The sequence below is a fragment of the Oncorhynchus kisutch genome, linkage group LG4 (assembly GCF_002021735.2).
Source record: "Oncorhynchus kisutch isolate 150728-3 linkage group LG4, Okis_V2, whole genome shotgun sequence".
Lineage (NCBI taxonomy): Eukaryota > Metazoa > Chordata > Actinopteri > Salmoniformes > Salmonidae > Oncorhynchus > Oncorhynchus kisutch.
Genome location: NC_034177.2, coordinates 32,534,361 through 32,606,449, shown reverse-complemented (window position 1 = coordinate 32,606,449; position 72,089 = coordinate 32,534,361). Strand labels below are relative to the sequence as shown.

Here is a 72,089-nt window from a genome sequence, read left to right as displayed (position 1 = left end):
CCCAAAAAATATTTCACAACAGACACATCTCAACATCAACTGTTCAGAGTAGACTGCGTGAACCAGCCCTTCATGGTTGAATTGCTGCAAAGAAACCACTACTAAAGGACACCAATAATAAGAAAATACTTGCTTGGGCCAAGAAACACAAGCAATGAACATTAGACTGGTGGAAATTTCTCCTTTGGTCTGATGAGTCCAAATTTGAGATTTTTGGTTCTAACCGCTGTATCTTTGTGAGATGCGGAGTAGGTGAAAGGATGATCTCTGCATGTGTGGTTCCCACTGTGAAGCATGGAGGAGGAGGTGTGATGGTATGGCGGTGCTTTGCTGGTGACACTGTCAGTGATTTATTTCGAATTCAATGCACACTTAACCATCATGGCTACCGTAGCATTCTGCAGTGATATGCCATCCCAACATGTTTGCACATTGTGGGACTATCATTTGTTTTTCAACAGGACAATGACCCAACACACCTCCAGGTTGTGTAAGGGCTATTTGACCAAGAAGGAGAGTGATGGAGTGCTGCATCAGATGATCTGGCCTCCACAATCACCTGACCTCAACCCAATTGAGAAGGTTTGGGATGAGTTGGACTGCAGAGTGAAATAAAAGCAGCCAACAAGTGCTCAGCATATGTGGGAACTCCTTCAAGACTGTTAGAAAAGCATTCCAGGTGAAACTGGTTGAGAGAAAGCCAAGAGTGTGCAAGGCTGTCATCAAGGCAAAGGGTGGCTACTACTAATATAAAATATATTTTGATTTTTTTAACAGTTATTTGGTTACTACATGATTCCATATGTGTTATTTCATAGTTTTGATGTCTTCACTATTATTCTATAATGTAGTAAATAGTCCAAATAAAGAAAAGCCCTTGAATGAGTAGGTGTGTCAAACCTTTTGACTGTTACTGTATAGGGGCACACACGAGCAATTGAAGAGAGCATGGCCTTATTTCTGCAGGTTGCATCATGTTTTCCAACTCTCTATAATTTGTTCCAATCAATATGCACTATTGATCAGCTCGTCCCCACGGCAAATGGATGTCATGGAGCAATTGGAAAATGACTCTGTCGGAAAGTTCAGGGGTTGTGTAGAGGTGTCTACATGTCATATTTTCACTGACACACCTGTCTGATTCTCAATGTACTATAACGTAGCTGGAACAAGAATGTTTGTTTCCATAAAGCATGCTTTGACTAGTTAGGGCTTTAGTGTACATTGCATGGATATGTCATTAATGCTGATGCTTAGCCAATGTCTACACTCACTCCAGTCACTGATGCCTACCTTTATGGGAGAGTCGTATCCTGGGGTAGACACTCTGGGCTGAGTGTGCTGAGCTCCACAGGAAAACACACATCATCAGAAACACACTCCTCACACACTCCATCCTGATACACATACACACAATCAGTCACACACACAATCAGTCACACACACACACGGTCACTAAGCAGGGAGTAAGCCAATCCAGAGTGAATCAACACTTAAGTCCAAGGGAAGAGTAGGAAATATCCAACCGGGGGAGTCCAGGTTCTATGATCAGGGTCTGTTATATTGAATCAGATATGCAGTATCATCCTCCAACTATCCTCTGTATGAAAAGGCAGTAATCCAGTCTCTGACCACAGGTAACTCACAATCCACTGTGTCCTTCAACTGCACTCCTAAAGCCTGTACTGTTCTGTAGGGACTACTGCAGTCTTGTGTCACTCTTTATGAGGGAAGATCCTATACGACTACTAGTTTCTGAATGAGAGGGTGTGAGGAATGCAGCTCTTAAAAGCAACTGTTTCAGGCGAGGGAGAGAGCACTCCAGCTGTTACAGTCACGGCTGCATGACCACTGCTGTTCTCCATCTGTCTGTCCGACTCTGTTTGTCTGTACAGTACCTCTTGTCCTTCTTGTGATAGGAATGTTGTATCTTCTTTCTGTCTGAGCAAATGAAGGAAAACGTATACTGCTGCTAATCCTTCCAAAGTCTTGCCGTAAATTTTGTCCTTCTGTCTAAGGCAGCGCTGCAGTATCCTCAGCTTGTTTTCTTTCAGGATCCAATGGAGGCAGTGTCTTTCTGGCTGCTTGCCCAGGAGACGCAGTAGAGGCAGAGAGGAAAGGGAGACTCGTGCCGGACGTGTGGTCTCTGCTCTGTTCTATGTTCTCTCTCTCTTTCTCGTGTTCTCTCTTTCGTTTTCTCTCTCTCTCCTCACTGAACAGGCAGGGGTTATCCAAACAACTGTTCTTACTAGTGTGAACTGTTTCCACTGCTCAGAACAGAGGATACATACCAGAATGTGTGTGTGTGTCAATCATTCCTTCTCCTGCTCATGGCTGACTTTTGACCGCGGCTAATGAGAAGAAATATCTCTCTAGCATTAGCTACCCCCCCTCCCCCTCTTTCTCTGACAGCTGAAGTGCAGTCTGCTGTGTGTCTCTAAGGGTCAGCCTCTCCCCCACACTCCAAGGAATACTGCCCTTCTCCACTCCGCAGAGCACCACACAGCGCTGCCGTCCACCTCTCTCTTCCTCTCCTCCCTCTCTCCATGTCCTCCTCCACTCCTTACTCAATCCTCTACCAGCCTTTTCCTGCAGCATTAACATGGACCAGAGACTAAGTTTATCCACCCTTTTCCTGCAGCATTAACATGGACCAGAGACTAAGTTTATCCAGCCTTTTCCTGCAGCATTAACATGGACCAGAGACTAAGTTTATCCAGCCTTTTCCTGCAGCATTAACATGGACCAGAGACTAAGTGTATCCAGCCTTTTCCTGCAGCATTAACATGGACCAGAGACTAAGTTTATCCAGGCTTTTCCTGCAGCATTAACATGGACCAGAGACTAAGTTTATCCAGCCTTTTCCTGCAGCATTAACATGGACCAGAGACTAAGTTTATCCAGCCTTTTCCTGCAGCATTAACATGGACCAGAGACTAAGTTTATCCAGCCTTTTCCTGCAGCATTAACATGGACCAGAGACTAAGTTTATCCAGGCTTTTCCTGCAGCATTAACATGGACCAGAGACTAAGTTTATCCAGCCTTTTCCTGCAGCATTAACATGGACCAGAGACTAAGTTTATCCAGCCTTTTCCTGCAGCATTAACATGGACCAGAGACTAAGTTTATCCAGCCTTTTCCTGCAGCATTAACATGGACCAGAGACTAAGTTTATCCAGCCTTTTCCTGCAGCATTAACATGGACCAGAGACTAAGTTTATCCAGCCTTTTCCTGCAGCATTAACATGGACCAGAGACTAAGTTTATCCAGCCTTTTCCTGCAGCATTAACATGGACCAGAGACTAAGTTTATCCAGCCTTTTCCTGCAGCATTAACATGGACCAGAGACTAAGTTTATCCAGCCTTTTCCTGCAGCATTAACATGGACCAGAGACTAAGTTTATCCAGCCTTTTCCTGCAGCATTAACATGGACCAGAGACTAAGTTTATCCAGGCTTTTCCTGCAGCATTAACATGGACCAGAGACTAAGTTTATCCAGCCTTTTCCTGCAGCATTAACATGGACCAGAGACTAAGTTTATCCAGCCTTTTCCTGCAGCATTAACATGGACCAGAGACTAAGTTTATCCAGCCTTTTCCTGCAGCATTAACATGGACCAGAGACTAAGTTTATCCAGCCTTTTCCTGCAGCATTAACATGGACCAGAGACTAAGTTTATCCAGCCTTTTCCTGCAGCATTAACATGGACCAGAGACTAAGTTTATCCAGCCTTTTCCTGCAGCATTAACATGGACCAGAGACTAAGTTTATCCAGCCTTTTCCTGCAGCATTAACATGGACCAGAGACTAAGTTTATCCAGCCTTTTCCTGCAGCATTAACATGGACCAGAGACTAAGTTTATCCAGCCTTTTAAGTTTCTCCCTTTTATTTTCTCTCCCTTTCTTTTGTCCTCTATGTCCCGTATTTCTCACTCTTCTTTTTTATATGATTTTATTTTATTAGGATCTCTTTTAGTCCCCATTTGGACTAATCTTCCAAGAGTCCTTAACATTAAAATACAATTTATAATACAAACACACTTTCACATATAACACACTATTACAAACATACATAATACACTAGCATAATGACCCAATAAATACTCAATCTAAAAAAATATTGATTCTTCATCTCTACTATAGTCCCACAACATTTCTATATACTATATTTAAATTGTTTTTAAATAATGTTTAAACTTATATATTGAAAGGTTTCTAGTTTGCTCAGTTAATTTATTCAATTTCTTTATTTTCTTGATATAACATTTTCTTGATATAAAAAATTGTACTCTCACTTGCCACTTTCCTTCTCTCCTGCTGTCTCCATTGAATCTCTTGTATTTCCCTTCCTCTCTCATTCCCTACTTTTCTCTCTCCCTTCTCCCCCTCTTCTCTCTCATCTGTCTGAACCCCTGTTATTAGTGTGTACTCTTCTCCAGAAGATCCTGCTGTTAGTCTGTTCTTTCTCCAGTGTGGGTGTGTGTGTGTGTGTGTGTGTGTGTGTGTGTGTGTGTGTGTGTGTGTGTGTGTGTGTGTGTGTGTGTGTGTGTGTGTGTGTGTGTGTGTGTGTGTGTGTGTGTGTGTGTGTCTGTAACAGATATTGTCAACACTCCTTAGTATGTTTATAAAACTGTAACATTGAACAAAGCTATAGCTCTTTGGAGTCCACTTTCCTTCAGGTCTTTTTCTCTCTTTCCATTTTCTTCAAAGAGACATTCATTTCTCTGATTCTGATTATCTTCAGTCACATGGACGGAATAGAATGCCCATCTATTTGAAACGTTCCGGTTATTGTGCTCACTGCATTTTGTGCATGTGATGAAAGTTATGTGTGTGTGTGTTTGTGTGTTAAGAACAAATTCTTATTTACAATGACGACCTGGCAATAGGCAAAATGCCTCCTGTGGGGCAGGGGATGGGGATTAAAAGAAGACAAGACGGACAACATACAGTAGACAGAACAGACTTGGCAACAGCAGAGATACATCAAATCAAAAATCGAATCAAATTGTATTTGTCACATGCTTTATAAACAACAGGTGTAGGTTAACAGTGAAATGCGTACGGGCCTTTCCCAACAATGCAGAGAGACAAAAAAGAGAAACAATAGAAAAGTAATAGCATGCAATAATACAAGTAATAATAAATACACAATCAGTAACAATAACTTGGCTAATTGAGGTAGATATGTAGATGTAGGTAGGGATAAAGTGAATAGTCAACGGGACAGATAATAACCAGGAGCAGCAGCGTATGTGATGAGTCAAAAAAGGGGCTGTGCAGATAGGTATTTGTTGACTATTTAACTATCTGGACTAACTATTTAGCAGTATTATGGCTTGGGGGTAAAAGCTGCTCAGCTGACAGACATTGGGAACAAAGCACAACAAGACAAGAGAGACACCACCGCACTTCATGAAGGGAGACCTACGGCAACAACACAACATGGCACAAGCATTAACAAGGGCAGACAACAGCACAAGGGACAAAGTAGGAAGAAACAAAGCACATTATGACGAGAAGGTATATCACAACGCTACATAATGGGAGACCCACTGCAACAATGCAAAACATGGCAGACCACAATAACAGAGACATAGCACTACTGAACAGACAAATCAACGAGGAAGCAACAACAATAGCAGTGCAGACAGACAGAAAACAGACACCACAGTCAGAAGCCTACGTTATTGTTTCACATAACAGCTACAAAATAACTCCTACAAAATAACAGCATCGAATGTCAGTGAAAATGTCCATGACTGAGTCCTTAAAAGCTGAGAGACAGAAAAACTTTCCAGTTTAATTGTTTTTTGTACATTGTTCCAGTCTCTAGCTGCTGTGTGTATATGTGTGTGTGTGCGTCATTATTATTATCATTAATAATAATGACAACATTATTATTATTCTCTAGCTATTATTCTCTAGCTGTTGCCATTTAGACGACATCTGATACTGCTCAGGCTTAGCAGAGTATAAAGTTGTAATATGATGTTTCTCTGATGTTGGAAATATGTTTGTAACCTCATGATTAGTGCTGTTGCGTGACCGTATTACCGCCACACAGGCGGTCATGAGCAATGATGGCAGTCAAATTCCACATGACCGTTTAGTCATGGTAATTAGGCTCTGATGCTGCTGCTGGTCATTAGTAGCCTACCAAACTTGCTAACTGCCTGGTAGTCAGCACTCTACTGTCCCACTAATCACTCTGACATCAATGCAAATGTAAAAGAAAATCTAATCATACACTTCATGACAGCCCATGAGCTCATGTTGCGCAAGATTTCTATGTAATTGCCTATAGTGGTGGTCTCTTTTAAAAAGAGGAGGATCCCATCAGCTTTCTATTGGCTAGGCCTACTATATATTTTTCTCAACTTTCCTAATATTAAGCACATTGCTTATATTTAAAACTGGAGCATAGTCTACCTGGCTGGCAAGAAAATAAACCACGGGAATAGCATCCTTCATTCGCTATTTAAGTGCATAGATGACATGTATTCTTTCCGCTGCCCCTGTTGCAATACAGGTGTATGATAATGGTCCATTCTAAATCAAAACAAACGTCACATATATATTATTTAGTATATGTAAAGACAACATTAAATCAAGAATCATCTGATGGGTGACAATATTACTTGTGAATTACATATGCTGTTTGGGGTTTTAGGCTGGGTTTCTGTACAGCACTTTGTGACATCAGCTGATGTAAGAAGGGCTTTATAAATACATTTAATTGATTGATTGATATTATCACATGTGAATGATGCCCAGCATAAGAACCAAACCCCCCCCCAAAAAAAAAATCATAGTCGCGCACCTCATGTAGCACAGTCCATAGGCCTATATGTTTTAAATAAAGTTTGTATCACAACTAAAGTGGCCAAATAACTTTGTATAACTGGCATATATAAACAGTTTCAAGTTTGGGTAAGGTCATTTTCACCATAAAAATGCACCTTTATAATATAAGCGTTACATTCATGATTGCATTTGCTGTCAATTTTGATAATGGTGTTTTCCGTTAACATTCGAGCTTATACCCTACTACCATGTCCGCATTGCTGCGTGTCACGTCTACTACCACTCCTCCCCTCTGGCGTTCGACGTCGCCGGTTTACTAACCACCGGTTCTGGCATTCACCATTACGCGCACCCGCGCTTCATCATTGGGCACACCTGGACTCCATCACTTCACTGACTACCTCCCCTATATCTGTCACTCCCTTAGTTCCATTCCCCAGGCAGTATTGACTATGTGTTTCATTTCTGTATGCTAACAGTGTATCTTGTTTTGGTCCGTTTATTATTAAACTCACCACTTGCTTCCCGACACCCAACGTCAACGTTACACTGCGCTTAGAATGTGAAGAAATAGCCTAGTAGTGTATCAACATTTTAAGTTAAACGTTACAATCTGTTGCGTCATTTTAATGTAACCGTTATTTAACTAGGCAAGTCAGTTAAGAACAAATTCTTAGTTACAATGACAGCCTACCCCGGTCAAACCCAGATGACGCTGGGCCAAGTGTGTGCCGCCTCCAGGACTCCCAATCACAGCCGGATGTGATTCTGTCTGGATTCGAATCAAGGACTGTAGTGACACCTCTTGTGCTGAGATGCAGTGCCTTAGACCGCGGTGCATTCATTTTTTATGCTAGTGGTTGTATTATTTTGGCATTCTATCGCATCCCACAACTGTCCGAAACTATGTTTGGAATACTTATTTCTCGCACAGAATAGAATAGATCGACTTTTGTACTAAAAGGCTAGTACTTTTGCTGTTCGTTAGGCCTACTCATCTTGATGGCTGACGAAAAGTAAATGTGGACAGTTCTTCCAATATGTTCAATATGCAGCTCAGAATTGGATTAGGGCGCGCTCAGTTGCGTCCCGGATGTGTCTGACTCTTCGGACTGCGCAGCACATTCAGGAAGAAGGGCACAAAGCAGCACTCCGGACCGCAAAAGGCATGGATTTGTTTTAGGGTGCATTACGGCCACAAAGGGGATGCCACCGTGGAATTCGAGGCATTATCAAGTGCTTGTAAAATTGTGAATGAGAGACTATTGGAGTGTGTACAGCCTGCGCTAAAAACTAAGTAGAGCCCATGCTTTTCAAGCGACTATTTACAAATCATAATTAGACTGTCATCATGCAGCCTTACAATGCATTGAAAATCAAAACATATAGCCCAACATTTGTAGAACAAATAGAGTTACATTACTAACTCTAAAATAAGCATATAGGAGTACCTGTGTCTTTGTTAACCGCTCATCACAGTATAGCCGCATGTGCTCACTCCCTCAAATCGTTTGGAGAAAATGATTTATATTTTATTCTGCTTTGTTCAGTTGTATTCTTCGTACTATTAAATAATAAAAAATAACGGAATTATAAACAAATCTTATCTGCTAAATGAACTAGTGTAGCCCACAGGCATTTGGCATAGCCACATCAGGACTTACATACAGCAAGGACAACTCAAGAGTAATGCTCTTATTTTCTACTGAAATAAACTATATTTTCTTCATATCATGCTTCTTTAGACTTGTCTAAAATAAAAAATGGATTAATTGTGAAGGTGTAGGCTATATTACATGGATTTATTATACTTTTTAAAATGGCTTGTAGGCTATGTATGGAAGCCAGGAAATGCTAAATCTGTTTATGATCATTAACGGTCAATTACCGTGAAACCGACAGTTATTTGTTTGACAATCACTGGCTGGCAAAATGTAGTGACCACCACAGCCCTACTCATGACCATTGATGTCATACTCCTCTAATTATAGCCCTTCACACATAGGTATGTTGATTGCATTACCCATTATGTGCAGGATAAGTGTAAAAGGCAGGGAATAGGACCGCATCTCAAAAGAGACCAATCCCTTGCTTCATAAATTAACCAAGAAAGAGGTCGTTAGAGAACAAGAGAGAGAGAGAGAGAAATGGAGGAGCTTAAGCGGTTGACAGATATTGAGTATCCATCAGCATGTGACAGCTTCTTTGGATGTTTACTTTAGGGACAGACAGAGAGGATCATGGTCCATAGAGGCAGCTGTCCTCCCAAAGGTCTGATGACACTACCTCCCACGCTGCACCTGTTAACTGGCAGAACACAATAGAGCTCTCATTACATACACACACAAATCCTAGAGCCAACTCAGTGAAAAATCTGTTGATGTGCCCTTGAGCAAGACACTTAACCCTACTTGCTCCTATAAATTGCTCTGGATAAGAGTGTCTGCTAAATTACTCAAATTAAAGTGTAAAATGTTCTAAATCATCATCTGTTGTGGAGGAGGTGAGTGGAATGGCCACCAGATTATTGTCCACATTTGAAATCACTTTGCTGTGAATCCTCTTCTTATCATACTCCTCAGTAGTGATCATTCAGATATCTGCCATTCAGATGTCTAACGTTGGCATTCATAGTACACACCCCTTTTCTTCCTCCCTCTTCCTCTACCAGCTGTCTGCAATCGATCTCTCATGAATGATCTCCTCCACGGGGGAGTGAGGAGTCTATGTGATTATACTGTAGTGTTGTTTTCCAACATTCCTTTATTTACCTAGAATCAGGACTCAGGCAAAAGTTGGCAAGGAGGTGGGTTTGGACATATTTCGATACAGGTTATCTGAAGTCTGGAAATATTTCAAACATCTGATCTTGACATATTTGACTGTTTTCCATTCATGGCCAAACATTTCACTGTTACCCACCTAGCCTGTAACAAAGAAGCTCCACTATGCTTCTTCTTAGACAAACACCTAACCCTTAGAAAAATGTCTGGGAGGGTCAGCGATAGTGTGATTGAGTATTGATGTCAGAGGTTTGTTTTACTATGCCATGTCCAGGAGTTCCTCCCAAGGTTTCCACACAGTCCAAATATTTTCACTCATGTTAATGCTGTGTCAATATCCGCCTCTGTTCAGCAACTCTTCCTGCACACACACATAAAAATGTTGAAAGGCACACAGACACGCACACATGCCCACAGACACGCACACATGTACACACACACAGGCACACACCACAACGCACAGCAGGAGCAGAGAGTGTGTAGTGTGAATGGACCATACTCCATGCTCAGAGGTCAGGCAAGGATCAGGGTTGGCCACTACTCTCCTCCAGCAGTGTTCAGAAGCAGAGAGAATCAACTGTTCTACAGAGCCACTAGATACCAGGCCTGTTAACACAGGCGCACTTCATATGCCTGCAGCATGTCACTCTGCATCCCATTGCTGGCTTGCCTCTAAAGCTAAGCAGAGTTGATCCTGGTCGGTCCCTGGATGAGAGACCAGATGTTGCTGGAAATGGTGTTGGAGGGGCAGTAGGAGGCACTTTTTCTTCTGATCAAAAAAATATCCCAATGTCCCAGGGCACTGATTGGGGACATTGCCCTGTGTAGGGTGCCGTCTTTCGGATGGGACGCTAAACTCTCTGTGGTCACTGAAGATCCCATGGCACTTATCGTAAGAGTAGGGGTGTTAACCCCAATGTTCTCGCTAAATTCCTAAACTGACCCTCATACCATCATGGCCACCTAATCATCCCCAGCTTCCAATTGGCTCATTCATCACCCTGTAACTATTCCCCAGGTCATTGCTGTAAATGTGAACGTGTTCTCAGTCAACTTCCCGGGTTAACTAAAAAATAAATAAGTAAAATGGCTGGGCACACATGCACTGTGTGATTTCTTAGTATTGTGTTGGTGTCTGTCTATGCGCCCATTCTGTATTTGTCCTGTTCTGAAACTCTGATACCATCAGTTCAGTAGCTCTGGGAGATGGAGAGTTTTGTTCTTTGAAGTTTTAATTTCAAAAGAAGGATGAAAAAGAAGGATGAAAATGTGAGGGCGCTCAATACCAACTAGTATCAAAAGTATAGCTGGCTAACAAGGAGCCTTTTATCAAGCTGCCTGTATTGCTGGCCTTGCCTGCTTTTTGGAAAGTCGGAGCTTTGGTCGAAAGGTAGGTACAGTGACCTGAAGAACATTGATCGATCAGCAGGCAGCATATAAATGCCCACATCAGATTCAAGCTTCTGGGAAAAAATCTGCATCGATCATGACGGAAGCCTGCGACACAAGGAGAAAGTTAGAAGAAACAGAGATGTTCTCAAGCAGTTATCAAAACCCTTGCGTTTTTGGGCAAGAAGTTGCTTTTGGAGGACAATACGAGAAGGAAAGTTCCGCCGACAAGGGAAACTACAATGAGCAGATAACAATGCTTTACTTGCTGAACATATACAACTTGACTCATTTGATACCTTCCATCGCATCATCCATTAAAAAAGATTATAGAGAGGTTTGACGCAGCACATTTTTCCACATATGCTCAAGTAGACTTTCCACTTTCCTCCGGTATTTATTTAACGAAATTGAAAACACATAATCACTCCGGACAGACACAAGCAAAAACTCTTGATATAAATGTGGCAGCAGCCTAGGCTACACCTACACATTAGAGATCTGACATGCTGTACGGGATGAAAACTAGACACTTTTTCAGTCTGATCAACTGTAGGCTACTAATAAGAGCAGATGCATACAGCCTATGTGCACTGTCCATTTGGTCAGGGTAAACTAATTGGTAAAGTTATGTATTTATAGTCCATTTGTGTGTCAGGTGAAAATGTGAATGTGATCAAATTTGGTTTAATTTCAAATTTGGGCTAGCAAGGCTGCCAATACGTTTTGAATCCAAAATGATTAACTGGAATTAATCAATCAACATAATAATGATGACAGATGTGAGTTCATTTTTTATAAAGCCTACAGTTGGATAGAACTGCATGATGCAACGTTCATAAAGCAAGCTCAGCCCTGTGAGTTCTATTTTCTATCAGTTGTTGTCTCTGCATCTGGGTAGAGGGAATCCCCTTCCTAATCTAGTATCTAGTATCTAGTATCTATATAACGAATATGAACAAGTATAAGGTTTCTGCAGTTTGACAGGGTTCCCCCCCCCCCCCAGGGCCAGGAGTTTTTTTCCAGTTTTTTAAAACCATGTCACCTGATAAAACCTTTTTACAACTGACTAATCACTGTCATACCTTATAGGGTCCAGAGTTTTCCTGGTTAGGTTCAAAGATAAGGAAAAACTCTGGGCCCCAGGGGGTAAAGATTGCCCCCCTGCTCTGGGACCTATGGTGCCACCAGTCTCTTGCAGTTGTCAGTTTTCATCAGGTATGTGCATGATCAGGGCGTTATTCAGGAATGATTATTGGGCTACTTTGATGTGTCAAGTGGGCGAGGTGTGAACTCTGTGTTTAACTTCACGAAGAAACTTGTTCAAACCTACTATGGCACAGCTGTAATGGAATGTATCTGCTATTTGTATTTCCAGCTAAGTCCCCTCCTGTTCACTGATTAAGAGGTGATGACCAGTCAATCCACTCTACTACCATTGTCAACTCTGTACTGACATGAACTGAAGCCACGTCTCACGTGCCCACTCATCCACTGGCACATTGAATGTTTCCTATTCAAGCACTGTGAGTAGCTCTATCAATCTTCTCTCATTACTCTATGCAGAGTTAATCACATATACAAACACAATTACATTATTTCACATGAATGATTTTACTCCTTGCTTGGACTAACTCATTCTTAGCTCTTTGGTCTAACTGTGTAGTGTGTTGTGTTATTGTTTTTTGTCTTCTGAACACCTCAACTCATGCCTCATACCCTCATTCAATCACTGCTGTGATCCCTTCCAAACACTGTGTAAGTAGCCCTCTCATTCCCATTCCCCATAATATTGTACTATAAATGTCTTTATTAATGCTTTAGGTTCAAATAATTACTTTTTTAAAGATTTTTGAAAAACACTGAGATCTCTGTGCGTTCAATGCCTATACCATGGGTCTCCCATCCGTCTTAATTGTTCAAGTCACCAGGCTCCACTTATATATATATATATTCTTCAACAATTTTTCATCCTAAAAATGTGGAATAAACTAAAGCTTTAATTTCTGGTCAAACAGATGGAAAATGGGTCTTCGAAAACATATACCAGAAAAAGTATTCAAAAGTATTAGAATTTCATCCAAACACAATAATGTTAAAACCCCCTGCCAACTACAGTAATATCAACACTTACATTTCGTTTGAGATTTTTTTTCTCGATGCTTTAAGTTTAAGAAATATTGCCCTGTGCCTTGAAATTCCAGAACCAAAAACCCACATATCTTTGAGATATTTTCAAATTTCTCTCCCTCATGAGGATGGAGGATAATGAACGTTCACAGAAGTAACAAGTAAAGGTAGACCTTACCAATTAGTTATAGTGTTTTTACTGATAAAATGTATTAAGTGATTAAAATTATTTAATGTACTTGTACTGCACTGAACTATACTATTCTGTACTGTACTGAACTGAACTCTACTGTACTGTACTGAACTATACTCTACATTACTGTACTGAACTGAACTCTACTGTACTGTACTGAACTATACTATTCTGTACTGTACTGAACTGAACTCTACTGTACTGTACTGAACTATACTCTACATTACTGTACTGAACTGAACTCTACTGTACTGTACTGAACTATACTCTACATTACTGTACGGTATGGAACTCTACTGTTCTGTTCTGTATTGTTTTGTACTGTACTGAACTCTACTATTTTATTGAGCTCTACTGTGCTGTACTTTGATGTCCAAGCTTGTGAAACATAGACGTCTATGATTGTTTCAGATTGTTTCAGATTTGGTACGGCCCGGACCAACCAAATTTTGTTTGGGTGTGGAGCTCATTAAAATAATAGCCCGTGTGTAGAATAATACCCAAATATGCAAAGGAGGATATTGCATATTTATACATTTGTGTAAGTTTTTAGTATACATCACCATGAAGAGAATGCCATTCATATCCATAATTATGCATTCATGTGTAATACAGATCCGGGACCCATGATGATATTGCTTTACCGCAATTCCATTACCAGGTGTAAATCTACTTCATTTACTATAGTTCAATGACCAAAATCATTTTTTTTCAGTCAATGTGTCATGTCATAGGTAACACCCCATTCTTCTGCAGACATCGTTGAGTCTTAAAGGGGAACGGCACCTGTTGAGTTGGTCCTTGTTTTTTGGCTTGCTCCTCAAAAAATGCTGCCGGCCATGACAGAAGCCAAATGCGAGTTAGTTTGGGGTGTGGTTTGATATGGGTGTTTGTTGGGTGTGTCCTTGCCACCACCAAGAGACACACCCATCTGTCACAACCTTGCCCACAGCTGTTTCCCCCCACTCATTCACAACAAACCAAGGTTGAGTTCAATAACTATAGGCAGATGGTGTCCAGAGGCCAGAGGAAGCTTTAAATAGGTCAGTAGCCTGCAGAGCAATATGATACGAATGCAATTGCTAAATGTATGTAGATATTCTAAACTAAGTGTTTTTCTAACTTTCAAACGTAGTAACAGGTAGAATAAAGAGCCCGTAATATAATATCATAGAAGCAATGTTCTGCTAATATAAAAATGTGCACCTTTGCTTTTTCATTGTCATTCCCAGCGGATACAGATACAGATACTGTTCCTGTTGACCTTCGTGACCGACCGTCTAGATTTGGTCTTATGTAGCAACATTTCAAATGCTTCTTTTTACATTGGATTAAAAAAAGACAAGGAGCTAGAAAATGGTATATCATAAACAGCAGTTGAGGAACAGTGGAAAATAATTCTGCTTTGAAAGTTCATAAACTTGTAACCTCACTCTTTAGAAAATGGCCTTGAATGTTTTTGGTACACCTACTGGAGAGCTCTTCTTTGTCTACACCCATTCAGCATCGTTCACACCCTCTTAGGCCTTAGCCCCACCCATTCCTTTAAGGATTCACATGCGAGACCATGTGGTGAACACGCACCATATCAAGTAAAATCTACCGTAATTTCCGTACTATAAGCCGCTACTTTATTCCCACGCTTTGAACCTCACGGTTTATACAATGACGCGGCTCATTTATGGATTTTTCCCGCTTTCACAAGATTCATGCCGCCAAAAAACTGAGCACCGTCACATAATGTGACGTAAATCGAGCGCGCTCAAACTTCCCATCATTCTGATTACGATAGTAATTTTGTCACCCTCATCATGGCAAAGACACGGAGAAATGAATATGATGCAGCTTTCAAGTTGAAGGCGATCGATCTGGCTGTTGGAAAAGGAAATAGAGCTGCTGCACGGGAGCTTGGCCGTAATGAGTCGATGATAAGACGTTGGAAACAGCAGCGTGAGGAACTGACTCAGTGCAAAAAGACAACAAAAGCTTTCAGAGGGAAGAAAAGCAGATGGCCCAAATTATTTGCAGCCACTCGACATCAGTGTAAATCGTGCATTTAAGGTGGCGCTCCTTGTTCAGTGGGAGGCTTGGATGACAAGTGGGGAGAAATCCTTCACTAAAACGGGCTGCATGCGAAGAGCAACTTATGGTCAAGTCTGCCAGTGGGTCCTGACAGCGTGGAGCATTGTCAAAAAATCTACTATCATCAACGGGTTTCGAAAGGCTGGACTGCTGCGTGTTGAAGGGGCAGCATGAAGGGGTATTTGCCTCCGGATGAAAGTGACGAGAGCGACAAATGAAAACGATCCAACATCGGATGAAGCAATTCTGAGGCTATTCAACTCCGACACCGAAGGATATGACTTCAGTGGTTTCAGTGCACAGGAGGAGGAAGATAGTGACCAAGTTCATTTGTTTCAATGTACCAGGAGGCACCTGCGGCATATAGACATGTGCGGCTTATTTATGTACAAAATACATATTTTTTAATAATTCAGTGGGTGCGGTTTATAATCAGGTGCTCTTAATAGTCCAGCAATTACGGTACGTTTATTTGTCACATGCTTAGGATACAAAAGGTGTAAACTTTACACTGAAATGGTTACTTGTATAGTAGCAAAATCGAAAACAGAAAGTGTCCAGATATTTCATAAATATTTTACAGTTATTAGATGACGCTTACACGTGTCTAAATTGATGGGTCATGTGAAGGAAATGCTATAACCAACCTCCCAACCAACACATTTTCATGAAATACAATAGATGACTGTAATCCCCCCCAGACACACCTGACTAACTTGATGGGTCATGTAATAATCTGGCCGAAGTGGAGTCTTTTGTTTAGCTAGCTAGCTAAACCGGAATGATCTCAACTCATACTACTACCAATACGAATATTGTCATAGTTGTAGTATGAATCTGCAGGTAACTAAACCTAACAAACTAGGTTCAATGTTAGCTAGCTAACATTAGGCTATAATTAGCCATGCAAATGCATTTCTGAATCTAATAATATTACTACACAGATCATACACGTAACGTTAGCTAGTGAGCCAGCAAGCTAACGTTCGCTAGCTAACTAACAGTATAACTTGTAACTTGCAATAAAAACGACTGATCTATATTGCAGACCAATCTAAATTCCTCTCCCGGCATGTCCAGCCCATCCATTATCTCAGCCAATCCTGGCTAGCGTGAGGGTTCCTGTCTTTTTCCGTGGCTAAACCAACTAGGCTCGTAATTGAACAATTATATTCATATTCACGGATGGAATACAACAATGTTCGATAAGGCATTTCTGCCAGAAAAATGCATTTTGAAAAAACATACAATGGGGAGAACAAGTATTTGATACACTGCCGATTTCGCAGGTTTTCCTACTTACAAAGCATGTAGAGGTCTGTAATTTTTCTCATAGGTACACATCAACTGCGAGAGACGGAATCTAAAACAAAAATCCATAAAATCACATTGTATGATTTTTCATCAAAGCAACTCAAAACTGCCCCCCAGCCATAAGAGGTTTTTAAGGTGTATAGCTCCCTAAATCCCACCCCCTTTCCCCTCTTTCTTACCCCTTTCCCCCCATTCTCCTCTCTTCCCCCACCACATTTTCAGACATCAGATACAACTTCTCAGCAGCTAACCTGGTCAGACATTAGATAAAGCTATGGAAGCTATGTAGCCAGCATGAGCCTGTCCTGTGCCCGGGCTCCCTGGACAGACAGTTTCCCTGTATACGGTGCCAGTAATTGGAAAGCCAGGCCCAGTCACAGATAGTTCAGTGGAAGGCTGGGCTAGAATGATCTGTGGATGGGACTGTCAAACCTGTATTATCATCCATCATACTGACCACTCTGACATATATAGATCTGTATGTGTGTGTGTGTGCGTGTGTTTGTGTGTATGTGTGAGACATGTTGAAGTGCCCATCCAGCCTCCTGTGTATTGTCATTCATCATGCTAGGCCTGGTGACGTGTTTTATGGGTGTAAAGGTGGTATGCAGGAGAACGGAAAGGAGAAGTGGATTGAAAAAATTTGAAAAGCTCTATGACACAGTTGCCTTCATGTCTGTGGAGACCACGTCTCTCTCGCTCTCTCTCTTTCAGACTTCTGAAATTTGCTTTGGTTGAATTTGTTTATGGAGTGGTCCTGTTCTGGTTTGATTTGTGGTGCTATTATACTGACAAATTACGCTCATAAGAGTTGGCATGACACCGGCCAATGGCTGTCATTACAACAAGCTTCAACCCCCCCACTCATTTATATGAGTTTCTGACAAATGACAAGGCATTTTCGTGCAGTGCAGAGTATTTAGCTATCCTCTGGGTTATACAGAGAGAACGTATTATCTCTATTAAACTCTAATGAAACAGAAGAATGTGAAATTGGATCTGAAAGAGAGAAAGAGCTGTATATGAGGGATGTTGTGAATCACTAAGACCTCTGTGGAGAGCTGTGTGTAGGGTTTGTGTGTGAGTGTGTGTGTTTGTGCGTGTGCGTGTGTGTGTGTGCTAGAATGGTGGTGTATTTAAACCGAATCAGAGAGCTGCCACCCTGCTCCAGGACAGGACCACCATGAACAGAGCTACAGGGGAAACAGGGGGAAATGTCCTGCCACTTTCTATCAGCCTCCATGTAGCCACAGTTCCTCTGAAGTGGCATAGAGTCAATAAGACTATCCCCAAACCACAGGCACACAGTCTGCGATGGACAAGCTCATGCAAGCATACACACACACGTACATTCTAACGCGAGCACACACAAACTCAAAGACACACACACAGTATCCCCTTCAGCAGTGATTTGTGAGTAATTGCATCCAGGAGGCTCCTGGTTGTGTCTCTGCTACAAATCACAGACATGCTCCCCATCAACGCCTTTTTATCATGTCAACTGGTTCCTGTGTGGAGGAGCAGGAGTTGGGTTAGTGTCCTGTTTAACTCCGTTTAGTCGTCAGCTCCAGAGAATCCTCAGGCTTAGATAAAACTGTGGTCCACCAGGACAAGTGCTTAACCTGTATGAGGTGTTGAAAGAATAGGAGAGGAAAGTGAGAGGGTGTCAGAGAAGTGGGAAGCATTACTTCAGTTTAAGCCATGCTGATGTCTGAATCACTCCCAGAAGTTGAGTGTCTGATAGTATGTGTTAGGGTCTGGAAATGTTGACCCCGCCCTTTAGAGATAACAGTTAATAATGTACTGTATGTGACATCCTGTAAGACTGTTTAACAATACCATGTAGACTGGATTGTGGTGCTGTGTGTGTTTTTATTTTATTTAACCTTTATTTAACTTGGCAAGTCAGTGAAGAACAAATTCTTATTTAGTGACTGCCTACACCGTCCAAACTCAGACGACGCTGGGCCTATTGTGCGTCACCCTATGGGACTCCAAATCATGGCTGGTTGTGATACAGTCTGGATTCAAACCAGGTTGTCTGTAGTGACTCCTCTATCTGAGATGCAGTGCCTTAGACCACTACACCACTTAGGAGTGTGTGTGTGTGTGTGTGTGTGTGTGTGTGTGTGTGTGTGTGTGTGTGTGTGTGTGTGTGTGTGTGTGTGTGTGTGTGTGTGTGTGTGTGTGTGTGTGTGTGTGTGTGTGTGTGTGTGTGTGTGTGTGTGTGTGTGTGTGTGTGTGTTTGTGTGTGTCTGTGTGTGTGTGTGTGTGTGTATGTGTGTGTGTGTGTGTGTGTTCGCTGACGCTTCTCATTACCTTGTAAAAGCCTGTGTTCAGTTTATATTTCCTTTAACTCTAATTGATAACCTTTGACCTTTTGACTCACTGCAGCGTGACTGACCTGAGTCACCTCTAAACAGAACCACAGACACCACAAGACACTGGACAGAGATGAATCACACATTGATAACCTTTACACCTCGTGACCTTGCGACTGCAGTATAAGGTTATATATGCACAAAGCATAGTTGGGAATCAACGTTTTCACATCCCACATCTCAGAACTGTTTTGTAGTGAATTATTCTTTCATAACCCATTAAGGTCCTCACCTTAAAGTACCTTAAGTGCAGGGTATCAAAATCCGGAGACATTTGTAAATCATATATTTTTAAGGGGGTGCAATCGCAGATAGAACCTTATAGTTCTGAAAGGTCATTTTGCTCTGCCCTTCCTATAGGCAGGAACTCTAACAGGAAGTACCAATGCTAAGGGCTATTCAAAGCTGGTCTGACCAATCGGAATCCATGATTCAAGATTGTTTTCATCATGCGGACTGGGATATGTTCCAGGTAGTCTCTGAGAATAACATCGACGTATACACGGACACGGTGACTGAGTTCATCAGGAAGTATATAGGGGATGTTGTTTCCACTGGGACTATTAAAACCTATCCAAACCAGAAATCGTTGATAGATGGCAGCATTCGCGCAAAACTGAATGGGCAAACCACCGCATTTAACCATGGCAAGGTGACTGGAAATATGGTTGAATACAAACAGTGTAGTTATTCCCTCCGTAAGGTAATCAAACAGGCAAAACGTCAGTATAGAGACAAAGTGGACACGCAATTCAACGGCTCAGACGTACCTGTACATAGACCTGGAATCACTGGCCACTTTAATGATGGAACACTAGTCACTTTAATAATGTTTATAAACTGCTTTACTCATCTCGTATGTATATACTGTATTCTATTTTACTGTATTTTAGTTAATGCCACTCCAACATTGCTCGTCCTAATATTTATATATTTCTTAATTACATTATTTGACTTTTAGATATGTGTGTGTTGTTGTGAATTGTTAGATATTACTGCACTGCTGGAGATAGCATTTCACTACTCCCACAATAATAATAACATTTGATTTGATTTGAAGAACTTAAGTTATGGCCATTCTTCTTAAAAAGTGGAAAAAATGTCAAAAGAGGACCAGAACCTATTATATGAATAATTAAGGACTTGGGACTATGAGGTTCTTGAGAGGATTAGAATTTTTCAAGTTCATATCTCAGAACTCTTTTGTGATGTCTTCCTCTTTCATGACCCAGTAAATATATCAATGTACATACACTGATGTTTTGTTGACAACCCAGCATTGTGTGATTGGATTGCAGTTATAATCTTATAGCATCATGTTGAAAGTGTTTTCGCAGATAGAACTTTGAATTATTATTTGCATTGTAGATTGAGCAACTCTATGTGAATAACTTATTTTTGACCAAAATGTCAGATAGAACCTTATAGTCCAAACGTCTTGAGCTGCTGGATCTGCTGCAGTTAATGTATTCTACAGGTAATTACTCCTGTATGGACTAACGGGTGCCAGCATCTGTGAGACCTCTAAAATAAGTGGGCCATTTATGCCCACTCGTCTTCATTAGGATTGTTGTTATTTCAAATAAAGTTTTCAGCTAGGTTGAAGACAGACACCATTGTCTGACCAGTTTACAGTAGGGTCTAGCATATCTTTGACTATGGGACTGTTTGATAGTTTTTTTTTTTCTTGTGTTTTCTTTAAGTCTGTAAAACTCCAGTCATTGTTTTTCTCTGTGTTTGTCTGGCGACTAGGGCTCTGATCAGTAATTAGTCGACAGACCGACGCAGAAAACCACTCCAACAATTATATCAAACATCCAATCTGGCTGTGTGAGTACAGCTCTGAAAAATCATCTGGTTTTCACTCACAATTATAGTAAATGTGCTGTTTATGCCAAGTGGAAAACTATTTGTCAAAATGGAACATATTTTTTGGGGGACATGCATACATTGTACGTTTTTGTCAGTTTGAGGTTCTGTTCTATATTTGACATACTGTATGTATTTGTGCTTTGCCTCGAAATCAGCAGGTAGCCACAATAGAATGTTGTTTCTCTGTCTAGCATAACAACATTTTACAGACATAATGACTATGCAAGTTAACAAGATAGAGCTCCCCTTGTATTTTCTGCTGTTACTCAAACTGCACAGTGTTCTGTGAACAGTTTTTTTAATGGCTATTTCCTTCTAATTCCATTTTAGCACCAGCTTTTAGTTAGCACACCTGTCTCTTTCCTGCTCTTACCCGTCTGGTTGGTAGCAGAGCCCAGTAAACTGTTCCAGTAGCAGAGCCCAGTAAACTGTTCCAGTAGCAGAGCCCAGTAAACTGTTCCAGTAGCAGAGCCCAGTAAACTGTTCCAGTAGCAGAGCCCAGTAAACTGTTCCAGTAGCAGAACCCAGTAAACTGTTCCAGTAGCAGAGCCCAGTAAACTGTTCCAGTAGCAGAACCCAGTAAACTGTTCCAGTAGCAGGGCCCAGTAAACTGTTCCAGTAGCAGGGAGCCCAGTAAACTGTTCCAGTAGCAGAGCCCAGTAAACTGTTCCAGTAGCAGAGCCCAGTAAACTGTTCCAGTAGCAGAACCCAGTAAAATGTTCCAGTAGCAGAGCCCAGTAAACTGTTCCAGTAGCAGAGCCCAGTAAACTGTTCCAGTAGCAGAGCCCAGTAAATTGTTCCAGTAGCAGAGCCCAGTAAACTGTTCCAGTAGCAGAGCCCAGTAAACTGTTCCAGCAGCAGAACCCAGTAAACTGTTCCAGTAGCAGAGCCCAGTAAACTGTTCCAGTAGCAGAACCCAGTAAACTGTTCCAGTAGCAGAGCCCAGTAAACTGTTCCAGTAGCAGAGCCCAGTAAACTGTTCCAGTAGCAGAGCCCAGTAAAGTGTTCCAGTAGCAGAACCCAGTAAACTGTTCCAGTAGCAGAGCCCAGTAAACTGTTCCAGTAGCAGAGCCCAGTCAACTGTTCCAGTAGCAGAACCTAGTAAACTGTTCGAGTAGCAGAGCCCAGTAAACTGTTCCAGTAGCAGAACCCAGTAAACTGTTCCAGTAGCAGAGCCCAGTAAACTGTTCCAGTAGCAGAGCCCAGTAAATTGTTCCAGTAGCAGAGCCCAGTAAACTGTTCCAGTAGCAGAGCCCAGTAAACTGTTCCAGTAGCAGAACCCAGTAAACTGTTCCAGTAGCAGAGCCCAGTAAACTGTTCCAGTAGCAGAACCCAGTAAACTGTTCCAGTAGCAGAGCCCAGTAAACTGTTCCATTAGCAGAGAGCCCAGTAAACTGTTCCAGTAGCAGAGCTCAGTAAACTGTTCCAGTAGCAGAGCCCAGTAAACTGTTCCAGTAGCAGAGCCCAGTACACTGTTCCAGTAGCAGAGCCCAGTAAAGTGTTCCAGTAGCAGAGCCCAGTAAACTGTTCCAGTAGCAGAACCCAGTAAAATGTTCCAGTAGCAGAGCCCAGTAAACTGTTCCAGTAGCAGAGCCCAGTAAACTGTTCCAGTAGCAGAGCCCAGTAAAGTGTTCCAGTAGCAGAACCCAGTAAACTGTTCCAGTAGCAGAGCCCAGTAAGCTGTTCCAGTAGCAGAGCCCAGTAAACTGTTCCAGTAGCAGAACCCAGTAAACTGTTCCAGTAGCAGAGCCCAGTAAACTGTTCCAGTAGCAGAGCCCAGTAAACTGTTCCAGTAGCAGAGTCCAGTAAACTGTTCCAGTAACAGAGCCCAGTAAACTGTTTCAGTAGCAGAACCCAGTAAACTGTTCCAGTAGCAGAGTGCAGTAAACTGTTCCAGTAGCAGCGCCCAGTAAACTGTTTCAGTAGCAGAACCCAGTAAACTGTTCCAGTAGCAGAGCCCAGTAAGCTGTTCCAGTAGCAGAGCCCAGTAAACTGTTCCAGTAGCAGAACCCAGTAAACTGTTCCAGTAGCAGGGAGCCCAGTAAACTGTTCCAGTAGCAGAGCCCAGTAAACTGTTCCAGTAGCAGAGTCCAGTAAACTGTTCCAGTAACAGAGCCCAGTAAACTGTTTCAGTAGCAGAACCCAGTAAAATGTTCCAGTAGCAGAGCCCAGTAAACTGTTCCAGTAGCAGAGCCCAGTAAACTGTTTCAGTAGCAGAGCCCAGTCAACTGTTCCAGTAGCAGCAGCCAAACAGAATACCAAAAAATAGAGCAGATGACTTGGGGAAGCCAGCCAGATGCTACTTTACACGGTGCTAGGGTCCTAGTGTATAAGTCCGATGATATCACCTTCTCTGAGAGTAAAAACAAGACCACATAAAAAATACTACTGTTTCTATAGAATTCTGTAGTATACTGTAGAATACTATACTACACACTGTAGTATGCCTCACTACTGTGTATTACTTTCTATAGAATGTTGCAGTATACTGTAGAATACAGTATACAGTAAGTACTACAGTATTATCTACAAAAAAACACTTTACTAAATACTACAGAAATGTCAGCAAAAACACTACATTGTTTATCTATAGTAAATACTAAAGTATTTAAAATGTGTATATACCCTGCACATTCCCCCATATCCCAATTTGTGCCACATGTGAGCAACCTGCATGCCATGTGAGAACCTACATGCCAAGTGAGAAACCTACATGCCAAGTGAGAAACCTACCTGCCAAGTATTCACCATATATTGTGCTCTCTAATGTGTTAGAAAAAAACAGAAGCTCTGAGCTCTTCATTCAGAACCCATTCCTACCTACCTATCTACCTACTTACAGGTTATGGAACATTTTCCCTTTTAGTATTCTTTTCAGTAGGTTTCCTCAAGGAGAAAGACCCCCACGTTTATGTCAAAGATAATAAAACAACAAAACTTTAGTAATTACTACAGTAATGTCCCTAAAACACTGCAGTAAATACTATGGTATACTACAGTCCACAAAAAAACTACAGTAAATACTACAGTATACCGTACTGCAGTCTGCAAAAACACTACAGTAAATACTATAATATTATACAGTTTGCAAAAACACAACAGTGATTATACAGTGCTACTCTTTTTTTACTAAAGCATGTATACTATAGTAAACTGTACATTCTACAGTATACTACAGTGAATTCTACAGTAAAGTCCAAATAATATTATTCCTACCATAGTGTACACTATGTCGGAGGCTGTCTGTCTACCTCCTCTCTTCTCGCTTTCACTTCTATCGCTCTACTCTTATTTCTTCCTACAACCCCCCCCTCCCATCCCTCTCTCTCACACACACCCCTCTCTCTTAATCTTTGTGTGCTCATAGAAAAGGTCAGACAAATGAAAGTGAGATAGAATAGACTATTTGAAAGTGTGAAATTGGGTAAAGGAGACCAAACCTCATCCGTCATTCTGGCACTCTATCCAGCCCTAGTGGTTTACTGCCAATGTTATTGCATACTTATACACTGTCACTGCTACTACCAAGGCTAAAACACAACATCACTGCTACTGCCAAGGCTAAAACACAACATCACTGCTACTGCCAAGGCTAAAACACAACATCACTGCTACTGCCAAGGCTAAAACACAACATCACTGCTACTGCCAAGGCTAAAACACAACATCACTGCTACTGCCAAGGCTAAAACACAACATCACTGCTACTGCCAATGCTAAAACACAACATCACTGCTACTGCCAAGGCTAAAAAACAACATCACTGCTACTGCCAAGGCTAAAACACAACATCACTGCTACTGCCAAAGCTAAAACACAACATCACTGCTACGGCCAAGGCTAAAACACAACATCACTGCTACTGCCAAGGCTAAAACACAACATTACTGCCCCTGCCAAGGCTAAAACACAACATCACTGTTAGTGCTAATACTTAAATAGGCTACTCTCCTCCTCTCTCCTCTACCCGGACTAGTGATGTGCTGACACTCTGAGCACACTGCCAACTCAGGGGGTTCAAAATAACAGACTACGCAGGCCGCCTACTTGGAGAGCATTAGGATTGCTCCAGTCCGAGGCATTACTCTTGAGCAAGTCACTGGTCTGCAGATTTAGATTTTCCAGAAAATCACTTCAGTTCTGTCACTCAATGAGAACAGACAGGGCAGAGATATAACCCTACAAGTCTTTGATGAGCGACAGATCAGACAGAAAGACAGTACCATTGCCACATTTAAGGTCTATGTGAAATAACAACGAAGTGTAGTTTTAGTAATGTGATGAATTGTGCTGAGGGGTCCTTCCCCAGGTGGATAAACGACAGACATGTTGAGGTTCAGGGGAGGGTGTGTGAGAAAGTAGGCACTACATCTCATCTAAACCTTATGACTATGCATATGGACTATGCATGTTATCTGAAGTCAACTGCAGCTGGCATCTGCATTTGTAGTGGTCCACCTAAGGGTTTAGGTAGTCTGGGTCAATAGGTAGTCGGTGATCAGGTCAACCACCACTGTGCCTGTCCACGCAGTCGTGGGTGAACAGGGAGTACAGGAGGAGACTAAGCACACACCCCTGAGGGGCTCCCGTGTTGAGGGTCAGCATAGTGGATGTGTTGTTGTCTATCCTCACCACCTGGTAGAGGCCTTCAGAAGGTCCAGGATCCAGTTTCAGAGGGAGGTGTTCAGTCCCAGGGTCCTGAGCTTAGTTATGAGCTTGGAGGGCACTATGGTGTTGAATGCTGAGCTGTAGTCAATGAACAGCATTCTCACGAAGGTGTTCCTCTTGTCCAGGTAGGAGAGGGCAGTGTGGAGTGCAACAGAGATTGCGTCATCTGTGGGGGCGGTATGCAAATTGGAGTGGGTCCTGGGTGTCTGGGAGGATGGTGTTGATGTGTGCAATGACCAGCCTTTCATGGCTACTGATGTGAGTGCTACGGTAAGATAGTCATTTAGACAGGTTACCTTGGCATTCTTGGGCACAGGGACTATGGTGGTTTTCAATGACAGCTCACAGAAGTTGAGTGATGCAACAGGACAACAATCCAAAAACAAAGAAGTAAATCAACAACAGAAAATACGGCTTCTGGAGTGGCCCAGTCAGAGTCCTGACCTCAACCCGATTTAAAATGCTGTGGCATGACCTCGAGAGCGGTTCACACCAGACATCCTAAGAATATTGTTGAACTGAAACAGTTTTGATAAGATGAATGGTCCAAAATTCCAAAATTCCTGACCGTTGTGCAGGTCTGATCCGCAACTACAGAAAACATTTGGTTGAGTTTATTGCTGCCAAAGGAGTGTCAACCAGTTATTAAATGCAAGGGTTGTCACGCCTTGGTCTTAGTAGTTTGTGTTTTCTTTAATTATTTGTTCAGGCCAGGGTGTGACATGGGGTTATTGTATTGTCTTATTGGGGTTTTTGTAGGCATTGGGATTGTGGTTGATTAGGGGTGTGTCTAGTATAGGCTTGGCTGCCTGAGGCGGTTCTCAATCAGAGTCAGGTGATTCTCGTTGTCTCGGATTGGGAACCGTATTTAGGTAGCCTGAGTTTCACTTTGTATTTGGTGGGTGATTGTTCCTGTCTCTGTGTAGTTTCACCAGATAGGCTGTAATTAGGTTTCACGTTCCGTTTGTTGTTTTGTATTTTTGTATCGTTATTTCATGTGTCACTTTTCCATTAAAGTCATGAGTAACCACCACGCTGCATTTCGGTCCTCTCTTTCTACAAACGAAGAACGCCGTTACAAGGGTTCACATACTTTTTCCACCCTACACTGTGAATGTGTACATGGTATGTTCAATAAAAACATGAAAACGTGTAATTGTTTGTGTGTTATTAGTTTAAGCAGACTGTGTTTGTCTATTGTTGTGATTTAGATGAAGATCAAATCAAGTTTTATGACCCATTTATGCAGAAATCCAGGTAGTTTCAAAGGGTTCACATACTTTTTCTTGCAGACTGGGTTAGGGAGAGGTTGAAAATGTCAGTGAAGACACTTGCCAGTGCGTGTACCTGTGTGTCTATGTGTGTTCGTGTGTGTGTGTAATTCATGCCCTCCAGTAGAACCCTATTCCCTGAGTGAGAAATAACCCAGTGTCTTCCCAAGGTAGCATGTGATAAACGACTGTATCTCTGTACCATTTCGCCTCCGCCACTCAGTCGCTGTAAAGGAGAGGAAGGAGAGAGAGGAGGAGGACTGTATTGGATAGGTCATAGTGACATGAGTATTTTCAATTTCTATTATTTTTGTTATATTTGGATGTTGGGAATTGATTTAGTGATTTCTTACTAAAGTGACATGAGGCATGTTTCATTGTGAAAGGGGAAGTGTATCTCTCTCATTCTGTCCCTCTTGTAAGGTCCTTTGGATATAGCAGTGCTTTTTGAGAGTTGTGGTGGGCCCTGGTGTTGAGGGACATGAGGATAGTTGTAACTGATCCATGATGACAAATGTCTGCTCTGCCAGAGGGGGGCAGTCACGTACCACAAAACAGACAGTGATGTTTCAAAGCAAAGGCATGTCAGCTATGTCAAACCGTAATATCATTAACCTGCAGAGATTTCTGTTTAAAAAAATATATATATCATAGGATGAGATGATGAATTATAATTTCAGTGCCTGTAATTTATAATACTTATTAAATGCTGGTGGTAATTGGGCTGTGTGCTGTTAGCTAGGTCTATATCTTTCGTGTATGGAATATCATTGTGTGTTTTTTACAATTTAAAATACTGCAATTGTATTATTGTAACTATTGGCTCATGCTAACAAAAGAGAAAATCTGTAACAACACCCTCAACAACCAAATGTCTCATCTCAATGTGTTGATATTTGAAATAGATGAATATGACCAAGCCCACCGTGGATGTTAGTTCCTAAAGGGGACATCTGCAGTTCAAACAACAACGAAGTGGTAATCCCACCACAGTTTTAATAGAAATCTGAGGGCTGCGGGTGGAGACATTCACATTCATAGACAGCTATGGATGCAAGGACTGAATCCCCGAGCTGACAAGGTACAAATCTGTCGTTCTGCCCCTGAACAGGCAGTTAACCCACTGTTCCTAGGCCGTCATTGAAAATAAGAATTTGTTCTTAACTGACTTGCCTAGTTAAATAAAGGTAAAATAAAAAAAAATAAAAAAAAAATAATGTTATAGCTTTAACCATGGCCGATATTCAATCGCGGAATTGGAAAATGCGCTATTTAAAGGTCACCGCGAACACAGGAACCTTGACTTTAAAATGTGTATTGCGGACAAAGCCAATCAGATTGAATCCCAGTCCAAGTTTTGAGGCTATACAGTATTTGTTCACGATTACATTATTTACAAACAATTGAGTAAAACAAGTTTATTTTGAGTTATGATGTGGTACAACAGTTGAACTAAGCTCATTAGGCATTTAGAAGTTATATTATTCTAGAATCAATGAGTATATACTGTATCATTAATTTAAAGTGCAACAATTTATGTACCAATTGCAGAGTGCCCATGACTTAGTAGCATTGTGGTAGAGTAACAGTCTGAGATATAACAAATAGCAAGACAAGGTCAGTAAAACCAGGCTTTAGGAATTGATTTTTATTAGAACAGTAGACTACATCATCATCATCATCATGCCAAACACAGTCAATACAGCAGCATCAGTTTACTCCCTCATTTACACTCAGCAGTCCTGCTAGTGGTTGAAGTTGGCTGGAGATGACCGGTACAGAGAACCAGCACCTTTTATACTGAAGAATACCGGTTCTAAAATAGGAACTCTGGTATGGTAAAACTAAAGTCTGAGTACTTCAGTTATGCACTACTTAAGTGTTCTTCAAAGTATGTCAGTACTTCCAGTAATCGATTGTGTGCCTTATATTTCCTACTGAAAATAGAGTATTTACACCTCAGTAACAGGTTAACATGTACTGCCTCTAAGCTAAGAGCATACCATCAGAAACAACATGAAACATTACGCAGTTATATAAACAAAAGTACACTAGAATGGCATTCACATGCAATTAGCACAGTGTCATACTGTTGGACCATAGGATTTACTCTTCAATGTGTATGTTATGTTCACAACTACATTCCAGGTTCACTGTGTCTGTCTCTGTTGAGATATTCCAAAATGAAACACATCCTGAAGTACATAGAAAAGATATGTAAAGTACATACTGTAGTGATTCTGCTGAAAATACATAGACGAACAGATACACTATGCTCCTGGAAAAGAACACAATACCTGTATTTTGCTGGAAGAGTATGGTATGCTCTGTAGTACATTTGCAGTCTGACATGGACATATACGGTACATTAGTGGTATGCTAACTATTGTAATAGAAGCCTGCATGTCCCAAAAAACACCAGTGGTCTTTTTTTAATGAATGGAAAGTATTTGCTCTGTTCGTTGGTCCTGTTTGCCAGCATGTACATGTTACATTGCATTCGGAAAGTATTCAGATCCCTTGACTTTTTCCACATTTTGTTACATAACAGCCTTATTCTAAAATGTATTAATTTGTTTTTCCCCCTCATCAATCTGCACACAGTACTCCATAATGACAAAGCTAAAACAAGGCATGAAGTCAAAGGAATTCTCCGTAGAGCTCCAAGACATGATTGTGTCGAGGCACAGATCTCGGGATGGGTACCAAAACATGTCTGCAGCATTGAAGGTCCCTAAAAACACAGTGGTCTCCATCAATCTTAAATTGAAGAAGTTTGGAACCAGCAAGACTACCTAGAGCTGGCCGTCCGGCCAAATTGAGCAATCGGGAGAGAAGAGCCTTGATCAGGGAGGTGACCATGAACCCGATGGTCACTCTGACAGAGTTCCAGAGTTCCTCTGTAGAGATGGGAGAACCTTTCAGAAGGACAACCATCTCTGCAGCACTCCACCAATCAGGCCTTTATGGTAGAGTGGCCAGATGGAAGCCACTCCTCAGTAAAAGGCACATGACAGCCCGCTTCGAGCTTGTCAAAAGGCACCTAAAGAATCTCTGACCATGAGAAACAAGATTCTCTGGTCTGAAAAAAACAAGATTGAACTATTTGGCCAAAATGCCAAGCGTCACATCTGGAGGAAACCTGGCACCATCATCCCAATGGTGAAGCATGGTGGTGGCAGCATCATGTGGGATGTTTGTCAACTGCAGGGACTGGGAGACTAGTCAGGATCGAGGAAAAGATTAACTGAGCAAAGTACAGATACATCCTTAGTGAAAACCTGCTCCAGAGCGCTCAGACTGGGGCGAAGGTTTACATTCCAACAAGACAATGACCCTAAGCACACAGCCAAGACAACGTAGGAGTGGCTTTGGGACAAGTCTCTGAATGTCCTTGAGTGGCCCAGACAGAGCCCGGACTAACATCTCTGGAGAGACCTGAATATAGCTGTGCAGCGACGCTCCCCATCCAACCTGATAGAGCTTGAGAGGATCTGCAGAGAAGAATGGGAATAACTCCCCAAATACAGGTGTGCCAAGCTTGTAGCAGCACACCCAAGAAGACTCAAGGCTGTAATCGCTGTCAAAGGTGCTTCAACAAAGTACTGCGTAATACCAGTACTTGTTATATTTCAGTTTTTGCTATGTGATTATGGGGTATTGTGTGTAGATTGATGAGGAAAAAACACAATTGAAACAATTGTAGAATATGGCTGTAAAGTAACAGAATGTGGAAGAAGTCAAGGGGTCTGAATACTTTCCGAATGCACCCTACATGTAGGTGTTATCATAAAGTAACAACAACAGGGTTATAATGATAGAAAACAATAAAAATAGATGTTACAAAATGTTTTCTGAAATAGATCAACTTATATCAAATATTCTTTTCACAATGCACATATATAAACATGTGTGCATTGGAAAACAAGTTTTGTATGCAAATTGAGTAATTTAATCATTTGAACAACATGTGACAGAGTCGATGCAGAGACGTCAACGTTTTCGGGTTCTATTCTATCTGAATCGAGGACGTTCAGTGTTACAGCATGATTGAAATTCAAAGGCAATGTTCCCACGTTGGCGGAGACTGCATTCACGGTAAATGCTGCATATGTCATCTCAATCAGGAATGACCTTACATTTCTATCACGCAAAACTCTAACGCTTCAGCGACACAGATTGAATAGTTACGCGGGGATGCAGTGGTTTGACTGAAACATAAACTGAAGAAAATATTTCATATAAAGTCAACTTCAACTGTGTAACATATTTTATACAGGGCTCTGAACAAATCAAAAAGATAAACATGAAAACAAAACATGAAAACATTTGTGTCTTGGAAGGGAGAGATTATATATACACTGAACACAATCACTTTCATAATCTTGTTGGATACTTTTTTAACCTACTGCTAAATTCAATTGTTTATGGTGAAACAGCATCATGTAACAAGAAACCCCCAAACCATTCCCTTTAGTACAAGAATGTATCAAGGCATATTTACATGTCTGATTTAAGTTAGAATAACATCTTTAGTTATAAATCCATGGCTACTGAATTTTCAGTAGCCATGAATTTATTTTCTTGCAGTGCTCGGGCATCCTCCTCTCTCCTCAGAACTCTTCATATCTCATAGAATCTTCTCAACATCAAACCGTTGTGCTTTACATGACCTGTATATTATAATTGTCCTTGTGATACACACATAAGGTACATCCCTGCTCAATCATGTATGTCAAACACTGTCATCCCTTGTTCTAAGATAGTGGCTGTTAATAGAAGATACCCACAACGATGAGCTATACAAAGCCGTGCTACTGCGGAGACAGAGCCATGTTTTCATTAGGTTATTCAATAGTAGAGAGAGCATGTAATTACATGAAGTCCAGTCCTCATGTTGGCTGACACTGTCCCTCCATGGTGCTGGGGCCACAGAGGCCAGCTGAGATAATAGAATATAATAGTACTGTATCATCCTGTGTCTCTGTGCCGTGTCACTGTAAACATGGGTGCCCACGCAGGCTACACATCGACCAGGGCGGGATATTGCCTTTGTTTCCAGTTGAGATTCTCTGTACAAAGTCAGTGTGGAATGAGTCTTTATCTCTGTATGGGGCAGAGGATGCAGGGGAGGAGGTTCGGAGGGTGTTCGTGAACGAGGAAAGGGTATGTGGGTTGGGGGTTGGAGGGTCATGGGATTCAGTGGGTGAGAGGTCAGACGCTGCGGGGGGCTCTCTCCAGTTCGTGGGTCCGGCGGTTGCGGCCCTTCTGCCTCTCCTGCAGGTGTTTCCATTTGGCCGCCAGGCCGTGGGCGTGCACGTGGGTGTGAGTGTGCACGAGACCCTGCTGCTGCTGCTGGTGTAGCTGGTGTAACTGGACCTGTTGGGATAGGTTTGCTTTCTGCCTCCTCTGCTTCCTCTCCCTCTTCCACACCTGCTCACAGAACTCATCCACGCTATTCAGGGTTGGGTGGTTCACTAACGACAGGAAGTCACGGTACCAAAGCTTCTGATTGGGCGATTCCCGGGCTGTGGACGTGTCCCGGGCGGTGGTGTGTGTGGTAGCGGTGTGTGCGGCGTCTTCGTCATCACGATGAATGAGATCGTCGAGGCGTTCAGTGTCGATGACCTCCAGGGTGACCTTTAGGAGCGTCTGCATGAAGCCGTGTTCTACTGCCTGGCACACATACATCCCAGAATCCTTCTTGTTCAACGTGCGGATCAGCAAGCCCTGCTCCGTACATACAAAACGATCCTCTGTTTTGATCTGCACAGAAAGGAATACTACAATGATTACTTCACTCGACTTGATTTTACTTTACATACTAAGATAAACAGTACTACATTTGACATCCATTATTTTGAGTATTGTTTTACATAGTCACAGTACAGGATATAGTATCTATAGTAATACAGAAATCTGTATGATATGCTGGAATCAGTATTTCATTCATTTATGGACATCATGATTGAAATGCTATCTGGAGTTCTACAGTATGTCTAAGATTTGGTGAAAGCAGGTTTCATACATCTCGTCTTCGGTCGTCGTTGGCTTGTTGGTACTGCCAGTAGGTGAGTGCTCTCTGGGACTTGGCGCTACACTCTAGGAACGTACTGCTGTTTTCCACTCCATACACTGTCTTATCCAGCACCGTGGGCTGCCCATTCAGGTTATCTACAGACACACACACACAAATAATAGTGTGAACACTACATGAACTCAGCAACATTATAATGTGAAAAGAGGAATACTGCATGATGAGGTTTGTTTGTAAATACATACCTTGATGCTGCAGATCTGAACACTGGGTTAAAGGGTCTCCGTTCCTGATGTCCTGTCTCCTTGTCCTCCTGCAAAAACACATGTCAACAGTGAGTTGGTGAATGTGCATGTGTGTGGTTCTGGATGTGCTGTGCTGGTGGTTGTGAGCCAGGCTGATAAATTAACACCAGTGAGCTTCATACCACTGTAGACCACAGGCGTAGTTATAATTACAGGGTAGCTGAGACTGAGGAATTCAGACCTAATTAATCAATCACTCACTCTAACTGCTACACAGCCTGAATCACACAGTCACACTCAGTCAAATATACAGAGGGGTTGGATTCCAAACACACACACACACACACACACACACACGTATTGTAAATAATGACGGAACAAACAACGGAATATCCAGAGTGAAAAACAAAACAGATATTTATTAATTGAGAAATAACTAGTCTCTTCTCTCACATATAATCTCTTCCCTACAGGGCAGTTTTCTCAGAGAGTCTAAAAGATGTAGAAATATGAGACCTTCAGGCTAAATCTCAAATCAATAACCCAGTGGAGACTTTATGAGTGGGTGGAAGGCTACAGTGCAGAACTCACACACACACACACACACACACACACACACACACACACACACACACACACACACACACACACACACACACACACACACACACACACACACACACACACACACACACACACACACACACACACACACACACACACACTCCTCCTATACACAGCTAGAACTGTTAACACTTTATTTCACCCTGGGTTCACCCAAACTTTCTGCCTGCAGGTACGACTGACACTGGTTCTCATTGCCAGTAAACACAGTTCAGGTTATTCTTCTGTGTCTCAGTGAGAAATGTGACCTGGCTACCTTCAGGGCTTTCTGGCTCCAACACAAGGCCTGCTCTATTCATCATCAGACCCACCTCTACAGAAACACAGCTAGCTGACATACTGTATATCCTTAATCTGTGGATATGAATAATCCCTCCGATCTGATTTTCTCTTCTTCATAGTGTACCCACTATGTGCAGTCTTTGAATGACAATAACAGTGCTTGAAAGTTAACTATGCAATGAGTGTGTGTGTGTGCGTGTGAGCATACCTCTTGGCCATGGGAAAGTATCGTGAGCACTCGGTCCCGTCCCAGGCACAGTAAGGGTCTCTAGCCAGACAGCACTCAGCACAGGCCTTCCCGTACACCTCACAGCGATGCAAAGGCATCTGGGATACACCCAGCTCTGAGCCGAGGTACAACTGTTGCTGTGGAAACAGAGAGAAAATATTCAAAAAACCTGATCAAATTGATGCATTATTTATGTATTACGCATAACGGTTTCGACATTTTCTCAGAGCCACGTAGTGTTTTTACAGTAACAGAAAGGCCACATCATATTATTATTGGTGTTCGGCAACTTCTATAGCACAGCAGTACAGTTTCTTCTTCCTACGTATTAGAAACCAGTTCATTGACATCCTAACAATGGACTTCTGTCTTAGTCAGCATCATGTTAACATCTTATAATGAGTGTCTCTTTTTTCCCTATAAAGCCCCAATGTGTCACCCATGACCTTGACAGGACACATCAAGTCTATATTAGAAATACAATGCAATTCTATGAATAGCATAGCTTTCATTCAGTTAAATTCTTCTTCTATGGTAGTGTCCCTCTCCTCTGCAGCTCACTGTGTGAGTTGGCGTGTTGAACACTAGTTGGCGTTGATGAAAGCTGACTACCAGTGAGAAACACTACTCCTTCATTACACATGAATGTAGCTAACTCTGTATGTCAGAAAGATGATGTATCACTTGTCATTTACGAAGCAATAACATTTGATTTGTAGCTTCACTAAGGCCATGGTTCTGTAACGTAGGACTGCCTCGTTTCTTTTCCCGTATAAATGTTTATTGTGACATCCATTCCTTGTCTGTCCTGCTCATGTCATGAAGGATATGACCAGCGTTAGTTACCTGCTTTGTAGAGAGTTTCATCACTGTAATAGCAGCTTGTTCCTGGGAGAAAATACAGGAACAATTGTACAAACACATAAGCCAATTGTGATACGTTTTGGGTTATCATCGTACCTTAGCTGTATGCGTAATAAGTATGTACTAATGTGGTGTACATGTCCTTTTATCTGTATACTATATCAGTGGGTGTAAGCTACCCTGAACACAGTCATCTCCTCCAGTAGAATCTCCTCCAGGTCATGCCAGGACCCTCTGGGGATGGACACCACCTTCAGCACTGTCCCCATATCTACAACACACATAACATACACACATTACATTACTTAGTGTGTGTTTGTGTTCGAGTGCGCGCAATTGTGTGTATGTGTGTGTGTGTGTGTACCTGTGCCTATGAACATGACGTCGTACTGTCCGTCCTCAGCCTCCACTCTGTCCACCACTATCTGTGTGAACTGGTAGTCTGTGTCCGTCTTGACTATGATTGGTCGGTTGTTGATGGGGTAGACGGGGTTAAACATCGCCGGGTGACCTCTGGCAAATGTTATGACATCATCGGGCAAGTCCTTTGTCGAATCAAATCCGCCGAACGTCTTGCTGGGGCACTGTGGATTCAAATACACAGATTACAATGTGAATCCTTACTTTCATGTCCCATTTCATCCACTAATTTACAATACTGTATATGGTAACACTTCTAAAAGTGCTGTAAATGCTTTATGTATAGCCCCTTCAAGTAAAGTGTGCCCCTTCCCCACCCAAAGACCCCGTCATGCCCTTACCGTTCCGGGCCGTGGGTATGGTACCCGTCCCTGGAAGGGAACCCACTGGTAGTTAGGGCCGTCTCTGTGGGCATAGGGACCTAGAAACACCCTTCTGATGTCTGCCATGCTGTACAGACACACTGCTGAACCCTTGAAGATGTTACTGAGGTAGACAGAGAGAAAGAGAGAGAAAGAGAGAAAGAGAGAGAAAGAGAGAGAACGAGAGAAAGAGAGAGAAAGAGAGAAAGAGAGAGAAAGAGAGAAAGAGAGAGAAAGAGAGAAAGAGAGAGAGAGAAAGAGAGATAAAGAGAGAGATTGAAAGAGAGAGAAAGAGAGAAGGAGAGAGAGAAAGAGAGAGAGAGAGGTTAGATACACACGTCTCCAGCGAAAATCTTTAACAGGATCCATACACCTCCAATGGGAGTTTAAACAGGTGACTGGCAGGTGTACGTACCTGGATGTAGTGAACACTGCATAGATAATGGGATTTTTGGGATCCTTAGAGCTCATCAGAAACACATCCTCTGAGAACAAAACAACCTTGAAGTGTTAGCCTCGAGAACAAATCACAATACAGTAGCAGAAATATACTGTAGATTATTTTTTTTCCCCATAACATATCCACACACACTACAGCCCCTCTTCAGGCACACACACCTGACATAGAATACAACACATTGTAGTTAAACACTCACGCAGTTCGTCAAAGTGAGTGTCTATGCCGTTGAGTCCAGGTACAGAACAGACCAGTCTGGCCTTCAGGAACGTGGTCCACTTGTTCACTAGACTCCTGTGGCCTCCAAAGTCATTCTGATAGAGGGAAACACACCAGAGTCCAGAATGAACCTCTCAAACATTTACTACATCCCGCCTACAAAACAACACTACAATGCTGCATTTTAGAACTATGATTGACACCCGAACAGACAACAGAATCTTACAGATTCTTATATTACTTTAAAACAGTCTGCGTTTGTTTTTCTGCACACGTCAACACAATGCAGGCTCCCGGTGTGAGAAAATAAACACATCCACACCCAGATCCACAGTGATTTATTATGCTCTATTAACACTGACACGCTGTATAATGAATGGATTGTGTTGAGTGGAGAAGAGTAGATTCCTCACATACTGAGAGATCAGGCTGGGAGGTTGTGCACGCTACTCGGTGGCTGAGGAGACACTAGTCTGTGCCAATACTAGCCATTATCCGAACAGTACCACCATTGTTACATAGTCTCTCTGTCGTGTCTCTGGCTCCAGTGTCATGTAGAGGAGAGACACACCAAACACAACACACCTCGCAGCTAAATATAACCGGAGAGGAGAGAGATACCTGGTTATGAAAGCATCCATTGTGGAAAACACGCCGTCACTCATTTCCTCTGTTAGAGATAGAGGAAGCTGTTTTAGTCTGAGGTGTCTGAGTGTGTTTGTGTGTGTACCTTGCAGAGCTGTCCGATGCGTGCTTGAGTAGCCTTCCCTGCGTGTTCCCCATCCATAGCGTTCTCTCTGAAGAACAGGTAGATCTTGTCATCCTCTTGGTTGTCACTCTCTGGGATCAGATGGACACTCACAAACCTGGGGTCTACACAAAAAATAAAATCATTTAACAAATAATGAAATAGGGAATCCATGACTTCTTCCTCAGTAAAAACCTTAACATACTGTGTCTGCTACCACACCCTCTCTGCAGTCATGTCAATAACACAGAGGATTTAACACTCGCTCTCCACTGTCTTCTCTGTTATCTTGCTCTGAGAACAACTTTCTGTCTCAGCTTCTGTCTGTTTGTCTTTTTAGTTTCTGTCTTTGAGACACTTTCTGTCTCAAATTAAGATGGTTTTAATCCGGCTCGTCTGCATGCCAACAGACTTTTAGCTAGCTGAGCAATCAAGCAAGGTTACTCATCATGCAAGCATAGTTCAATGAACTGAGAACATCAGAACTGAGAATGTTCTTTATCGCCATCTCACCGTTCAGCCAGCGAGAGTCGTGTTGCTCTGTTCTGATTGGGTGATGCTGTCCCAGCGTACGGAAAATGGCAAAGTCTCTCCCCATGAAGTCAGCTGACGTCCCAGAATACAGTTCACCATCTGAAGGACAAAGGAGGAGGACATTATCAGGTGTGTGTGTGTGTGTGTGTGAGTGTGTCTCATGGCCTTTCATGTACAGGTGTCAAGTGTCTGTATTAGTCTAGTAGGTACATTATGGTGCCTGCAGCCTTAACAATACAGGTAGAATGTGTTGTCACAAGGAACACCTTCATCTACCAGACAACGAACAGAACAAGGAAGAGACTCAGAGGACCAGGTAGCTGGCTGCATGAAAGGAGGGAGGGGAGAGAGAGAGAGGAGGGGAGACACGAGAAAGAGGAGCGAGTGAGAGAAGGAGAGAGAGAAGGAGGGAGACAGGGGTGAGGAGAATGAGGAGAGAGAGAGGAGGAGGGAGACAGGGGTGAGGAGAATGAGGAGAGAGAGAGGAGGAGGGAGAGGGGTGAGAGGAGAAAGGAGAGAGGGAAAAGGACGGGTGAGAGGAGAAAGAGGAGAGAGCGACAGAGGGGCCATGGGCTGGAAAATGACCATCTTTTGGTTGGGGTGATGTGATGTCATATAGTGGTTCTGGTGATGAACATGTTGAAGAAATGAAGCTGACACACACAGGTTTTCACACACACATCTACCACTCTTACAGGCTTGGAAATTAGAGTGTGTCCACTGTAGAGCACTACAAATGATGAACACTTTACTGCAAGGCTGCCCAACCCTCTTCCCGGAGAGCTACTGTCCTGTAGGTTTTCAGTCCAACCCTAATTTAGCATATCTGATTCAGCTAGTTAAGGTCTTGTTGAGCAGCTAATTAGTAGAATCAGGTGTGTTAAATTATGGTTGGACTGAAAACCCACAGGACAGTAGATCTCCAGGAAGAGGGTTGGGCAGCCCTGCTATACTGCATATACCCAGCCCTGTCATTTATCCACTTCCTCTTAACTGTAAATATGCATAATGAATGAGTGGCGATGAGAGAAGAGGTTTAACTTCCTCTTTATGTGTGTGAAAAGTTCTGGGGTAAATTAGTGCCTTGATAAAGAAAGTTGAGTGTGTGAGTTTGTTTTGGGTCACTCACCAATGAGCATGGATGCTGTGAGCAGCTTGGGGTCATAAGGGCTTTTCCCTCGGCCGTTCTCTATCTGGGGCTCCAGCCTGAACACACTGTCCTGTTTACATAAGAAATAGGTCAAAATAAAGAGCATTTAGAACTCAGATTTTACCGCAAAGTCCGATTGACATCAATGCATGATGTTGGCGTCTTGGAAAAAAACATTGTATCTCCATTTTTGCAGATGTTGATATTTTACATTCTCATAGAGCCGGGCTCTCCAACTCTGTTCCTGGGGAGCTACCATCCTGTAGGTTTTTCACTCCAACCCTAATCTAGCACACCTGGTTCTAATAATTAGCTGGTTGATAAGCTGAACCAGGTTAGTTACAACTGGGGTGGGAGCGAAAACCTACAGGAAGTTAACTCCCCAGGAACAGGGTTGGACACCCCTTTCATAGAGTCACTTGAACATGTGGGCCCAGCCGGGCAGTTAAGAGCGGGGACGACTATTCTCAGAGACATTCTCCCTCTCTAATTCTCTGCAGTCTAATGAATAGGAAAAGCCTGACTCACTGACATTACGAAGAGGAGGTATAGAACACACGCAAACACACAGCGTTTCATTTGTAAAGTAATGAATTGAGGATGTTTTGGACGATGGAATTTTCCACCTCATTTACTGAACAAATAAATAAAAAATTCTTCAAGCTATCAGTGAATCATTACGATTCGGAGAATACCACCACGGTTTATAGTTTTAAATCGAAAGCCAAAACCATAATCACACATTATAGTGTAGAGTTTTTGTTAATACTGTAATCTGGCTGCAGCTCATATAAGGCTTGAATCAGACAGCAAAAAGCATGACATTCCCTCTTCCATGGCTTATGTTGTCATATTGGTCAGTAAATAGCAGAACACTAGAGCTAGATTACTAGAGTAAGCAGACTGATGGGTGGACAGAACGATGAATACATGTGTGAATAGTTACAATGCAGGTGGGTATACCTCTAGTTTCTTCCCCACCTCCAGGTAGGCACAGACAGGGTGGAAGGCTCCGGTTCCACATACATACAGATGGGTCTGGTTAAATGGCTGTAACACCTTGATGAAATTAGAGCATTCACTCTGGAGATAGAAAAAGAGAGAGATTTTGTATATATTTTTTAACCTTCATTTAACTAGGCAAATCAGTTAGGAGAAAAATCGTATTTACAATGACGGCCTACACCGGCCAGACGCTGGGCCAATTGTGCGCCGCCCTATGGGACTCCCAATCACGGCCCGATGTGATTCAGCCTGGGTTCAAACAAGGGACTTTAGTGACGCCTCTTGCACTGAGATGCAGTGCCTTAGACCGCTGCACCACTGCATATCATGGGTACGCAGGAGATAAACAGACTATTAAAACAACTAACGTACACAGAGAATAAAGCTTTCTGAAGCTGTTGGGGCAAAATCATGTCCTGTCGATTTGGATCAAAACCCAGTCCTGCCCATTTGGATCAAAACCCAGTCCTGTTGATTTGGATCAAAACCCAGTCCTGCCCATTTGGATCAAAACCCAGTCCTGTTGATTTGGATCAAAACCCAGTCCTGCCCATTTGGATCAAAACCCAGTCCTGCCCATTTGGATCAAAACCCAGTCCTGTTGATTTGGATCAAAACCCAGTCCTGCCCATTTGGATCAAAACCCAGTCCTGTTGATTTGGATCAAAACCCAGTCCTGCCCATTTGAGTCAAAACCGAGTCTTGCCCATTTGGGTCAAAACCCAGTTTGTCCATCAGAAGTAAGCACTCCTATCCAGAGGACAGAGAAAAGGGTTAGCCCACTCTGGACTTAACACAACATCACATACAGTAGAGCTATGCTGGAAAACAAATGTTTAGGTTGAGGGAATAAAGGGCATCTGAAATCAGAATAAAAGAATAATCATCTATTAATAATAGTCCAAGAATATGCAGGGAACTACTTCAACTACATGTGAATAACAATGTGGGGGAAAGGAACAGCCCTGATTGGTTATACTGTACCAATGCTGTTGTGCTGTTTCTGCTGTTTCAGAGATAATCCAGACTGTTGTGCTGTGTAATAACTCAACAACTCGCTGTTCAGATTGAGGCCAGTAATCTGTAATTCTCAGTATTTCTCTCTTTATTTAATGATCTCTATATCTCTCTCCTATATTTCTCTCTCCATCTCCCCCTCCCCATATACACTGAATGACCTCTCCTATCCTGACTCCTGATCAGAAAGGCTCAGGGACATGTGATGAGTATTGAAACAGCTGGGATTTTAGGATGGACATCAACAGTGAGACGTTTTAATGCAGAAACATCCCTGCAACTAGCCTGCAACGCACCAGCAACCTTCCCACAACAATAAAATGTTAAGAGCATTACATACTGTAACCACATCTGAGTTTACTGTTTAGTGTAGTGAGTGTAGTGTGTCTGTCTCCATGCTGTAAAGCCTGTTTCCCGTGATCTGTCAGCTCGTGCCTGAGCAGGCAACAGGCATGACCTCACATGAAAATTAATGTCATCACACTGATGGGAAAAAGAGAAAACAGAACCACAAATAATGCATGACTAAATTGATCTGACTTTATCAACAGGAAGCAGCTCTGTTGATTGGGTATGCCTTTGTTGTCCTCCAAAGAGCTGTCTGACATTTCAGGGTGGTTTAGCTGGTTGTGCAGATGTGCAGATTTAATTAATTTTTCCCTGGCTCTGTGTATCACCCTCCTTTCTTCATAGATGTAGAGTAAATTAGAAATGTCTGCTTCTATTATTTTCTCTCTCTCATCTCTCTTTCACGGTCTTCCCTGTGGCATGTTCACAAGTGTCTTTGTTCAAGTTCATCAAAGGGCATCTGTGGTCCTGCTACCTCTTTCTCTCTCTCCTTCTCCCCTCTGCCCTCTTTTTCTTCCTCTCCTCCCTGTCTCCTCTGCCCTTCACACAAAGACCATCCTTCAGGGCTCCCCGCTCCTCCCTTCCAGAATGTTTACAGAAAACACACACACAAAAGACCTGATGGCCCTTCAAATCAACCCCATAGAAACTCAGCATAGCTTGACCTTGTGCCTGTGAACTCAGTGAGACAGACGGAGCTATGATTTTATATTGCAGTCAACACATGGCCCCAGGCTGTGTCTGAGAGGGAAGTCAGAAGGAGAGAGATGGAACTGTCTCTCTGAGTCTTTACACAATGTACTGCTTGCATTCAGACAGGTATACAGGACAAATATACACGACTGAGCTGGTCATGCAAGAAGGAAATATGTAGCATAGAGGTGCTGCTGGTATCGACATCACTCTTCTTAGACTGAGGAAAACACACACCTAAATGATCTTGATATAGCAGTGGGAATATCTAATGCCATATGACTGTGTAGACAGAAACAATGCTCTATTTAACAAATACCCGTCTCTACACAGCCATAGCTGATGTTACAGTAGGACACTGCTCCTGTGTTGAAAGTAGTGACTGTAAGCCCATTGGCTGTCCACTGTTAGCCCCGTATGCCAGTGGTTAGGTCAACGGTTCTATTGTTAGACCAGGGGAGAACCACTGTCCCCTCGCATTGAGAATTTCAAGTTGAAGGCCAACTGCAGTACTGCAGGCATTGTTTCCAGAAAACAGGATACCCCATTATAGTGACTGGGAAAATGACAATCTTTGTGGTCAATATTGGTGGCTATATATACAATATATAAAATAAAAATCAAATCAATCATGCTACCAACAATTGTTTCTATTTCACCACATGTATGTCCTTGAACTGATTACTTTAAAATCACACACAGACAAAGGATAATTTAGTTGCTATTGGTAGTCTGAGGTACCCAGCCTTCAACTTAAGATACACTGAGCTAGCCTGCAATGTCACTTCCTAGAGTAGCTCAAACTGCGCATGCAACATTTCCAAAAACATGTAGCAAGATGGTGACATGTTGATATGGCACTTCCTGATCTTCAAATGTGCCACTGAGCATTCTCATCGGAAACAATGGGGTGACTTCATCAATGGATTTATTTTACAGTCTAGTTGGACTCTAGTTGATTAAGTTCATGTCATGTCTCTATCTTGGCAAGGGGATTGTGATCAGATTCCGAGCTTCCTGTCCATGTGTCAACACAAGGATGACATAAACCCACTGTAGTGTAAAAAGTAGTACTTCGGGAGGGAGAGATGGTGTAAGATGAGGTAGCTACTCACCATTAGGTCCTTTCCTGCCCATTTACACTCGTCTCTTCTGGAGGTGGAGGCAGGCCATGGGATCTACATAGACACAGAGAGATAAGGATACTTCACGACACAATACACATAGATATAATAACCTTAATCAGCCACTAGCGATCCTAACTTCAACCAGTCCCTAACCCTAGTCCCTCGACCAAGCAGCTGTTCAGCTAACAGGCCTTAAATTAGCTGAGGTGGTTCTGCCAGCAACGTTACTACAAAATGTACTTTTGTAGGAGGGAGCTCATATTTTATGAGATTTCATTGATGTGTATGTGTCTTCTTGCGGGCCTGTGTATGTTCACATGTGTATATGTGTGTGGTGGGTGTAGTGGAGTCACAATGTGATTTGTTCTCCACTTTGTTTCCGATTACGCATTATTCATCCAGGTGTGCGTGGAGTGCCTAACATGCCAGTATGAGATCCTGCACAACAGCTCAGATCTGAATGAATCATCAGCCACTTCTCTGTAGAAACCATGGAGAATGATAGAGGCCTCTAGGTGCCAAAAGGCTGTATTAGCATAGGCAGCGCCATTGAGTGCTTCCACCATTTTAATGTAGTCACCTTGGTGGGACTTCCAACTTTATTGGCTTATCCCTCCTGGTGACCCTGTTAGAGTCATGTTCAACCGGGTCATCAGGAGGGATCAGCCAATAGTAAAGAAGAAAATGTCATTCTTAAAAATGGAGATTGCCTCAATAGCACTGCCTATGCTGTCACAGGTGTTATAATGGCACAGATTCAAAGATGAGTCCTCTATCTATCTCTATAGTAGAAACAGAGTCCCTGGCTGAAACTGGCTAAGACTGACAGGGGTGAGATAGCTACAGACGTAAGATCTTAATTTGATCACCCTGTTGCAGGATCATTTTCCTGAAATGCAGGAAATGTTAAACTTGTAGTGTATTTGAGGTTTAAAAAGGTTTCCACCCAAACATTTCAGACATGAGTTTCCCTTACGAAAAGTGTATCAACCCCTAAAAAATTGTTCATGAACTATAATCCACATAATAATTCACATTTCTTTTTGCTGCAAGATGTATTGATTATAATGCGTTATAAGTGTTTTGTAACTGTTACCTGTGCCATATCTCTGCTGATGTTGACTAGGTTGAAGGAGAATATGTGGTCCTTGGCTCCCACCACCAGACGACCCTTCTCCTCGTCCAATAGGAACGTGTGGTAGGCAGAGCTATTCACCTGGCCCTCAAACGTCACCAAGTTATTAGACTCCAACATCTCTGGAGAGGAGAACAGAGGGAGGGAGGGAGGGAGGGAGGGAGGGAGGGAGGGAGGGAGGGAGGGAGGGAGGGAGGGAGGGAGGGAGGGAGGGAGGGAGGGAGGGAGGGAGGGAGGGAGGGAGGGAGGGAGGGAGGGAGGGAGGGAGGGAGGGAGGGAGGGAGGGAGGGAGGGAGGGAGGGAGGGAGGGAGACAGAGACAGACAGAGAGAGACAGAGAGAGACAGAGAGAGACAGAGAGAGAGAGAGAGCATTAACAATTGGTAACCATATTACTTCCTATAGTTTGAAAAGGGAATTAGTGAAGTCTTAGCATACAGCATCTAATAGAACAAATCTTATAGAGCACATGTTGACCTGTCTCCTCAGTATATCATAATGTCAGAGGGGAAACATCCCATCCCCACATGAAGACACATCCTACACTCTCCCCATAGCAGAACCCTTTGAAGAAACCTTTTTGGTTCCTGTAAAAAAAAAAATAGTTCCATGGGGTGCTACCTGCAACAAAAAAGGTATCTAATTGGAACCTAAAGGGGTTATCCTATGGGGACAGCTGAATAACCCTTTTGGAACCATTTTCCCTAATAGCGTAGCAGCAGGGATACGATCTCAACTCCAAAAGCCTAGGGAGGTACCAGAAAGAGAGGGTGCTTTGGCTGAGATTTAATAAAAAAATGTTAGTGTGATCTCTCTTGCCCAATCACACATTCTCCCTCACACCCTCTTCCCCACACTAGTTTGTGTCCAACAAATATGTATTCTATGAATCAGATGCAATGACCAAATTGTGGCAATGACCAAATGGTCTGGCTGGGGGAACTGACCTTGACTGGCCAGCCAAGCAGAACTGAACCACAGAACAAACTCACAGCGGAAGACGGAGACAATTCTCCATACAGAATGACCAGCCTGTCTCAGAGTAGACACTGGCGAAATCACTGCAAACCACAACAACCATGAGGTCATTTAAATTGTTGTATTAAAATGTGCACAACATCTATAACAACCACCATTGAACATTCCCCAAAAGTTCTCATTCGGTTTCCAGCTAATCTAATAACACAATGTACATTTACCAGTAATGTTTTCCCAGCAAACCATCATTGGTTCAGTGAACGTTCCCGGAACATTCGTTAGGTTACTGCAAATTTTCTCATAACACAAGAACTGTCCATTTGTGGTGATGATTATAGAATGTTTGTATAAAACAATCGCCGGAGGTTGCAAGACCTTTCCTACAAAATAAAACATTTAGGGAAGCTCAGCGTTACACCGTGAATGAAATTTAAAAGCAATGTTCCCGCTTCAGCAGAGAATGCATTCACGGTAAACGCTACATATGTCGGCTCGATCGGATATTACCTTTATATTTCTATTGTGGAATCTGTAAAGCTGAATCATTACAGATTGCTTAGAGTCCTTAATCTATTATTTAAGGTTCACAGAATATTTCATTAGGTTGTGGGAACAGTCTGGTGAGAACATTGTGGGGACATCACAAAAGATATGTTCCCAAAACACAAAACTGTCCAGTTGTACAGATGAGTCTACAATGTTTTTTTAGGGCGCAAAAAAATATTCACCTGATGTTACAAAAACATTCCACACAAAAACATTCCACACAAAAATGTCCACACAATAATATTTCTCTCTGATATGTATCTTGTCATTTCCCCACAATGTTCCCACAATGTAAATACATGTGTTAGGACATTTTTACTCTTTTGGGAATCACACACAACGTTCCCACAACCTAATGAAATATGCTGGGATTTTTTAAAGAACAGATTAAATGTGTTCTAGGAACCTTTTTGTAATATCAGGTGAATGTTACATAGAAATGTTCTATAATAATCACCACGACTGGACAGTTTTTGTTTTATGAGAAAATTTGCAGTGACCTAACGAATGATCTGGGAAACTAAACAATTTTAGTTTTAGTCTTCCTGTAGGCTCTGGTGAACCACTTCAAACTTCAAAAAACAGCCCAGTATTGTACAATACAATGTTTGCAACCTGAGGGGTGTTATTTTGACCGCCTTTCAAGATGAAACTGTAACCTTTACCTGCTGCCAAAATTGTTTTCTCACACCTAATTCTCTCTCACACTCCATCTCTAACACCACACACACACACACACACACACACACACACACACACACACACACACACGCGCGCGCGCGCACACACACACACACACACACACACACACACACACACACACACACACACACACACACACACACACACACACACACGTACCCACCCACATATGCACACACCATTCCTTCTCACACTCTCTCCTCACCCAATGAACCCACCAACACCCATCGCCCACACCAGCTGACCACCCGTGCATTTGTGTGTGGGAGGGAGAGAGGGAAAGAGAGGAGGGAGGAAAAATATAAGGAAAAATATAAAATGATGAAGAGGTATTGTGAATCTTGTGAATAAGCGAAAGTCAGGAGGAGGGAGGGACAGGGAGAGAGGGGAAGAGACAGGGAGAGAGTAAGGGGCAGGGAGAGAGTGAGCGACAGGGAGAGAGGGGAAGAGGCAGGGAGAGAGTGAGGGACAAGGAGAGAGAGGGAGGGACAGGGAGAGAGTGAGGGACAGGGAGAGAGGGGAAGAGACAGGGAGAGAGTGAGGGACAGGAAGAGAGGGGAAAGACAGGGAGAGAGTGAGGGACAGGGAGAGAGTGAGCGACAGGGAGAGAGGGGAAGAGACAGGGAGAGAGTGAGGGACAGGGAGAGAGGGGAAAGACAGAGAGAGAGTGAGGGACAGGGAGAGAGGGGAAGAGACAGGGAGAAAGTGAGGGACAGGGAGAGAGTGAGGGACAGGGAGAGAGGGGAAGAGACAGGGAGAGAGTGAGGGACAGGGAGAGAGTGAGGGACAGAGAGAGAGGGGAAGAGACAGGGAGAGAGTGAGGGACAGGGAGAGAGGGGAAGAGACAGGGAGAAAGTGAGGGACAGGGAGAGAGTGAGGGACAGGGAGAGAGGGGAAGAGACAGGGAGAGAGTTTGGGACAGGGTGAGAGGGGAAGAGACAGGGAGAAAGTGAGGGACAGGGAGAGAGTGAGCGACAGGGAGAGAGGGGAAGAGACAGGGAGAGAGTGAGGGACAGGGAGAGAGGGGAAAGTCAGGGAGAGAGTGAGGGACAGGGAGAGAGGGGAAGAGACAGGGAGAAAGTGAGTGACAGGGAGAGAGGGGAAGAGACAGGGAGAGAGTGAGGGACAGGGAGAGAGGGGAAGAGACAGGGAGAGAGTGAGGGACAGGGAGAGAGTGAGGGACAGGGAGAGAGGGGAAGAGACAGGGAGAAAGTGAGGGACAGGGAGAGAGTGAGGGACAGGGAGAGAGGGGAAGAGACAGGGAGAGAGTGAGGGACAGGGAGAGAGGGGAAGAGACAGGGAGAGAGTTTGGGACAGGGTGAGTGTGTGTGTGTGAGATAAGTGGCAATAATGAAGTAACCACAGCGTAAAGTCTCTGAGGAACTGTTAAGATGAGTGTCTGTAACACCCTGTAATTCTGGGCGCCTTAGTCCCTACACTCTTCCATTTATATTTCTCTTCTCTCTCTCTCTCTCTCTCTCTCTCTCTCTCCCTCTCTCTCTCTCTCTCTCTCTCTCCCCACAGACCAATGTGGTTTGACGTAGGCAGTAGTGGCATACTCCCTTCTCACGTATGGTTTGAAAGCTAGGTGGAATATCTGTTTGTTCAAGATCTGTGTCTGATCTTAGAAGCACATTTCTTCACACAGATGAACTACAAAAACATAGCTACCATGTATTACCATTGGTCTCATCTATCAGAATACATAAGATGGTTGGACAGCTCTCCAGAGGGTTGGACTCCTGAGCTTGGTAGAACAAAAGTATTTTCCCTGAAATGTTTTCATCAAGTAGTGTTTTTCCTGAAATAGTGACAGCCATTTGTGAGTGTTCTCTGGAGAAACATTAGTAATGTTCATTATGGCCATGTGTTTAATATCACTGTGTGTGGGTAGAGGTATAGCTCGCTAGACTAATGGGAATGTTCTGTTGACGTAGTCCAGGTCACACCACAGTCATACATTACACTGTGTATGTTTTCAGCTTCTGTGTTACACCAATCAATAATCTATAACCAACACGAAACCTCGCTACAACCAATATACAACCCACCTGAAAGCTCTCTACACCACTCTACAGCCAGTTGCTAGATGATATTCTAAATGTGGGATTGGTAGTAGATGTATGTTAGTAGATGTATTACTATGTGTGATAACGAAAACTTTAGCCGATGAAAGGTTTCAGAGTGCTATATGCTGAATCAACACCTTATTGTGCAGTTGGTTGTTAGCTGAGGGTGTATTGCTTTGTAATAAATTGAAACGTTTATTAGTGACTCGGTTCTGTTTGTCACAGGATGTATTTTGTGTTGTTACATATTTGAACATGTACATCAGGAAGTGGAATTCTCAGAAACGATTGAAACTTCAACTATTGGCAGTGCAGGATCTGTATCGTTATCTCTCTCTCTCCGTCTCTCTGTCTCTCTTTATGTCTCTCTCTCTGGGAATGAATAAATGTGTACATCATGAATGTTTCAGCAGGGAGAATGCCCCCTATCTGAAGTGTGTTTATATGTCAGAACCCCCGGGAGGGAGGAGCGAGAGAGGAGAAGGGAAAGAACATAGGGGAGGAAAAGAGGAGAGAAGTGGACAAAGTAAAAGAAGAGATGGATATGCATGCAGTTTAAGAAAAAGGCAATGTAAGGGAAAATGTGCAAAGGAAGTAGAAAGACGAGAGACAGAATAAGAGACGGAGGGGGAGAGATAAAGAGAGAGCGAGAGACCGCCTGCTTCTAGTTAGAAACATATTCCCTCAAGTCCCCTTCATCTGCTCTGTCACAAACACACCGCACTTTTCATTGAAAGCACTCCTCTCCTACACACACCCCAGCATTATCCCCCCCCCACCCCAAGCACACACACACACACACACACACACATACACACACACCTGAACAAACAAAGATACAGAGGTGTGCGTTTCTGTAATCCTACTGTATATGAAATCCACTGTGTGAAAAGTAAGCAGCTAATTGCATAGATCCCAGCCTGCTTGTCGTATAAACAGTGGCGTGTCAGACATGTAGAGAACCAGTCCGGGAATCACCATTTTAACACACACCACAGCTCAGGTGAGGGGGTGTGTTTGTGTGGGACTAGTATCCATGAAAACCATTCACCAGAGTATAGTGAGATTATTAAAAAGTAAACAGGGACAACTGCTGACATACAGACACACACATGCACGATTAAGCATATGTGGATCCACACAGCAACTCTTATCTGTATCCTCCTGGTCAGAATCAACTCCTAGACCTACTACTCATTCGCATTCTGCATAGGGGCTCATTTGGAAAGAGAGACGGACAGGTGAACAGACATATGGGAAGTGGGGTCACAAGATGTCAGCTGTTAACCTTTCCCTATCCCCACTATTCATTTTTCTTCCTTTCCCACACTCTCCATTCAACTTTCCCCCTCTCTCAGATGCAATATGCTCCACCCTCCCCACTCTATTTTATTTCAATGCGCTCTCCCATGTCACCCCTCACCCAAACGATCTATTTTTGCCTCTTTCTCTTTTCTCTCTTTCCATCTCTGCCTTTCTGTTCTCCAGTCACTTCATCCTCCACCTTCCTACATCTGTCTCACACTCTCAGTTAAGACACAGCTTTATTTTATGTGAGACCTTTATAAATTAATTATTTGATCCTACATTCTCTCTCTCTCTCTCTCTCTCTCTCTCTCTCTCTGTCTCTCTGTCTCTCTCTCTCTCTCTCTCTGTCTCTCTCTCTCTCTCTCTCTCTCTCTCTCTCTCTCTCTCTCTCTCTCTCTCTCACTCTCTCTCTCTCTCTCTCTCTCTCTCTCTCTCTCTCTCTGTCTCTCTCTCTCTCTCACTCTCTCTCTCTGTCTCTCTCTCTCTCTCTCTCTGTCTCTCTCTCTCTCTCACTCTCTCTCTCTCTCTCTCGCTCTCTCTCTCTCTCTCTCTCTCTCTCTCTCTCTCTCTCTCTCTCTGTCTCTCTCTCTCTCTCTCTCTCTCTCTCTCTCTCTCTCTCTCTCTGTCTCTCTCTCTCTCTCTCTCTCTCTCTCTGTCTCTCTGTCTCTCTCTGTCTCTCTCTTTCTTTGTTTGTTTCTGGGCTGGAGGGCATAGGGAGAGTTAAGTGCTGCGATAGAAAATATCAGAAGCACATCTAAGCAATAAAACATATGAGCCAGTATTGTATGGTATGTTGCCCTATATCTCAAGGCCTTCTTGTTATAGATCAGCTGACATCCACATGGCTGTGTGTGTTTGCTCAGTAACAGCAGATAAAGCTTCTCCTGATCATATCAACACAGAGACTCTCGGTTATATCTGTCTGAGGGGTGGAGTATAGACAATGAACAGTGAAGTGTTCTACATTTTTAAATTTAACCTTTATTTATCTACGCAAGTCAGTTAGGAACAAATTATTATTTACAATGATGGCTTATACCGGCCAAAGCCTTAGACCCGGACAACGCTGGGCCAATTGTGCACAGCCAGATGGGACTCCCAATCACGGCCGGATGTGACACAGCCTAGAATCGAACCAGGGTCTGTAGTGATGCCTCTAGCACTGAGATGCAGTGCCTTAGTGCCTTAAAAATTGTAATATCTTACGTTTCACTGAGTCGTGGCTGAATGATGACACAGATAATATAGAGCTGGCAGGATTTTCCATGCACCGGCAGAACAGAGAAGAAGCTATTTTGCAAATGTCATGAGATATTGCTCACCTGAGGTACCTTATGATAAGCTGTAGACCACACTACCTACCAAGAGAGTTCTCATCTATATTATTCGTAGCCGTCCATTTACCATCACAGACAAATGCTGGCACTAATACCGCACTCAACCAACTCTATAAGGCCATTAAACAAACAAGAAAATGCTCATCCAGAACCGGCACTCCTAGTGGCTGGGGACTTTAATGCAGGCAAACTTAAATCAGTTATACCAGAATTTTTACCAGCATGTCACATGTGCAACCAGAGGGAAAAAATCTCTGGAACACTTTTACTCCACACACAGAGATGCATACAAAGCTCTCCCCCACCGTCCATTTGGCAGATCTGACCACAATTCTATCCTCCTGATTCCTGCTTACAAGCAAAAACTAAAGCAGGAAGTACCAGTGATTTGCTCAATACGGAAGTGGTCAGTAGACGCGGATGCTATGATACAGGACTGTTTTGCTAGCACTGAGTGGACTATGTTCCGTGATTCATCCAATGGCATTGAGGACTATACCATATCAGTCATCGGCTTCATCAATAAGTGCATTGACGTCGTCGTCCACACAGTAACCATACAGTACGTACATATCCCAACCAGAAGCCATGGGTTACATGCACCATCTGCGTCGAGCTAAAGGCTAGAGCGGACGTTTTCAAGGAGCGGGACACTAATCTGGACACTGATTAGAAATCCCGCTATGCCCTCAGACGAACCATCAAACAAGCGTCAACACAGGATTAAGATTGAATCCTACTACACTGGCTTTGACCCTCGTCGGATGTGGCAAGGCTGTGAGCAAGAACTTTTCAAGAACTTTAAACAGGTCAACATTCACAAACCAGGATGTGTACAAAAAGCTTGCGTGGAACAACTGGCAAGTTTCTTCACTGACATTTTCAACTTCTCCTTGGCCGAGTCTGTAATACCTACATGTTTCAAGCAGACCACCATACTGTAGTCCCTGTGCCCAAGGAAGCAAAGGTAACCTGCCTAATCGATTACCGCCCCGTAGCACTCACGTCAATAACCATGAAGTACTTTGAAAGGCAGGTCATGGCTCACATCAACAGCATCCTCCCATACACCCTTGACCCACTCCAATGTGCATGCTGCCCCAACAGATCCACAGATGACACAATCTCAATCACACACCACACCGCCCTTTCCCACCTGGACAAAAGGAACACTTATGTGAGAATGCTGTTCATCGACTACAGCTCAGCATTCAACCTCATAGTGCCCATGAAGCTCATCATTAAGCTCAGGACCACGGGACTAAACACCTTCCTCTGCAACTAGATCCTGGACGTCCTGGCGGGCCGCCCCCAGGTGGTAAGGATAGGCAGCAACACGTCTGCCACGCTGATCTTCAACACGGTGGCCCCTCAGGGTTGTGTACTTACTCCCCTCCTGTACTCCCTGTTCACCCACGACTGCATGGCCAAACACGACAACACCATCATTAATTTTGCTGATGAGACAACAGTTGTAGGCCTGATCACCGACAATGATGAGACAGCCTATAGGGAGGAGGTCCGAGAACTGGCCATGTGGTGCCGGGACAACAACCTCTCCCACAATGTGAGCAAGACAAAGGAGCTGATCATGGACTACAGGAAAAGGCAGGCCGAACAGGCCCCATTAACTTCAACAGGACTGTAGTTGAGCGGGTCGAGAGTTTCAAGTTCCTTGGTCTCCACATCACCAACAAATTATTATGGTTTAAACACACCAAGACAGTAATGAGGAGGGCACGACATTACCTTTTCCCTCTCAGGAGACTGAAAAGATTTGGCATGGGTCCCCAGATCAAAAGTTCTACAGCTGCACAATCGAGAGCATCCTGATCGGTTGCATCACCGCTTGGTATGGAAACTGCTCGGCATCTGACCATAAGGTGCTACAGAGGGTAGTGCGTATGGCCCAGTAGATCGCTGGGGCCAAGCTTCCTGCCATCCTGGACCTATATAATTGGCTGTGTCAGAGGAAAGTCCATCAAATTCTCAGAGACTCCAGTCACCCAAGTCATAGACTGTTTTCTCTGCTACCACACAGCAAACGGTACCGGAGCGCCAAGTCTAGGACCAAAAGGCTCCTTAACAGCTTCTACCCCCAAGCCATAAGACTGCTGAGCAATTAATCAAATTGCCACCAGAATAGTAACATTGACCTGCCCCCATTTGTTTTGTAAACTGCTGCTACTCGCTATTTATTATCTATGCATAGTCACTTCACTCCTACCAACATGTACAAATTACCTCAACTAACCTGTACCTTTGCAAAAGTTTTGTGGTTATATGGCCAATATGCCTTGGCTAATGGCCTTACAAAAGTACACCGCGTTGTGTCATGCATAAGAACAGCCCTTAGCTGTGGTGTATTGGCCATATACCACACCCCCTCATGCCCTTTACTTAAATATATAACAGGGGATGGCAACTTAGTTTTGGCCTCCAGCCAATTTGTTCCTGAGTTTGTAGCTAGTCGGTGCGCCAGAACATAATTAACCTATTAACAAATAGCCTACTAGCTGCCCAATTCAAAGCACTACACTACACATTTAACACGTGGTTAGTGGGCTAATCAATTCATTGACAATAACATATTAATTTTGATCTGATTACATTGTTAAAACCACCTATGTATTCATGAATAGGCCTACTTACTCTATAAAAATATATTCATCTTACCTTATTTTTCCACTGCCAAACCAGTGTGTCTTGTTTGCAAATCTACTGTCGCTGTGTGCAAATAATTACATCTGAGATGTCATTATGAATCTAAGCATCGGAATTTTACCACCCCAGACACGTGGCCCGAGTCCGAAGCAGAAAGAAGGTAGGCCTCTTTAAGGAGTGCATGGTAACAGTATTGGAAGAAATAGCTATGTCAACATATATATGGATAACATAATTGCATAATAATCTGTCAAACAGCTAAACCTATTCCTCTTATTTCTTAGTGATCCAACAAAACCCTCTTGCTAATTTGTCTACTCAACTTTCAGCACCGGGCGCTGTCCATATTGATTTTAGAAATAGCAACCCACAGTCAAGTGGTGGCTGCATCTCAAATAATATTTTTTCTAATTTATCTAATTATATCCTATTGTCTTTATCATGGACATTTTCCCACTAATATTGTAATTAATCTTCACATGAAAGTTTTACACTTAAAAAAAAAATGTTGGTGCTTATTTATGTTTATGAATTACGTTCGTTAGATGAATTAGGCCAAGGTGCAGCGTGGTAGGCGAACATCTTACTTTATTTAAACACCGAAAACAAAACAAACAAAAAAACGAACGCAAAGTTCTGCAGGGTACACAGCACCTATACAAAATCAAGATCCCACAAACTAAAGGGGGAAAAAAGGCTGCCTAAGTATGATCCCCAATCAGAGACAACGATAGACAGCTGCCTCTGATTGGGAACCATACCAGGCCAAACAAAGAAATAGGAAAACTAGAATGCCCACCCAAATCACACCTCAACCCAACCAAATAGAGAAATATAAAGGCTCTCTAACGTCAGGGTGTGACATAATGCTAAATCATTTGACCGCTGTATGTTGAGATTCTTGTTTCCTAACTTTAAAGACCATATACCCATCACATCCCACATTATGATAATGAAGTCCCCGTGTGTGTAACTCAAATGTGTGTTTGGGTTTGAATTGGGAAGGTGTAAAACATATCAACGAGAGAAGGAAGGCAATCAATCTTATGGTATAGGCCGAAATTCTCTTCAGTTCCTGAGCTATCACTCCTCATGCCATGAAGGAGAAAATAATTCCAGCATTACACTTTGATTCATTGATTGAATAAAACTATTTCAATGCATTTGCATCATGACGCTCATGTGATGGAATTCCGATTCAGATTCACTTTTGTCCTACAAGAGGAAATCATACCACTTCTAACACATCACATAGGCCTAAACAACACATAAAGGAAACACAACAAGAAACAAACAATAGGAACAGTCAGGCAGATGCCTTTCCTACCCTCCTACCCCACCCCACACCTGCCCACATGGGGAATTGTTTATAAGAGTGATAGCCCCTGGGATGAAGGTCCTCCATTTAATTGTCTGTTTTCTCTGACCTGATGGTCTGGGGTGGAGATCATGTGGCGTGCTCTGCGCTGTATAGTATGTTCGTTCAGTAGGTGAGGGGGATCCAATCAGTTCATTTAGATGTTTTTTATAGTAGGTCTATATTCTCCTCCACTGATATGTAATAGCCTATACACTTTATTTTAATGCAAACTTTCAGAACATACATTGCAAAACTTGAAAGAACGTGTGATTCTCGCGGTCAAGCAAAATGAGTAACACCTAGCTATTTTAAGATGAATGTACTAACTGTAAGTCGCTCTGGATAAGGGCATCTGCTAAATGGGGCGGCAGGGTAGCCTAGTGGTTAGAGCGTTGGACTAGTAACTGGAAGGTCGCAAGTTCGAACCCCCGACCTGACAAGGTACAAATCTGTCGTTCTGCCCCTGAACAGGCAGTCAACCCACTGTTCCTAGGCCGTCATTGAAAATAAGAATTTGTTCTTAACTGACTTGCCTAGTTAAATAAAGGTAAAATAGAAAATGACTCAAATGTATCATCTGAAGAAGAAACAACGATACAATGTAGCCTAACAACATCGCTTGCAAACTACACTGATGTGAGATTAGTATCAATATAGAAGCACTGGTCCTCTTAAAATTTTATTCCATCTTTCATATAATTAGGCATATCGTATGGTCTACTCTTCCCATAACAGTCACGTCAAGCATAGGGTTGCTATACAATTCAAATGTGAAAACAATATACCCTTGACAAAACTATAAAATAGCTCCCGACTACCATGAGATGTATAGATTTCATGTATTACATGAATGGTGACCACAGCCCTTTTGAAAATACATTTAAATCATGTTTTAATGCTCCATGTTTTCAATGTATTCAATTGAAAATTTGGCTCTCAATGCTGCTTTACTTCCAGGCTATTATGACTCATCTGGCAGTTCCTTCTCTGTATGTTCCCTAGTCACTGTCCACAACACCAGGCTTCACACAAGCATATTTCAGCATGTCATCTGTCTCTGTGGGATACTGATGGGTAAAGCATAGACAAATAAACATCCTTATATATTAAACATTTGAAAGTAACCTCCCTCATTCCATGCTCTGATTAAAAATCTATTCAGACTCAGACAAACCAGTGGATAACATTACTACTAAGATGTACATGACCTCAGGAGGAGAGAGAGAAGGGTAGAGAAACATGGGAGAAAGGGGGCAGGAGAGAGAGTTTTTTGTGTGTGTGTGTGTGTGTGTGTGTGTGTGTGTGTGTGTGTGTGTGTGTGTGTGTGTGTGTGTGTGTGTGTGTGTGTGTGTGTGTGTGTGTGTGTGTGTGTGTGTGTGTGTATCTGCGTGTGTCTTGGCTGTGGGTATCAAAGGGGTGGATAGGTCTGACAGAGACAGAGCTCCTGGAAGTCCCCTCACTGGCCATGAAACTAAAGTACCCTCTCTTTCACTCTCCTTCCCTCGCATTTCTTCTCCTTCAAACTCTCCTTTTGTCTTCCTCTATTTCCCAGACACTTAACAATATGCCCTCCACTTTTCCTGGCTAGGACACATGTATGACATACTGTACAGCTAAGCTTAAGTTCCTATATCCCTGCCACTGTACAGAAATCCATTCAAATCTCGCCTCAGGCGACCAGTGATATATCTTTCTCTACCCTGTCCCTCTGCTGCCCTGCAGTCTTATAGTCCTGCTGGCCTGCTGTTGTTACAGTTGGACCATGTTAAGGTAAGGAGGCTATTGCTATACTTCCACCATGCTTCTCACCCCTTCACTGACCCCCTGTCCTATTGCCCTCTGCAGTTAGGGTTAAGGATGTGTGTTCGTGTGTGTGTGTGTGTGTGTGTGTGTGTGTGTGTGTGTGTGTGTGTGTGTGTGTGTGTGTGTGTGCTGAGTGCCACCTGTAGGGGTCAGGTTTTCTACACGCCCCGGAACCTGTGGTTCACAGAGAAGACCAACCACACACACACACACACACACACACACCTCACATCTCAACCCACAAATGTTTAGCAATATAAAGTAATTTAGCTTTTATCCACAGCAGCGTTTAAGCCTATAATCATAATGAAACAGTCAGTATGAACGGATCCATATCAGAGACTGACATTCTACCCTGAGCTCTGTGCAGGTCTGTGCTGCTGTGCCTATGTGGCTCTGCAAAATGTCGCCATGTTGTGTTTCTGTAGTTCTGTGCAGTGCTGTGGTATAATAGAGAAATCCCAGAAGGCTGGTGATATAGAGATGACTGATACATACACACAGGTATCAATACATACAGATGGCCAAAGTGCATGTGATCGGGCATGCATGTGTGTTTGTACATGTGTGTTTGTACATGTGTGTTTGTGAGAGAGAGACAGAGAGAGAGAGAGAGAGAGAATGTGTGTGTGTGTGTGTGTGTGTGTGTGTGTGTGTGTGTGTGTGTGTGTGTGTGTGTGTGTGTGTGTGTGTGTGTGTGTGTGTGTGTGTGTGTGTGTGTGTGTGTGTGTGTGTGTGTGTGTGTTTGTGCGTAATTATGAGTGTGATGGTGCTGAGAGAGAAACGTCTCTGTTTGGGAGAGCCATCTGTTGAGACAGACTTACACCGTTCATCCTCACCATAATTACCATGCAGGGAACGACAGAGCGGAAAAACGACAACCACGAAAACAAGAGGGAGAGAAGGATAGATAGATGAGTGATACTTCACTTAACCACTGGCAAGTCAGACTCTATCATCTCTGATTACTAACAAGCTGACAACAATAGAGAAAAGATAGCACTGTACACTCATACGCATAGCTGATTATGTGGATGCTCTGATAAAGTATTCTATGAAATAAGAGATCGTTCAGTTCCACCTGACTTATACCACACAGTGGAAGAGGTGGATATCTCCCAGAGCTGGGAGATACATAGATACATACAAACATATGGTGCAGAGTGCATAGGCTATACATTAAATGTTTTATTCAATAATAATCATACCAAACATGCATCTCTCATTTTTAGGAAAAAATAAAGTTATTGCAACTAGATTATGGTTGTGCTCAAAATGTGCTTTATAAAGCCACTACTATACACTATCTAAAAGCAACCAAACAACATCACTGAAATAAGGGTGGCACTTTATATTGACACACATATTAGACATGAGTCCTGCTATATTTCAACATATAGCCTATATAGGTCTCAAATAGAAACAACAACATCATATCAATTCTGCTTCTGCTCTTTCTCAATACAAACAGCCACAGAAACCGTTGTCCCTGCCAGACATGCATACAGACAAGTAAACATAGAGAGCAGTTGGTGAGAAGACAGTCAGCATAGAGGATTCTTCTTGTAAAGTAATAGGAGAAATAGGAAAGGAACATGGTATAGTAAATGTCAGAGTAAAGGTGGACTGACCTTTGTAAGAGAGTTTTAGCCGGGGAACATTGCTCTTTTTCTGCTGGGCTCCAGAGAGAGCCACCACCCCACACAGCAGCACCACCGTGCCCCAGAGAGAGGCCATGATCCAAGGGGGAAAGAGGCCAGACAGGTCCCTGAAGCACCAGTCCTCCAGAAGACAGTAATTCGCAAAGCCTTACCAGAATCTGTCCTAGGTTCAGGGGTTAGGGGTCAGGGGTTCCAGAGACACAGAACCTGCAAAAGCAGCAGGGGTATGGGTCAGTGTCATAAAGGGCCAGCCTAAGGAAGTCAAACAGAACTGAGCCAAACTTAACTAACTGGGACTGAACTGAGCTAAACAGGAACCACACAGCAGACTCACATCACCCCAGTGTTGGAGGTCAGAGACAGGAGGAGTCCCACCATTCCGATCCCAGGGTGAGTGAGGGGACCTGGGCTAGAGATCAGCCTTGATGTGGGTCTCTGCTCCAGCAGTTCTCCAGTGTTGACTTTCTGTATGGTTTTCTATTTTCTCTCTTCGAGCCTCCCCTCGCTTAGAGCTCTGTCTTAAGTTAGTGCAGAAAAACTGGTCCAGTATGTTCCAGTTCCTAATCCAATTAGTTTGGGAAACAGAGTCTTTACTGAGACACTCCTTCTGTAGTTCTCACAAATTCACTATACAGATCCACTATATGTCTTCAACACAGCCCAGCTCAGCCTAGCCCTGTCCACACTGCACACTGCACACAGGGCAAATGAAAGCAGCTGAGGGAGCCAGCACAGCCAGAGGGGGGGAGGCGGGTAGAGCACGGGAAAGTGTGAGAGAGCGAGAGAGCTGCGAGAGTGAAAGAGAGAGGAGGGAGAGAGAAAGAGAGAGGGAAAGAAGGAGGGCAGAGTGAGTAAGAGAGGAGCAGTAAAGCATAGAGAATAGTAGAGCGGAGTGCTTAAATTGAATGCTGTGCTGTAATTGAACGCTGTAACGGAGAGGTTGTGACTGTTTATTTTCTACAATGAGCTCTACTGTTTTACCTCAGATTGCTCTATTCCTCTACGCTTGACCTCTGCTACTCTCCTTCTCCCAATGCTCGGTTCTACCTGGGGAGACCTACCCTATCTTGATATATCGTTGACAGCAGGACTCTATCAGTACCACTACCAGGACATTAGGTCACTGGTATAATGAATAGTAGACATGTCAACAGTCTCAATGCTCCACAATAACCATCTGAATGAGTCCCATACAGCCTCTACAGGCCTGGCTAGCTGGACACACCACTGTTACTCTTTCACAGCCAAACACACAATTTACTGGTCAGCCTTGCAAAACAGGGCCAAGGACTTCACTGTCCTTGAAAGAGCGAGAGAGGTAGCTAGTGCTATTGTAATAAGGACAGATTGCTACGGTAGTTGCAGTGGGCTGTAGGCCAGAAGCTCGGAGAATGGACTCAGCATTAGATTACTGTCCTGTGAAAACATTACCATTAGAATGAAGCTCAGGCCTTATCTGGCTTTAATCAACCATTTATCCCTTAAAACATGTTTCAGATTAGGGGATACAAATGTTTCTACTTATTTACGTTTTACTCTTTGTTGTGTATAGGATTTGTTTATTGACATTACAAAGCAGTAGTGTCAGTGGATAACATCATGGCATTATGGTGAAATACAGCTCATTCGGAAAGTATTCAGACCCCTTCTCTTTTTCCACATGTTGTTAAGTTACAGCTTTATTCTAAAATGGATTAACCTATTTTTCCCCCTCATCAATCTACACACAATACTCCATAATTACAAAGTGAAAATATATATTTTTTTTATAAAAACATTTTCAGACCCTTTGCTATGCGATTCTATATTGAGCTCAGGTGCAGCCTGTTTCCATTAATCATCCTTGAGATGTTTCTACATCTTGATTGGAGTCCACCTGTTTTAATTCAATTGATTGGACATGATTTGGAATGGCACTGTCACACCCTGACCATAGTTTACTTTGTATATTTCTATGTTTTGGTTGGTCAGGGTGTGAGCTGAGTGGGCATTCTATGTTTCATGTCTAGTTTGTCTATTTCTATGTCTGGCCTGATATGGTTCTCAATCAGAGGCAGGTGTTAGTCATTGTCTCTGATTGGGAACCATATTTAGGTAGCCTGGGTTTCACTGTGTGTTTGTGGGTGATTGTTCCTGTCTCTGTGTTTGCACCAGATAGGACTGTTTTGGTTTTCACATTTCATTTATTTTGTAGTTTATTTCATGTATAGTTTTTCCTTTATTAAAATAACATGAATCATCACAACGCTGCATTTTGGTCCGACTCTCCTTCACCACAAGAGAACCGTTACAGGCACACACCTGGCATGGCACCATCATCCCTACAGTGAAGCATGGTGGTGGCAGCATCATGTTGTGGAGATGTTTTTCAGCGGCATGGACTGTGAGACTTGTCAGGATCAAGGGATAGATGAACAGAGCAAAGTACAGAGAGATACTTGATGAAAACGTGCTCCAGAGCGCTCAGGACCTCAGACTGGGGGCGAAAGTTCACAGGACAACAACCCTAAGCACACAGCCAATACAACGCAGGAGTGGCTTCGGGACAATTCTCTGATTGTCCTTGAGTGGCCCAGCCCGAGCCCGGAATTCAAAAATCTCTGGAGAGTCCTGAAAATAGCTGTGCAGCGACGCTCCCCATACAACCTGACAGAGCTTTGGAGGATCTGCAGGGAGGAATGGGGGAAAGTCCACAAATACAGGTGGAAGGAAACCTCAATAAGCTACCAACATGTCAGTGCTCAAACTTTATTTGTTTGACAATACAACAGAACTAATTAAGCGGAATGACATTTACTCTCACGGGTAGCAAAAAAATAACTAGATGAAAGCCACGCCCTTACTAAGCCACACCTCCAGTCTTCTAATCTGACCTGGTTGATCATAGCCAGTGGTGGAAAAATTACCCAATGATCATACTTGAGTAAATGTAAAGACACCTTAATAGAAAATGACTCAAGTAAAAGTGAAAGTCACCCAGTAAAACACTAGGTGAGTAAACGTTGAAAGTATTTGGCTTTAAATATACTTAGGTATCAAAAGTAAATGTAATTGCTAAAATATACTTATGTATCAAAAGTAAAAGTATATATTATTTCATATTCCTTACATTAAGCAAACCAGACAACACAATTTTCTTGTTTTTTAAATTTACGGATGCCCAGGGGCACACTCCAACACTAATTTACAATCAAAGCCTTTGTGAGGCAGTAGGGATGACCAGGGATGTTCTTTGAAAAGTGTATGAATGGGAACATTTTCCTGCACTGATAAGCATTCGAAATGTAACCAGTATTTTTGGGTGTCAGGGAAAATGTATAGATTAAAAAAATAACATTATTTTCTTTAGGAATGTAGTAAAGTAAAATTAATCAAAAATATAAATAGTAAAGTACAGATATCCAAAACAACTACTTAAGTAGTACTTTGAAGTATTTTTACTTGAGTACATTACACCACTGATCATTGCTCAATATCCCAACTAACATGTGATCTATCCACTATTTACCCAGCGCTGGGTTGTTTTTAACTCAGCATTTTTTTATGTACAGTATATCTTCTAAATCTATGTGCAATAATTATAAACACAGAGACACTAGAAAGAAGACAAAATCAAATAATGTTAAGCTAAATAATGTCACTCTATAGGGTCAGCAGGTCCTGACATGTCTAATGTGTTCACATCTGTTCTGACCTGTCTCACACCTCTACTTCCCTTTCCATCTCTAAACCCCTCACCTGTCATTCCTCTATCTCTCCCTCCCTCTATCTCATCCTCCCTCCTTCCTTTCTCCCTCCTCCCTTCCCTCCATCAGCGGTTGTCAGTCTTTTCTCTTCCCCCCCTCTTCCCCCTTTTCTCATTTCTCCCTGCAGCAGTTCTAAATCTGTTTCTCTCTCTCCATCTCTGCGAGGTCCCTCTCCCTACAGTCAGACGTTATAATTGATATTAATCATACTGAGATCACTTGGCAGGGCTTGCTATAATCTGCTGCCAATGCTTACTGTACTGTACCTAGAGTCAATCTGTAATGGTTAGTTAAAACTTTATTTTGACAAAAAAATTAAATATTAAGGTAAAAGTTCAAGCTGTTATAAATGTGCAAGTACTGGCATATCATTGGAGAGTTGTGTTGAGATGGTGATAAATTACTAAACACCGTAATCCACTTCTGTGAAGGTTTTGTATTTGTGGTACCTAGAACCTAGAGTGTCACACAATGATAGATATGCATGTTCTTGACAAATAATACATTTTCATAAATGCAGCATTGAACTCTAAATTACCCTGATATTACTTAAATCAAGGACCTTCAAGCCTACCAGGAAATTATTATGTGTGTGGTTGACTGCTTTGAAGTTTCTCTTGTGAGTTCAGCGCAGGTCAAACGGTGCACTGTCTGGCTAGAGCAACAAAATGTTTACTTTTCATTCAAGCAGTCATGTATTTCTAATAACCTATCTTTCATCAAGACTTGGTGGCATAGTGATTACACAATCTCATCGGTGCCCAAAGCGGTCAGCTGACGGTGTGACAACAAAACTTACGCTCTGTGTTGTTCTGAGAACTCAGTGTTGAAGGACTCTCCTATCCAGGTTTCATAGGAGACTTTATATCAAGCAAGTCATCAATGCGCAATGTCCCACACCTCAACTGTGCTCTTCGTGTGTTTCATTGTGCTTATCAGGACATCAAAGATCACAGGTTTAAACAACATTATGAAATTGATGAATCATGGTTCATGCTTAGACAGACACATACTGTATGTGTATATTGTGTGAGTGATTGGCTCCATCACAATGAAACATGTATTAGATGTATACAGTACATATGAAATGAATTTCTGGGAAAGTTTCCACTACAGTAAGGTAAACTTGTCAGACACTTGGTGCCTGATCACATAGAGAAATATACCCTGCTCTCCATATCTCTCTCTGTCTGACATATATTCCCACACTCACAGTCACACAAGGAAGTTCGAAGAAGTCATCTAGAACACTGTTGTTGTTATAAGAGCTCACTGAGCTGATCACATGACCTTTTGAACCCAGGTCAAATGGACAGGACCACTGTTTTTGTCCATGTACACTGCTATAACAGTTACATGAGACATACATATTCCATACCAAAAGTTACCAGACACAATCAATTTCATATTATCACAATTCAAAGATTAAAGCCTTAACTATCACATACGGTTTTGTTATTTCCCACAACCGTTATTGTTTTCACAAACAAGTGAGGTTAAAACAGGGAAGTTAGAATTAACACTATCAATCAACACACGTAAAAGCCATAAACAGACAGTCATCAATCATAGACTCATCAAGAGGACTATTCGATCAATCGATTACATTTATTTATAAAGCCCTTCTTATATCAGCTGATGTCACAAAGTGCTGTACAGAAACCCAGCCTAAAATCCCAAGCAGCAAGCAATGCAGGTGTAGAAGCACGGTGGCTAGGAAAAACTCCCTAGAAAGGCCAGAACCTAGGAAGTAACCTAGAGAGGAACCAGGCTATGAGGGGTGGCCAGTCCTCTTCTGGCTGTGCCGGGTAGAGATTATAACAGAACTTGGCCAATTGTCTTTCCTCTTAAAGTGTGTAAAGTGGGACGTCACTCGCTAACAAACATCTGACAGTTAGTAAGCTGTCTCCCTTCTCTAGTGAATGATAATGAGTTCTAGTGTGGATGCTCTGGCCATGACTCAGGACTGATAGAACAGACATAACCCTGAAATCCAAATAATTTCACACCCAATATCAGAATTCTTGACTCTTTTAAACACTGAGCAAGACACTGAATTATGTAGTGGCACAGAATTCTGAATTTAACCAACTCAACATTTGAAATTGCACATCTGGCCATCAGTGGTCTATCCACCACAGAGTGTAACTTTGAATGGAGATGTGTGTTTCAGTAATTGTAGTTCTATGTGTCTGGTCTAGACCCAGGGCTGATGGTAGTGACCACTAACATAGCAATGTGTATAATGACCCATTTAGAAACACTGAGAACAGCAGAACTAATCCCCTACTGAAGTGGGTGGAAACATGGTTATGGTGATGTAGATTTGGGGACTGTTCACACACGCACACACACACACACACACACACACACACACACACACACACACACACACACACACACACACACACACACACACACACACACACGCACACGCTCACGCACGCACACACACACACACGCGCGCGCGCGCGCGCACACACACACACACACATACCCACCTAGATAAAATTTGTAACCTATCATAAGTTTTGCAAGTTTGTAACATATAGTACATTTTGGAAATTCGTAACATTGCACATTTTACAAATTTATAACATATAATACAAGTTGTAATTCAAAACATATCACATGAAATTGGTGATGGACATCCACAAATGAATACATACCACACAAAAAGCAGCATATCATACTAAATGGAGGGTTGCAAATTTACTTACATAATAATATGAAATGCTCTGAGACCAGGTTATGAAGCCAGACAGGACTATTGTTGAGGTAGATGACTGGTGAGTGGCCCACTTGAGATTGATAAAACACACTTTGTCTTCTTTCCCATCTCTTGACAACTGGGATTGAAATGTAATTCTATCTAATGGAAGGATATCAGTTTGTTAGAAAAGTAGTGATGGGTGATAGCATAATAAACGAGCTTCAGAAAGCTACAGAGGAAAAAAATGGTTGTGTTTGAAATTCTTCACTGCTAGCATTGACCATTCCATCCTGTTAGGGAATGTATTTAGGACAACTTAAGAGTCCTCCACTCCTCACTCTCCTACTCCCGTCACCTCTTCAACTCTTCTCCATCTCTCAAACCATATCTCCACTCATCTCATTTCATCCCTTTTCTACACCTCTCCTCCTCATGTCTTAACTCTCCCCCTCTTATCTTTCCACCTCTCTCTACTCCTCACCCACCCATCACCGCTCCACTCCTCTCGATCTCCCTCTCTCTATCCTGTTCCATTACCCCTCTCTTCACTTTTCTCTCCATTCCTCTCCTCATTTATCCACTCCTCTCTCCGGTGCTATCAAATCCCCTGAATCTGACACAAACTTTCACTCTCTCTCCTTCGCTCTCTCCTTCTCTTGGTCACAGTGTCTGATTTCATCTTCACAGCCTTTGTAAACCCCAGAATATTAGCCTCCTCTGCCTTTCATTTGAGCTCCTCTACTGTTCAGAAACACACTGCATTACATTAGTCCAGTTTGTCTTTCAGTCTTCAGACAGTATCCTGTGGGTTTATGGGTTGTCAGAGAGCTACTAAATATAAACTGTCACATCCACTAAATAATGGTGTTAATACAGAGAGGACTTGAAGTGGTCTGATGACCTCAAAGGACTGGAGAGCTTAAAACTCATATATTTCTGGAGTGAGAGGGGGAAGGGTTTGAGTTTATTATGCAGTGGGGTGCTTGTGGTATTGTTAGGGATTGGGTGTTAGTGGAGAGGTTCTGTTGATACCCACTGGGAGTCCGGATAACCCCATCAGAGCTCACTCAGGCCTTTTCAAACAATACCACCTCCATCGCCCCACCCCAAGTCCACACATGCACTGCTAACTCTCAGATCTCTCTTCCCCCACCACACTTAAGACCTGACCCCCATCCAGACCAGCTCTGTTACCCCATCTGACTCAGAATAGCCATCTCTTCTTTTTCCTCCACTCCACTCTCTCCCCTCCCCTCTGTTCTCTCTCTACTCCACTCTCTCCCCTCCCCTCTGTTCTCTCTCCACTCCACTCTCTCCCCTCCCCTCTGTTCTCTCTCTACTCCACTCTCTCCCCTTCCCTCTGTTCTCTCTCCACTCCACAGGGCTGGGCAACAAGATCTCATGGCCTGACACGGTCTGACTTCAATATATACGTTTGTCCAGGGTGGATAAACATTGAGTTTTGACAGTTAATTACAGTTTAGGCGTTCATTCCGATTGGTTAACTTAAGGGTTAAGGTTTGGGATAGAGTTAAAACAGAAACAACTCAAAGGTTAAGTTTAGGCCAAGGATGTCATTCCCCCCCCCCCCGCATTCGGTTTTCATCGAGGTCCAGTGGGGTGCACTTAAAATGTATTATATTTCGTTGCCGTCAACATGTTTAATAAAATAGTCCCATATCCATCACTTTTGGAATTTTCGATGCTCCCTGACTGTCTAGCATTCATTTTTATCACTGTTAGCAAGCTGGACAGAGTGAAGAGACTATAAATATACTGTAGGTCATTTTTACACAGTTTCAATTTGGTGTTTAGTCATTTCAATGTCAAATGTCAGTTTTTACCAAAAATAAATACCCCATTAATTCCAATTGGTTAAAGTTTTGGGATAGGGTCAAAACCAAAATAATAAAAACGAGTGCCTAGCAATGGGATTGAACCCGTGGATTAATCTGTGATTTTTCAGGGAAAGCCTTCCGTTTCGGATTCCTGTTCTCTAACTGGCAGGTTTAGCAGAATGAATGACCGATCCTTGAATTAATTGAAATACATCTGAATAATATTTTATTGTAGATGAGTTTGTGTGTGTGTGTGTGTGTGTGTGTGTGTGTGTATATTTGTGTGTGTGATATACCTGAGAAGAAACATATTATCAGGTATGAAGGTAAGGTAACAATGTTTTAATAATTCAACAGGGGCAGGCAATAGACAAGTCAAGGCAGGCAGGGGTCAGTAAACCAGAGGTGGGGCAATTGTACTGGATGGCAGGCAGGCTTATGGTCAGGGTAGGCGGAGGTCAATAATCCAGAGGTGGGCAAAGGTACAGGTCGGCAGACAGGCTCAGGGTCAGGGGCAGGCAGAGTGGTCAGGCAGGCAGGCTCAGAGTCAGGACAGGCAAGGGTCAAAACCTGGAGGGTGAGAAAAAAAAGAGAGACTGGGAAAGCAGGAGCTGAGTCACAAAAACACTGATTGACTTGACAAACAAGACGAATTGGCAACAGACAAACAGAGAACACAGGTAGAAATACACAGGGGATAATGGGGAAGATGGGCGACACCTGGAGGGGGGTGGAGACAATCACAAAGACAGGTGAAACTGATCAGGGTGAGGAACAGGCAGTGGTTGGAGAAGACCAGCCAGAGCTTGCCGAGGAGTCTTGTTCTGTGCGCAGACTGTGCATGTGGCGACAAACATGGCAACATCCAAACATAGTAGGCCACCAAAAGTGTTGTCGCACGAAGGCCAGGGTCCGACGAGAGCCCGGTGACTGTTGATGGAATTTATAGGTTTAAATGAATGAATAGAATATTCTACCCTGAAACTATATAATTGTATGTAATTGATTAGAATCATCAATGAAATACATTGGAATCATCAAATTATTATTAATGTGTGTAGTCTGTCAGTAAAATTATAATAAATTATGTGTGTAGTTTTAGTCAGAATTAGGGTAAAACAATATATCTGTACAATATGTCTCTGTAGTATCTTAAACACAGACTGTCTGAGCAAGATTCGGTGCCGACCTTGTCTAGGGGCCACTGAGAGATTTGGGAAAGGACAGGGAGTGCTTCTCATGGTCCCTAATCTTTGTCGGCTGGGTATTGATACAGTATGTGCGTAGGATACCTACTGTTTGTGTGCAAATGTGTATGTGTGTATGAGTTCTGTTTTTGTGCAAATGTATGTGCGTAAGGAGCTAGTATAAAAGGAATGGTTTTGTACAACGAACTTGCGTGGCCATGAATAAACATCACCGCGAGAAGCACTTGATTTCCAACATCATAGTTCCTCTCCGTGGTGCTGAGGCGGTGGGAGAAGAAGGCGCAGGGATGCAGCTTAACCGTGGACGTAGCCTGAGGCCAATCCACCACCGCTCTCATCTTCTCGGGATCAATCTGGACACTCCCAGCAGAGATGATGTGGCCCAGAAAGGGAATGGTGGAGCAATGGAACTCACACTTTTCTGCCTTAACAAACAACTTGTTATCCAGAAGGCATTGCATAACCTGACGTGGAGCACGTGTTCATCGGGGGAGCTGGAGAAGACGAGGATGTCATCAATGTAGACGAAGACGAACGGTTCAGCATGTCGTGGAGAACTTCATTCACCAGAGTCTGGAACATGGCATGGGCATTGTTGAGGCCAAAGGGCATGACCAGATACTCGTAGTGGCCGCTGGCCGTGTTGAAGGCGGTCTTTCACTCGTCCTCTTCTCGTATCCGCACCAGGTGATAGGCGTTTCGTAGATCCAGCTTGGACAAAACAGTGGCCCCATGGAGTGACTCGAAGGCCGAGGAAATTAGTTGTAGCGGATAACACTTCTTCACAGTAATGTCATTGTCCCCGGTAGTCAATACATGGGTGCAGGGTCTTGTCCTTTTTCTCCACGAAGAAGAAACCTGCGCCAGCGAGAGAGGAAGAGGGACGGATAAATCCTGTAGCTAGGGAGTCACCAATGTAGGTCTCCATAGCCTTGGTTTCTGGTCCGGACAGAGAGTACAGATGTCCCCGGGGCAGCGTGGTGCTAGGGAGAAAGGCAATCCCGCAGTCATAGGGGTGGTGCGGCGGAAGGGAAGTGGCCCGGGACTTGCTGAACACCTCCCAGAGGTCCTGGTACTCTGCGGGAATGGCAGAGAGGTCCAGGGAAACTTCCGAGCCCCCATAAAGACGTCCCGTGACAGGTTGCGCTGACTTCAGACAATGGGCATGGCAGAACGGACTCCAACACATGATAGCACCCGTAGACAAGTTGTTGAGGGGATTGTGTCGCTGGAGACAGGAGAATCCCAAAACCATGGGAATCTGGGAGGGCTTGATGAGCAGAATAGTCTCGCTGTGATTCCCTGACACACATAGGTTGATGGGAGTGGTGTTATGGGTGGCCCGACCTATAGAGCGCCCATCCAGCACGCGAATATCCATGTGATTGGAGAGGTGCTGAGTGGGGTTGTTCAGCTCGGAAGCCAGTGTGGCGTCCAAAAAGCTCTCTTCAACCCTTGAGTCAATGAGGACCCGAAGAGATTTGGACCACAGCAGAATAATATGAAAAGGTGTATGAGCAAGGGAAGCAGAAAACTTCTCCATATGGCCCACCAGAGTACTCACTCCTACCGGTGAGCCTGGTCTTTTACTGGGCAAGAGGACACAAAATGACCAAAAGTCCCGCAATACAGACAGCTCCTTGTGTTGATCCTGTGTTGCCGTTCTGCTGTCGACAGCCCAGCTCTGTCTAGTTGCGTAGGCTCGGGAAACAGTGCCTCGGCCGTCTTCGGTGACTCTCGAGGAAAGTTGGGAACCCTCGGGTGCTCTTGGCAACGGGACCGCTGGGGACTTCTGGGACGACATGGAGGTAAGGTGGAATCCCTGGATGTGCGAGCAAAGGCAAATTTCCTCTCCATCCGTAGTTCCCTCAATTGCCCATCGTTGCGGATGATCAAAGCGATGAGGGAGTCAAGATCCATGGGTAAATCCCGAGCAGCAAGCTCGTCCTTAACCTCCTCTGAGACGCCGTGCAGGAACATGTCGAACAGTGCTTCCTGGTTCCACAAACTCTCCGCTGCCAACGTGCGGAAATACAACATATAGTCAGCCACTTTGCGGTCGTCCTGCTGGAGCTGGATTAGCTTTCGGGCAGCTTCTCTCCCAGAGAGCTTGGCATCAAAACCTTCCTCACCTCTCCCACGAACCCCTCCAGATTCACGCACAGGGCCAGCTGTTGTTCCAATACGGTGGTAGCCCAGGTGAGAGCCCTCCCAGACATCAGCGTGATGAGATAGGCTATCTTGGAGCGATCTGAGGTGAAGGAGGAGGGCTGAAACTCTAAAATGATGGCACAATGCCCGACATGTGTTCGGCTCTCCATTAAAGCGTTCCGGGGGTAGTAAACAGGGCTCCCGGGAAGGTGGGGTGGCCAGTGGGGCGGCGCTGCTAGCCGCCAAGTTGCTGAGGGGTGATGGGGTTACCACCGTGGCAGGCTGTACCCCAGACAACCCACAAAATATCTCCAGCAGCATGTCCAACGCCCGGGTCTTGGCACTCAGCCAACGTTTGTACCCCCTCCATAAGACGACAAATAAGTTCCTCGTGCCTACCAATGGAGGCTCCTTGGGAGGAGATGATGTTGCGCAGCTGGCCCTGGTCTAATGGGTAAGTCATGGCCAGTTCGTACTATCAGGTATGAAGGTAAGACCCAGATGCAGACAACGTCGAATTAACAATGGTTTAATAATCCAACAGGGGCAGGCAATAGACAGGTTAAGGCAGGCAGGCAGGGGTCAGTAAACCAGAGGTGGGGCAACGGTACCGGACAGCAGGCAGGCTCAGGGTCAGGGTAAGCAGAGGTCAATGATCCAGAGATGGGGCAATGGTACAGGTTGGCAGGTAGGCTCAGAGTCAGGACAGTCAAGGGTCAAAGCCTGGAGGGCGACTGGGAAAAGCAGGAGCTGAGACACAAAAACGCTGGTTGACTTAACAAACAAGACGAACTGGCAACAGACAAACAGCGAACACAGGTATAAATACACAGGGGATATAATGGGAAAGATGGGCGACACCTGAAGGGGGTGGAGACAATCACAAAGACAGGTGAAACAGATCAGGGCGTGACACATATGAAATAGAGACGCAATCTCTCCTGTTTCCACGGATATTGAGTTGCTTATCATGATGAAACGGAAGCTTTTGGGGTGGTGAATGGGCATAAATCCCATGGCTCAGGATCTGAAAGTCGTCTATTAAATAGACAGATTAGTCCATGTACTATTTATAAAACAATAACTGGGGACAGTGTTCTGTCCTCGACATCCATGCAGCCCCACCCTATCTGTCCATGCAGCCAGGGATGTAATGGAGCATAAAACACATACATGCTGTTTATGAACCTGTCACAAACGTTTAAGATAAATTAGCATTGGTAGGATTAGAGTTTACATTACTCGCTGCCAGTCATCTAAACCAGCGTTTAACATTCTAGCCACTAAATCCCTGGTGGAAGTCCCACCCTTACCTTGCAGGATTAGTAAACTAAAACACATAAACTAAAACACATATACACACTCTATGATTCAATACATTCCAGTAAAGTGATATACTGTACAGTAATCTTACCCGTCAGTAGGGAATAGCCTATAGGATTCCTGTTCTCTAACTGGCAGGTTTAGCAGAGCTCTGAGGGTCGCTGTTCTCAGCCGGTTCTTTCTCCACATGAATTTATCATCTGCCATGAATATTTCACTGTGAGTCTACCTGAGTTACACAACCACAAGGATTCACATTGTTCCATGTCTATCTACACAGAGATGACATGAACT

General features: G+C 43.2%; 2 protein-coding genes across 3 annotated transcripts in view; both read right to left on the bottom strand.

Annotated features, from left to right (window-relative positions):
* The window catches only part of sema3e (sema domain, immunoglobulin domain (Ig), short basic domain, secreted, (semaphorin) 3E), a 55,713-nt gene extending 53,306 nt beyond the window's left edge, over positions 1 to 2,407 (bottom strand). The window contains exon 1 of one of the 2 annotated variants that reach the window (XM_020480813.2): positions 1,294 to 2,407. In XM_020480813.2, the coding sequence (XP_020336402.1) occupies positions 1,294 to 1,408 (115 nt within the window). In that variant the 5' untranslated portion in view covers positions 1,409 to 2,407. The remainder of the gene's footprint in view (positions 1 to 1,293) is intronic. The other variant, XM_020480814.2, reaches the window with a different exon arrangement.
* Positions 2,408 to 30,563: 28,156 nt separating this feature from the next.
* sema3ab (sema domain, immunoglobulin domain (Ig), short basic domain, secreted, (semaphorin) 3Ab) lies at positions 30,564 to 59,506 on the bottom strand. The gene is made up of 18 exons (XM_020480812.2): positions 59,151 to 59,506; positions 58,787 to 59,023; positions 44,351 to 44,511; positions 43,243 to 43,305; positions 40,028 to 40,147; positions 39,044 to 39,134; positions 37,894 to 38,013; positions 37,363 to 37,505; positions 36,613 to 36,727; positions 36,372 to 36,441; positions 35,936 to 36,080; positions 35,539 to 35,758; positions 35,354 to 35,445; positions 35,157 to 35,198; positions 34,290 to 34,447; positions 33,176 to 33,243; positions 32,922 to 33,067; positions 30,564 to 32,659 (listed from the first exon to the last, which is right to left on the bottom strand). Exons 2-18 carry the CDS (start codon positions 58,890 to 58,892, stop codon positions 32,108 to 32,110), a joined length of 2,412 nt encoding a protein of 803 aa, XP_020336401.1. The 5' UTR covers positions 58,893 to 59,023; positions 59,151 to 59,506; the 3' UTR covers positions 30,564 to 32,107.
* Between the last annotated feature and the right edge of the window lie 12,583 nt (positions 59,507 to 72,089).

Bases quoted from the DNA above. Each gene is read 5' to 3' on its own strand.
- sema3ab (XM_020480812.2), bottom strand. From the start codon at position 58,892: ATGGCCTCTCTCTGGGGCACGGTGGTGCTGCTGTGTGGGGTGGTGGCT. The intron at 39,135-40,027 runs GTATACCCACCT...TTATGTAAACAG, and splicing joins AGGTGGGGAAGAAACTAGAG to GACAGTGTGTTCAGGCTGGA. The intron at 38,014-39,043 runs GTGAGTGACCCA...TTTGTCCTTCAG, and splicing joins CACAGCATCCATGCTCATTG to ATGGTGAACTGTATTCTGGG.